The sequence below is a fragment of the Athene noctua genome, chromosome 18, assembly GCF_965140245.1.
Source record: "Athene noctua chromosome 18, bAthNoc1.hap1.1, whole genome shotgun sequence".
Lineage (NCBI taxonomy): Eukaryota > Metazoa > Chordata > Aves > Strigiformes > Strigidae > Athene > Athene noctua.
In genome coordinates, this window is record NC_134054.1 from 639841 (window position 1) to 711165 (window position 71325).

The window sequence follows — 71325 nt, forward strand, 5'->3', positions numbered from 1 at the left end:
GAGAAAATTCTGGCTTTCACTTTACTCCCCCCAGAACTGGTATTTACACACACTGTCATCTTTTCCTTGAGGTTTCTTTTTTTTGAGGCTAAACAATCCCAGCTCACTCAGCCTCTCCATAGACAGATGCCCAGGAATTGCTCAGGGATGTCTATCCCTTTCTTTTACTGTGGAGCCTAGACCTGGACAGAACACTCTAGATGTTGTCTCACCAGACCTGAGTAGAGGGGAAGGATCACCACTCAGCCTGCTGGAGACACTTTCCGTAGTGAAGCCCAGGATGCTGTTGGCCTCCTTTGCCACAGAAGCACATCACCAGCTGACATTCGACTTGATGTCTACAGGTCCTTTTCTGCTTTCTGGCCAGTCATGCCCAAGCCTGTGCTGGTCCATGGGGTTATTCCTTCTCAGGTACAGGACTTCTCATTTCCATTTGCTGAACTTATGTCAGCCTGTTTCTCCAGCTTGTCAAGCTCCCTCTGAAAAGCAGCACAGCCACGTGGTGTATCAACCACTCCTCCTAAATCTGTATCATCTGCAAGTTTTCTGAGGATGCACCCTGTTCAGGCATAGTAGGTTGTTAACAAAGATGTTAAAGAATATTGGCATTTGTTTTGACCCCTGGAGTACACCACTATTTTTCTGACTTTTTTTTTTTTTTTTTTTTTACAGCCAAGAAAGTCAACACATGAAGAGCATTAATACAAATCACCTGTGAGGCACCACAGAAGTGTGGCACAGTTTTGTTCCAGACATTTAAACTGTCGTAAGCTGAGTTCAAGGAGGCAAAATAACATGTCTGCTTTTGTTGTTCTGTCAGTGACTGCATACCCTTGCACAATTCATAGTTTTCCTGCAGAAAGACTGATTTTAAACCTTTCAAAAGCAAGGCATTTAGAACTGCATTTTTATTTGAAGAGTTTAAAACTCAGATCAATCTAACATCTTTGGAGGGTGTTCTAGCTTACTAGTTCTTAAGACAGACTAGTCATTCCTTATTTGACATCCATGTGTATCCTTAGAGAACATTGTCCTCAGGAGAGGATGCTCAGTAACCAACCCCCAGGATAGCACAAGCTGGATCCCATATCTTTTCACCGCAGTTATAATCTTCTGGCTATCATGACTGCCAAGATATTCAAGAATAGCACTGCAGTTCAGAATAGATGACCTCTGCCTTGGAAGCATCCAGCAGACCAGCATATGAATCACAGCCTTTCACTCTCTGTCTGATTAAGTATTTAAACTGATCTTCAAACTTCCATCAAGTCAGATCATTTCAATGTTGTAACAAAAATATTTTTTCAGGAGTTGTTTTTGTTGATGATAACATGGAGAAAGTTGTGCTGTAAAAATTATGCTGTTATAATTCTGTAATGATCAATACATCAAAACAGCAATGATTAACAGAATGATTTCCTGGTACAACAGTGCTTACCCCTCTGCAAGGGTCCACACTGATACATATTCTGAGAACAAACCTTTGTCTATTCTGTGACAATGGAAATTGCTATAACTCTCCACAACAATCCACAGGAAAACAAAGTCCCTGCCATGTTTTCCTCTACACAGATTTTCCTCTGGTTATGGGATTTTCTGCCACAGTTGAGCGTCCCAGCCATTTCCCTCACACACAATACTGGTGGGATGTTAGCTATATTTAATGATGTAGCAATGTGGTCCTAAATGTTTTCTCAATTCTTTATATAAACACAAGCTATTACAAGAGTTAAAATGATCCATCTAGATCAAATAGTTAAGAAATATCAGGACAAAAACACTCTGGAGAGAAGGAGTTAGAAAATCTGATACATTTAAAGTGTATGTAAGACAGCCCACCGGAGAAGAGCTTCCTACAAACACTGGTTCTTAATAGCACAGTTCATGTCCATAGCAAGAGTCCATGCTGGATGATCAGTAGTCCATTAGACATAACGTGTTAGTAAATCACAGAAGAAATTCAACACCGTATTTAACAGTAAAAGAGGAACAGGTGCATCACACTTACGTCTCTGGACTTTGGCAGATCTTCAGGAGTGTTCAATTTCATTTCACAACAAGCGAAACAAAGTTGAGAAATTTTCAGATTGGCCAGTAGCTTAGTTCTCCTTTAACAGGTTTCCTTTAACTAAACTTATCTCTATAGTTACACAGTTAAGCATGCTAATAGTTTCAGAGTGGGATCATGAACACAAGCAACTGAGAAAAAGCAGTTGGCAAAGTACCAAAGCCATCTTAATCTGACATTTCTTCTTCATTTCAGTCTTGAACACAAAAGTAAGGCATGTGTAATGTGCTCTCGTGAAAGAGGGACACATCCAGTCAAGACACCACTGGGTGCCAAAATATTTTTGACACCAAATGACATAATTATCAAGGAGAGATGATGTTCAGCATGGACACTGATTTATGAAGAGCATAGTAACAAAACCAGAGGGGAGACAAAATGAAAAGGATTGAGGATGATCATGAAGAGACTGAATGTAGAGTTGAGCAGAGAAACAAACCATGTGGTCCTGTAAAAGTGTCCTGTGAAAGAACAGGGAGAAATCTGAGTGGAGAAAAGCCATAGGACCTGCTGCTGGGTGACAATGGGAGTCATAGCTCTCAGAGAACAGGCACGAAGAGAGGACAGCTTGCAGGAACCGTTTTTTTTAACTGCTAATTCAGGAAATAGTTCTGATTTTAGCTGCCACTTCTGCTAAGCTGGACATAACAGCTTTCAGTTTAGCCTTGGTTTGGAGCAGTGAGTGGCTGAGCTATTCAGAGATGTACCCTTTCCACATACCATGACAGATTGTTGAGGGTGCCAGGAAGTAGCTAGATGCCACGGGAGCTCGAACAGGAGTCTTTGCACCTACCTTAAGCTCTGTCTATTGATAGGAAAGTAATTGGCCTTTGCATTTCCCTGTTGATTTATTTCCATGGGCAGAATCTGTCATGCTAGACATTCCCTCAGACAGGCAGCCGGATCCACCAGTGACTCATAAGAGAGAAAACAACATATTTTTTAGCATGCATTTGTTAATAAGACAAATCATCTGAGAGCGAACAGCAGTACTATAGTGAGAGTATCTATATACTGTCCTTCCTGGTGCCTCCAAAGACCTCTCATGGATATTTTACTATGTGTTCATATGTTCTCAGCTACAGTTTTTTCAGATTTGGGTTCCTTAAAATAATTTTTGAAACCTTTTTAAAATGCTGATGTCTCTTTTTCCATAGTGTACTGCGGCAGAATGAGAAGTTGTAAAACAGACTGAGTAGTTTTGAAGCTGTTAGCTCTCCTGGGAAACCACCCTCCAAGGTTAATGCACTTATATCTTGGCAAGTTATCAGGTTCCAAAACCTCTTCTTTGGACACATCTGGATGGAATTTGGGATTGAATTATCTTTAAATTTCCAGTATCGAAAATTCACATTACTGAGTCTGTCATTAACGCATTTTTTTGCACAAAGGAGAGAAAACCTGAGACAAGTATCTAAGACCAGATGAACTGTCACAATTTATAGCACATATGCTTAATAAATTCACAACAGCCGATTAAAGAGTCATTACAGCATCACTAAATTAGTGGAAATGATTCTTTACAGTTAAAATTTCTTCAGGGACCATTCAAACAAACTCACAAGGGAAATGAGGGATAAAGATCAGATTTCAGTACCTTGGTTCAAAAATTACATTTACAGTATATCATCACTAAATCTCATATTTAGTTTCACCTCCCAGGCTAATACGAATTATCTAATAAGGGAGTGGAACTAATTAAAAATGATGGATGAATCATTATTTTACTGTGCTCTACTTCTTTGACTGTCTCATTTGACATCTGAAAATGAAAGTCCTCCACCTCTGGCCTCCCATCCTCTGAGCAATATTTTACTTTTTTTTTTTTTTTTTTTAGGAATTAACAAAAAAACCTGATGATATGAAGAGAGAATACTCCAGTATTTCCATAGGAGGCAATTTAAGATCCACACAGACAATACTGCTCTAGCCAACTGTTATTTAACTTCCCACTTCTGACTCTGAGAATGCAGAAAAGGGCAGCCAAAAGCTATTCGAACCAAGTTCATTACTCTAAAACCAGCACGGTCTGGCTGGTGGAATGGAAATAGCTCTTTAGTGGCACTGATGGATGGTGCCTTGCTGCCAGTAGATAGATGCAGAAACATCTATTCTCATACTCCTCCACAGTGTCAGCACTGCCAAACTGATAGTGCTGTTCTGCTTGAGAGAAATGGCACAGGCATACTCTAAAGCAATCTACAGATTTTCAGAGGGGAAATGTAGAAAAGACATCTACTACCAGATAGTGCTCACAGTCCCATAAGAACCAGTTCTCAGATCCAGTTTAACCTACAACTGTAAGTAAGTACGGTAGTAACATTAATTTTGCCTCCTAACACAGAAATACACCTGGTAAGTCTTATCTACTCAAAGAGATATGGGGGCAGACCATCTCAATGGAAGTCCAAATCATAGCTATATAAATTATACCTTGTAATCAACGTACCTCATTTAACTACATATAAGCACACAGCGCGTAATTTAAGTATCCGCTTGCTTTGGTCAAAGCCATGATCCATTGTAAATCACATTTATTATTAACACCCCATATCTAGTTGTATTGTAAACCAATCTCAGTAGGTCTAGAATATACCACACTGTTTATAAAGACAGACCATTGTTGCCAGGTTTGAGAAGTTGTCCTCCAAAACTCAATATGGCTGCCTACTCCTTTGTCTCATATATTTTAAGTATGCTTTTCCCCACTTACCCTGCTTTAGCTGAATGCCAACTGTGTGAATTGCTTTCTGATAAACGGTTTTCTCAGTAGTAATCAGGTGTGCTCTAACTTTTACTCTGAAGATCTCCAAAGCATTAAAACAAAGGTCTTTAATTTGGTCCAAAGAACATTCCTTATACTATCTACATGCACTGAATTGGTTTTAAAGCTGAGCTACAACATAGATTACACAAAGATTTCTTTAGGATTCTGCAGAAAGACTGAAGTAAGGCTGTTCAGTATATGTTATTCATATTTCCCAGGTATGTCAGCTGATATCAAAAAAGGCTGTACAATCTCTCTAAAACATCCTTTGTTAGATTATGTTTAATTCAGTTGCTCTTAGTGTATACATTATGTTTCTCCAAGCACAGCAACAGGCTTTGAGGAGTGAGGTGCTCCTGTTCTCAGGCAGCATCATGCCTGGTCAGGGTGTAGTAGGTAATGGAGGCACAGCATGGTGCCAGAAACCTGCAGCTCACTGGATACTGCAACGGCCTGATGCAGGAGTGCAGGAAAGAGCAACATCACGGGCTCTGGTGGGACTTGGTGGACCTTGCGCTTCTGAAGAGAGACATAAGAACTAACTAAAGCCAATTTGGATGCAAGGACCTTCCTGTAAGGATTCTTTGGGCAGGTGACTAGTTGTTGATAAGATTTCTTTGTTTCTATGTCTTCTCTAGTCTGTTTTCCTGTTTAATAATTTAATTGCAACCAGGTGATAGGCTGTGTAAGGGACTGTGTTAGACTGTGTTTGTCTCAACATTGCTGCTGCATCATTACCACTTCCTGGCCTCAGCATCCAGTTGCCATGGAGGACTATGGTCTGAAGGAGACGGATTGTCCCCTATGAAATTACGACATCCGCCCAAAGCTAAAACAACAGCATCCTTGGCAGTGCCTACCAAGCTGCACCTGCACATGAGATGAGTGGAAGATCACCAGGAACACCTGGGCATGCACACTTGGAGGACCAATGGTCAGCACATATTACAGTGAGCTCCGTGGAAATGGGAGGAATTTTCGGAGAAATCGTGGGGACTGGGGCAATAAAAGGACTGCATACTCCTCTCTCGGGACTCTTGTACTATTGTTCTCTTGTTATCACTCTTGTTGCCCTTCTTGATTTTGGTCATCCTTCCTCGGAGCTGGGACTTTGGCAGAGCTTGGAGCTTGAAGCACCATCACCTGCACCGAGACCAAGCCAATGGTACATCACTGGATTCATGGTGGTAGTAATTGATACTGCCACATCTCTACCATTTTCTTGCTTAGGGATTCTGACTTTCCCCTTCTTTTTCTCTCTGTGCTATCACTATTATCAGTTGTGTGTACAATAAATTTTATAAGGTTGTATGTCATCTGACCTCGTTTGTGTCTTAATTTCACTTATGGGATCATTTAAGAACCCTCCCCGATATCGGATTAGGACAGGTTGCTAAGCCTGACTTTTTAGTTTAGAAGCCTTTCCGGGTTTTGTGACACCTCATTAGGTTTTAGGTAGTTGTGCCCCAAGCTATGGCTGACAGGAGTTCATCTTACTTGTGCTTTCATGTGGCACATAGCACAGGCCATTAGTATCTTGCAATGTGCATCCATGGCCTGTTCGCATCATGACTACTAAAGGCAGGCATGGGGATTTCATCTCAGAAAGGATGTGACAGACTGGGAGGAGCACTGAGAATGGCTGAAAGGATCAACTGGCGCATGGTTGTACAGTGACACAGTGTAATATGCTAGGTACCAGTGCAGGAAACTTCTTTAATCTGCACTGTATAGCTTGATAAAAATGTAATAAATTAAAAATAGCCTAAGAAAACCCACCTTCCCCCCCCCCCCCCACTGTGGAAATCTCCAATAAAATTTAAGCCTTCATCCCACAAACAATTCTCTGCCTGAAATGTTAAAACTACTAACAGTGAAAGATCTGAGTGTAACATTATTTGATACAGCTGTGAAACAGATGGAGAAATTGAGGACAGCATAAAAACCATATTGCAGAAAACCCGCTTAGGCTAAGGTACTTTCACAATCACTGTGTCAAACAATAATTTCCCCACTTGATGCTTCAATTAACACTACTTTCCATTGTCAGTCATGTATTGCATCATATGGAGTATATATATACAAACCTGTATATAACGGGATATATATATAAACATGCATATGTACTTATATATTTAATAACTTCCCATTATAATATATAAGGATACATCATAATGCAGGTACAAAATAAACAGGAGGGAAAGTTAAGGATTTAGAAAAGATTAATGAGATTGGAGAAGAAAAAGGAGGTAATTTGAAACGTTTACTGTGCCAAGATCTCTACAATCTTTATTTGCTACAACTTTCTAAAGGAACAAACTACAGTTTGGGAAAAGGGGAGGGAGCTGCACATTCTGTGCGTTCCCTAGTCACTTTACGGTTTTCTAGATACTAATTCTTGTTCTTAATTTTTCCTGTAAATCTCACGGGTCTTCACTCGGAGCTTGTTGACCTGTGACTCTGCAATGTCAGCCCGCTCCTCAGCTTCCTCTAGGTCATGATGAATCTTGCGGAACTTGATGAGATTGACATTGGACTGTTCCTCCTGTGGGGGAGAGGGAGTTGTGAAAATAGAAAGGCTGACACTTCCAATTTCCTCTACCTGTAGCCTGCGTATTCCTACAGGAGTAACCCTAGTCCCCACTTTCCAGCTCCTATCTAGGCTCTTAATTCAGATCTTCTCCATCTTTGTGGTTTCTTATCATGAAAATTCACTAAAGGTTTTATGGAACTTCATTTTGTCTACAGAATGATGCTAAAACTGTATATTTTAATCAAATGCATGTAGCAGTAAGGAGATTGAGGACATGCTATGTTGTACCTTAGAAGAACTTGTCAGATGAGCAATTCAATGCATCTATGCATGTCTTTTTTTCAGAACTGAACTAAAAAGCAACTGTTGGTCCCCTAAATAACTTCAAATATGGTTGTATTGAATTTAGTATCCTGCTTCTGATAACCCAGACTTGAAGACCTGTAGAAGTAACATTCTCTTTGATGCGCTAGGCCTTTTGAATTCTGACAAGACTGAAAATAAATACCTGTGAATGTATTACAGACAGAAAGTAAGTGTCTGTCTCAAAGAAAAGTGTAAAGACCATTCACTTCCTAATCCAAACAGCTACTAATCCACTCTCTTCCCTCTTTCTGCCTGTGGGCTTCAAGACTATCTACCTCTTGTTGATTGGCATGTATTTCTAGAACAGATACATGCTACCTCTGCATGAAATGTTCAATCATGAATAGCTTTTATTTAACCTAAGGACCAGACTTTGAAATTCTAGGTTGTCAGAAACCTTAGGCCACCATTCAGTTCAATATCCCACTCACACAGGTCTAGCACCAGTGTTAGATCTGGTTACTTAGGGACTTGTTGAATTTTGAGAATCCACAAGAATGAAGATTCTGCAGCCTCTCTGGGCTCCTGTTTCAGTACTTAATCACTTTCATGGTTTTTATCCTAATATCAGTCAGAATTTTTCTGATGCAACATGTGCCTTTTGGGCACTTATCCTTTGGAACGTGCACCTCCAAGGCAAGTGTGTCTCCTTTTGGACAACATCATGTTTGAGTGTTGAAGACAACAGAAAGAACTCTACTTGATAAATCCATGCTGGCAGTTTCCAATTACCTTCTTCTCCTTCATGTGCCTTGACATTACTTCCAGGAGGAATTGAAATATGATCTTCCCACTACCTGAAGTAAGGCGGACCTGCTGTCTTTCCAAATCCTCCATCTTGCCCTTCTTTAAGATGAGTGCTTTTCCAGTCATCAGAGACTTTCACCAGTTGCCATAACCTTTCAAAGTTAATAGAAAAATTGCAGTGCCATTGGCCAGCTTCCCTAGCACAGTCAGGTGCATCCATCTAGTCTATTGGACTCATGTATGTCCCGTTTGCTTAAGTGGTTGCCAGTTCAGTCTTCCTCTACAATTCAGCTTTCCTGGCTCCATCCTTATATGTTCAGGCAATACTCTTATGCTCCTCACAGGATGCTCATCCATGCTTCCACTTTCCATATACTTTCTTTTTGTATTTGAGCTTAGTCAGGAATTGTCTATTCAGAATATATAGACTCCTGCAAAAACTACTTCCTGCACGTTCCTGTGCTCTGTAAAAACAGTCCTTAAAAACACAGCACTCCAGTCATAAGAGTTAAAAGACTGTGTATGTGATCTTGAGGAGAATCTCAACACTGCAGTGACTGTACACAGACTTCTAATTCCTCCTGCATGTTTCCCATACTGTACAAGTTTGTCTACAGACACATGAGATGGTTTTCTGTCATGCTGCTTTCTCAGGGGAGGTGTGAGAACCTTCCTCCTCATGCTGTCCCACAGATAATTCCTCCCTGCATCCATTTGTCTTTTTATTTGGGGAATGTTGTTACCAACCTATGGGTGCATATGCTGGATTACTGAACTTTCTGCCCACACTGACAATGGAAAAGTATAACTAGCACTCCAGGCAGAAGATTAATGATGTCTAAAAGCAAGAAATAGTTAAAAAAATGTCAGAAGAAAAGAATATGCTTGTTAAGGAAGAAATTGTTAAAGAAGGGATTTTCTGGAATTTCAAAAGCAGGAACTTACCCACTGGCTATGTGCGGGTGGCAATGTTTGTGCAAAGTACTGAGGGGAGCTACTTTTAGAGATAAGCATGTGCAGGAGTAACGCAAGATAGAAAAACAGTATATAAAGGCTTGCTGCTATTTTTAGAATGCACAAGAGTATATAAGGGCTTGCTTGCTAATAAAGTTTGAGCTTGACTTCCAATCATATTGATTGTCTGTGGTCTTGTCTCCAGTGGCCTGCATGGGAATTCATCCCCCAACCCAATATCCAATAAATCTAGTTTAAAACTCTCCTCACGGAATCAAAAGCTTGCTGGCAAATATGCTTTTATCTTATTTGTTCAGATAAATCCACCACTCCCCAGAAGTTCTCGTTCCTCACAAAAGAAGATGTGGTCATAAAAGCCAAAGCCTTGCCTGTGACATCAGCCACATAACCAGCTGTTCACCTGAAGAATGCATCTTTTCATACCCAAGCAATCCCCTTGATCAGCAGAATCAGGGAGGACAACACTTGAACTCCCACACCCTTCACTGTAGTCCCCAGAGATCAGTAATCTCTGGGCACCATCACTGAGTATCAGAAACTATTATCTCACAATGAAAGGGATCTCAGTAATTTACCTAGTCCTGTTTCCTTTGCAAAGCAGGACCCATGTGCCGAGGAGAAACAATGGTTCTATGGTTCAATCTGATGGCTACTCAAGATTTTTAGCCCTCCACAACATCCTGGTTTAGAGCCCTTGGCAAGTAGCAAACTTCCTGAGAAAGCAGCTCTGGTTTGAAGATGAGTTCCTCCACCCTATTTAGAAAAGTGTGTCCAGTATAAGCATGGGTCAGGCTCACATCTGTAGGTGGTGAATGTGCCTTCTCCTCTTAACAGGTGTCAAAAGCTTCAAGCTTCCTGGAAGTCTTCATCAAGTGTAGCCTCAGGCAATCTGTCCTAATGCAGGGTTTGAGCTCTTGCACCATCAGTGCCTCTCTGAGGACCTGCTGATCTCATTTGGCATTCCAGAAACAACACAGCCTGCTTGCTTCCTCCTGCAGGTCCATCACTTGGCAATTCATCACCCGGATCAGGATGTATCAGCCCAAGCCTTGGGAATAAAAACTGCACTCTGGTAAAACAAACCTGTTTATTTTCAGGAGCTCCATTTTGACTGAGAACTCTTTGAAGTGCTGGGATGATTGTTCCACCTGATAGTGGAAACTGATCTATAGCATGTTGCCACCATTTCTGGAACACTTCTAGCAGTCACCAGCAAACTTGAGCAGCACACCTGGGTCCCTCATCTTCATGAACTGCTAAATCACCCTGGTCATATTCCTTAGAAATGGTAGAAATAGCAGCACAAGAGCCTTCTAAGATTTCAGCCTACTTTTTCTCAGAGGTACCTTTCCATATAATATGGAACTTTCAGAAGCCTAGCATGGTTATCAAAACCATATTTCTATAAGGAAGGTAGAGAAATACCATATAAAAACATGGTCTTTTAAAAAAAGCAACAAGATACTGCAACCAAACCCAAAACTATTTTAAAATATTATATTAGTCACATAGCTCATGTTGTGTGTTCTTGTGAAGTTGTGTTCTTGTGTTCTTGTGAAGGAGAATTGACAATTATTTACATTTGAAAATAAGTTCATTTATAGAGTGAAATAGTCTCCATATTATCAAATATAACTACTTGCTTATATTCTGTGAAACAGTCCTGGATACATTATCAAACCTGAAATATAACATGATTAAAAAAACACCCAACTCATAAATTCCCCAAATCACTTCATAAACGCCCAAGTTTTCCCCTTTGAAAGTGTCATCACCACCACACAGAGTGATACTTACAGCCTCCTCAGCTTGCCTTTTGTAGGATTTCACCTTCATCTGCAGCTTGTCCACCAGGTCCTGAAGCCTGAGAATATTCTTCCGGTCTTCCTCAGACTAGAGTGGTTTGTAAGCAGCAAAGACCATGAGTTGTTTTCCCCACACCACAAAATTATATTTCCCCCTGGAGTTCATGTGAAAAATCTTTGATATCCTGGGATGAGGGTGTGTCAGCAGAAGGAGGCTTCCTGCCTTACCTGGTAGGTCAGCTCCTTCACCCTCCTCTCGTACTTGCGCACGCCCTTCACGGCTTCAGCGCTGCGCTTCTGCTCAGCGTCAACCTCCGCTTCCAGCTCCCTCACCTGCAATGAGAAGCCCGGCTTTGGAGCTTCCGTGCTGCTTACTTACATGACACGTTCTCTCACGCACAACTCAAAGCCCTACGCACTCTGGCCTCCAGCTTCTGGATTTGCTTCTTGCCTCCCTTCAGTGCCAACTGCTCGGCCTCGTCCAGACGGTGCTGCAGGTCCTTCACCGTCTGGTCCAGGTTCTTCTTCATCCTCTCCAGGTGGGCACTGGTGTCCTGCTCCTTCTTCAGCTCTTCGGCCATCATGGCTGCCTGAAGGGAGCAAAGGGTGAAAGCCATTTTGGGGTTGGAGACATTTTGGGGAGAACACACCCACCATTAGCAGTGAAAGGAGCCCCCAGCTCACATCTGTGATGGCCTTCTTGGCCTTCTCTTCAGCATTGCGGGCTTCCTGGATCGTATCCTCCATTTCACCCTGAATTTGGGCGATGTCTGTTTCCAGCTTCTTCTTGGTGTTAATCAAGCTGGTGTTCTGTGCAACAGGAAGACACAGGGGTTTTTTTTATTTTGAAGCCTGCAATATCAAACGTACAGCCTGAGCAAAGACTTTCCTCTTCAAGCTTGTAATTCAGAATCTGGAATATTTTTTAAAATACTTGTTTACAAAGCGTGAGTGGTGGGCTCAGGTGATGGGTTGTGAGTATACCTTCCCTTGTAGAGAGCAGTAGAGAATCTATTCTAGATGTTTCTCACAACCTGATCTCTAACACACAGCGTTATGACATGTTAGGTCTGTATGTCTGGTCTCCACAGAATGCTCTGACCTGGGTATGGAGGAGCTGCACACGTTCAGTGGCATCCAGGAGCTCCTGCTCAGCCACTTTCCGAGACCGCTCCGTCTGCTCCAGGGCTGCCCGTAGCTCCTCAACTTCAGCCTGCAGCAGGTTTGCTCTGCGCTCCACCATGGCCACCTGCTCCTTCAGATCCTCCTGTGTCCTGAGAGCATCGTCCAAGTGGATCTGGGTATCCTGTAAAAGAGAGGAAAGAGACATTATAAGGTGGCACAACACTCCTGGGTCTTAAAAATGTAAGGTAGACATTCTTCTATATGCATCTTTGCGGAACAGACCTTGAGCACTGCCTGCGTGTTTCTCAGGTTCTTTTGTGCCTCTGCAGCCACGCGGTTGGCATGGCTCAGCTGGATCTCCATTTCGTTCAGGTCTCCCTCCATCTTCTTCTTCAGCCGCAGGGCTTCGTTCCTGCTCCTGATCTCGGCGTCCAGGCTGCTCTGCAAGGACTCCACGATTCTGAGGTGGTTTCTCTTCATCTGGTCAATCTCCTCATCTTTCTCTGCGATCTTCCTGTCAATCTCAGACTTCACTTGATTGAGCTCAAGTTGAAGGCGCTGTATTTTCCCCTCTTCATATTCTAGGGAGGCCTGGAAAATTGAAAACAAACATTTATAACATTAACAAAGCTCCTATTTTGTTTCTGGGTAATTACAGAATATTTCAAGAGAACCCAGCTGGCTGCATTGCCCAGCCCAAACAGAGGGGGACCACGCATTTTTCAGCCATATTTCCTCATTGCTCATATTTTTAGGGCAGACACCAGTGACTGTGGGTGTGTACCTCAGCTTCCTCTAGAGCAGCCTGGATTTCAGATTTCTCCTGCTCAATCTGCTTCTTGATTTTCTCCAGCTCATGAATCGCCTTTCCTCCCTCTGCAATCTGCTCCGTGAGGTCGGAAATCTCCTCTGCAAGGAAGGGTGAGAAGTGGCACGGTCAGGCTCAGAGCTGAAGGGGAAGGGCCCAGCCACACCAAGGTGACAAGTATCTTTGCAGACCTGCAGGCGGTAGTGGTGGGCAGGGAGAAAGCCCTGCCAGGAGCAGAGGGCCAGGCACTTACGCTGCAAGTTCTTGTTCTCCCGCTTCAGCGTTTCCAGGTGGTCCAAGGACTCCTCATAGGCATTCTTCATCTTAAAGAGCTCCGTGCTGAGAGAGCGAGACTCCTTCTGGGAGGCTTCCAGCTCAGCCTGCGTTTCCTCATACTTCTGCTTCCATTCTGCCAGGATCTGAAGAGAAACGGGGCGTCAGTATGCAGGTGGCAGTCGGGAGGACATGCTCTGCCCAGGAGCCCCGGGGCTGGAGCCCAAAGACCTTGTCAAAGTTCTTCTGCTTCTTATCCAGAGCCGCGCAGGCAGCATTAGATCGCTCCACGTCAATCATCAGGTCCTCCACTTCATTCTGCAGCCTCTGCTTTGTCTTTTCCAGGGAGGCACATTTGGCATTCACAGCCTCAACGTGTTCCTCTGCATCCTGCAGGCGCTGTGCCAGCTTCTTCCTGGCAGGAGATAAGCAGAGCTCTGGGTTAGAACGTAGAGCAGAGACAATTTTCACAAGAGGGCAGTTGGCCACCTTGGGGGCTTCGAGACTAGTGCTTTTCACAGTGTTCCAAGATTACAAGAAGCCTAAAGCATCTACCAAGACTTTTTCCTAGCACTTACTGATTATTTGTCATGTCTCAGCATTTCTAGCCATAAAGGCTCCATTTGTCCTTCTAATCCACACTTTTTCCACACCAAACTCTTCCTTTCTCTCCCTCTCCTCCCTCTACCACAATGACACTATATCGCTGCCTTCATCCCACCCCTGTCCTAATGCACTCGAAGACGCTCCAATTTCCCTGACAGGCTCAGCCTTCTCCAGCCATTCCGCATCCCGTGTCCCACGTACTTGGCCTCCTCCAGCTCCTCCGTGCGCTGGATAGCATCCGTCTCGTATTTGGTTCTCCACTGGGCCACCTCGCTGTTGGCCTTGGACAGGGCGCGCTGCAGCTCCCCCTTGGCTTCCTGCTCCTCCTCGTATTGTTCCCGCAGCAAGTCACAGTCGTGGCGAGCTGACTGCAAGGCGTGGGCCAGGGCGTTCTTGGCCTGTGGGGACATTGGGATTGGTAACCTGAATACTTGACTTGAGATGTCTCTTGACAGTGAAGCTGACAGTGAAATTAGAATGAAACACTAATTAGGCAAATGCAAAGCTGGGAGATAATGAACATCAGCTTGATCAGGACGTGTTAGTGACAGGTGCTCTGGGGAAAGTAACCTGCTGTCTCTGTAATATGTGTCTGACTCCTGTCTTAGAGAGTATGGTAGAATCTCTGCAAGCCTTGTGGATGGCTTCCTCCAGCATCAAAATCATTACACTTCCTTTCCTCTCTGGCTAATGAGCAGGGGGCATGTGCATTACTGGTGTTCCCTCCAGCTCTACATGTGTTTGGGGAAGGAATGTTGCAGTAGAGTCATTCCAGACCTTTATTTCTTCCTCTAAATGTCTCTTGAGTTCTTCAATTTGCTGGGTAAATCCTTGCTTGCCCCTAGACAGCTGAGAAATCAGGGCATCTTTTTCATCCACCTGGCGTGAATATTCACCTGGGAAGAGCAAAGGGGGAAAAGTCACCTGGTTATGAATAATGTAACAATTTTTGCCTGTAAACACATGCAGTCATGAGTAGCCCGTAGAGGTCATATCAGCCATAACTTTGCACACTGTGTTATCCTCATGGCATGCAGGTCTTCCTCAGGAATGAGGAAATGTCACCTGATTCCGTCTGCAGACGAGCTCTTTGAGTATTGAGGTCATTGATCATGCGCTGATTCTGCTCCTCCTTAGTTTTAATCTCACTCAGCTGGTCTTCCAGAGTGCGGCACATCTTCTCCAGATTTGCCTACCGAGCCAGAACAAGGAGGAGAGGAAATGAACACCTGGACTCTGCCTTATCCTCACAGCACGGACTTTGTTATGAAAACGTGGCTGGCAGATGTAGCCTGTGTGCCATAATTTGTCCCTGTGGGCATGCTCCACTGCAATCCCGTACCTTGGCTTTGGAGACAGACTCCATGTTACTGGCCAAGTCGTCAATCTCCATCTTCAGCTCACTCTTCTCCTTCTCCAGCTTCTGCTTCACGCGTTGCAGGTTGTCGATCTGCTCCCCAAGCTCAGCTGTGCTGTCCGCGTGCTTCTTCCGCAGGGCGGCAGCCGTGGCTTCGTGCTGCAGCGTGGCCTCTTCGAGGTCACGGCGCATCTTCTGAAATTCTGCCTCACGCTTCTTGTTCATCTCGACCTGAGCTGCTGTAGCCCCTCCTGCTTCTTCCAGGCGCTCGCTGATCTCCTCTAGCTCCCTCGAGAGGTCAGCCCGATGCTTCTCTGCTTTTGCCCGAGAGGTTCGCTCTGCCTCAATTTCCTCCTCCAGTTCCTCGATACGAGCCTGGGGAACATTAGGGACCCTTCACACCCATGCCCTCCTCCTTCCTGACCTCAGACTGGTGAGAGGGGGCCAGGGACAGAGGCTTGCCTGCAGCTCCTTGATCTTCTTCTGTAACTGCATGCCCAGGGCTTGCTCATCCTCGATTTTGCTCTGGATCTGGCTGATTTCAAAGTCTTTCCTGTGGGCAAAGCAAACCGTGTCAGAGCTCAAAGAGAAAGACAAGTGCACCAGCCCAGCACTCAGGTGCCCCACAGCCACACTTACTTCTTCAGTTTCTCATCCAGCTGCTGCTTATCATTTTCCAAGTCCATTATGGTGTCATGGGCCAGCTTCAGGTCTCCTTCGAGTTTCCTCTTGGCTCTCTCAAGGTCCATGCGCAGTTTCTTCTCTTGCTCCAAGGACCCTTCCAGCTAAAACAAACAGGACCATCATTGCTCCATCAGTCAGGTTTAACTCTATTACCTGTCCTGGTTTTGCTGTACACCTCTGTGCTTACGTCATCCACTTGCTGCTCCAGCTTGGTCTTAGCTTTGGTCAGCGTATTGACTTTGTCCTCTTCTGCCTGCAGGTCATCCAGTGTCTGCTGATGGGCCTCTTGGAGGGCTTTCTTCTCTTTTGTCAGCTTGGCAATGGTCTCATCCAGGGCTGCCATCTCCTCTGTCAGGTTTTTCACCTTTAAGAAGAAAACTATCTTATTACAAGAATTGGAAATGTATGTCTTTTCCCTGAATGTAAATCCCAAATTCTGTTTTATACCTTGTTTTCAGTGGCATGTTTTTCCTTCTCAACCTTGGCCAGTGTTATCTCAAGGTCATCGATATCATTCTTTAGCTCTGAGCATTCATCCTCCAGTTTTCTCTTCTTGGCTGTCAGCTCAGCATTAATTTCCTCCTCATCTTCTGCTCTTTCAATTATCTCTTTAACTTTTGCTTCCAGCTGAAGTTTTGTTTTTATCAGCTGGTCACATCTTTCTTCAGCATCAGCCAAGTTATCTGCTTCCTACAATAAAAAGTATTTTTGCAGTTCTTCTTATTACTAGTTTTATCTTGTGATTTTTTCAGTCATTCAATTTTGTTTCTTAGACTATTACATATGATATAATCAGTTTCATATTCTTCACTGAAGTTATTTTTTACAATGAAACTCTATAGATTCACATATATGTTCTAGTGTTTTCTATTGACTTTTGCCTCAGTGATCATTATTAAATAGTGTATTAATGATTCTGGTTAAGCTTTGGAACCCACAGTCCTGTCTCCTGAAGGAAATGCTCTTTCAGATAAATTGAACCTGTATTCTCAGGATAAAGATGTCTCACATGCTTTTCATCATACTTTGAAGCCTGTGAAATTGTGGAAATCGTTTCACACCTCTGTTTACTCTTGTTCCTATTAGAGTACTTCAGACAAATTCTTAGTTAGAGTGTGACTATATAATCACATGTACTTTATATATATACACCACACTGTGTATGTATATACATATAGTTTATACTTTATGGATACAATTTTATATATATACTTGAGATGTACATATATAATAAACATATATATTTACACATATTTGTTTACAAAGTTTTTATATATGGTATCTGTCATATATATGTTCCCAGTTTTTGTATATTATGCATATACACATATACTTGTACTGAAGATGTTTTCTTCTCTACATTGAATCGGTGGGGATGTAAGTTTGAAGTCTCACCAATCCAAATCACCTGCCAGGGCCACATATAGCACAGTCTTATGCATGGCCTTTATTTGTGAATTTCAGTTTCACCATGGTTGCTCTGCAGATTAATCTGTTTTACAGGATTCTGTCCTTTGGAAGGCATGTTTGATCTTCATTTTCTACTAACCAAGAAGTGTGAAGTGCACTGATGTTACTCACAGCCTGCACTTGGAGCTGCAGATCATTCTTCTCCTGCACCAGTTTCACCATTTTCTCCTCCAGCTCCTTCCTCTTTGCCTCAGACTTTGCAAGTTCTTCCTTGGTTTTCTCAAACTCCTCCTTCATGTTGGCCATCTCCTTCTCAGATTCTGCACTCTTCAGCAAGGGCTTGATCTTGAAGAACAGCTTCATCCAGGGCCAGTGCTTCACGTTCATGAATGCACGAATGTTGTACTGGATGCAGAAGATGGACTCCCTGTAATGCAAATCAGAATGACAGAATCACAGAGTGGTTGAAGATGGATAAGATCTCTGGAGGACAGCTTATCCAATCCCTCCTGCTCAAGCACAGTCAAGTAGAACAAGTTGCTCAGGACACATAGAAAGAATTATCAGTGTGATGCCTGCAGAAGCAATGGGCAATTACATGAACTTTAAGAAGAATCTATACCTCCTCTGCACCATTCTCTGGTACTCCACTCTCATCAGGAAGCCCCTGCACCTGGCTTGTGTGCGAGTCATGAGTTGTGCCAGTTTCTCATCCCTCATCTCCTCCAGAAGACCTATCAGACCAGCTTTGAAGAATACCTGGAGAAAGGGGATGACATAAGACATCACAAGGTCATCAAAACACAAACAGATTACATTTCCATGAGAATTACTGTTACCAAAGTCACTGAGACTTTATGGAAGGGGAAGGTGATATTTTTATTTTATTTAGTTTTCTAAATTGACTCTAACCTCTCAAACTTTCACACCAATACAGTCGCAAACACCTGTGTGTAGGTGCCCAGGCAGTCTGAATAGTATGACTCATCTGATACACAGAAGACAAGGAATTTCAACTACTGATTCCTCACTACATCCTCTAGTTTAATTTTCATGGGCAGTGACAAACTGGTAACTGGAGACGCTTTTTTATCCCTTTTAGGAATCAGTGACTTTGTAGAATGTTCTTTCACCTCAGAATATTGCTTCTTACTTCACAAAACTCAGTGAAGGCTTCTGTCCCTTTTCTTTTGTTTCCTCATTTTCTCTGTCTTTTGGATACAGTCTTTCTGTTGCCATCTTCCTAGTTAACAGAGCACAGACTCCCTGCTGATGGGACTACCCTGTGGTCTTGGTGCAAGCTACATCTTCCTGCTGCCAGTTACGAATGCTACCACTTTTACTGCTGGCAAACATGTCCTTGACTATTTATGCATACCGATTTTTTAGTCCTTGCACTGGTTTTGTTTCTAGTGCTTTTGTGCATGTACATTTCTATTCATATTTCATTCATACCTATCTTAATATTTCTGTAACAAATCTGTAACGAATCTCTATATTTTAACCCAAGTTGTACTTGTACCTTGGTATGACCAAATTTGTACTGGGTGTGATCAATGGCAATAGACCCAAGGAGCTTCTCAGAAGCTTTCTTGCTATCCATGAACTGTCCCTCTGGGACAGCACTTGCATTCAGCACTCTGTATCTGTAGGAAAAAGGAGAATGTAAGGATATTCTTATTACCCAAGCCAAGACAAACTTACTAGATTCCCAGCATGGCAGGACAATGTCTTAGCTGAACCTTGATTGATTGTCTGAGACATTCCTTTATTAGATAAACATTTTCTGAGCAATGTGAAAACCTTTTGATAGAATTTACCCATTATAATTATGTGTGGAGTACATGATACTACAGTATCATTGACATTAAAATAGTTCAAAAAAATGGAAACTGTTAAATATTATAATGATCGCATTACTTAAATAACACATAGAGGTTACAAAAGAACCTGCATTATTTTGGAATTTGAAACTGGAAGGAAACCTGGCACACTGTCTAGTCTGTCTCTATGTAACCATATTGCTCTCAGGGCCCTGAAGGCATTAATAGGTCTTAGCAGCCCTGATGAGCTTCACCTAGGCCTCCACCTTGGGCCTATGAGCTCCATTTCAGCTTAGGCCTGGGATCTCATTTCTTACATGAGTTACATCATAGCCATTCTCCAAACCAGTCTCTGGCTTTGCTCTCTCAGTGGACCTTGGACCTATACTGTAGGTAGTTTCCTCTTCCATGGAGTTCTTGCACAGATATTGTAGCATGGTTTCCAGTGCTGTCTCTAGCCTCATCTCCTGCTGGTCCTGACAGGACTACCTGGATGGCCCCTGGATCTAATTTAATACTTGCCTTGTCTAAGGCCGTTGATGGACCCCTTAACAGATCCCAGCTCTGGCTACTGTGTTCAGACCCTTTGGACTGTACCCTGTTGGGTGGTGTTGGTGAGGGTCTGCCCTGTCATCACCTTCAGCTCCCAGTTCTTCTCTTAGGGAACACTTAACCATTTTTACCCCCTGATAATTGTTTATATAAATTCCATCTGTTCTTGCAACAATGTCAGGACCTTTCTAGGGAGGATACCAGTATGTCCTGTTTGCTTTCAATCAGTTATGTAATGCTATCAAAAGAACAGGTGAGACATACGGTGCTGATTAAAGAAAACAAAGAGTACTTATCCTGTCCCTACAGAAGATACATAAATGCCATAACAAGGCCCTAAATTGTTGCACCAGTTTAAGGTTGTATACATGTGGATTTAGCTATAATAAGACAGTATGCTGGAGAAACCCAACCTCTGCTTAAAGTCAGCATAGAGAACTCTGCTGGGGAATCCTTTCCTGCAAATTCTGATCCCTTCCAACACGCCGTTGCACCGAAGCTGGTGCAGCACCAGCTCATGCTCCATAGCACCTAACAATTCAAAACACAAGTGAATATTGTGGATTGCAACACAGAGATTTTCAGTATCACAGGAAAATCTTTATGTACATGAGGCTATTACCAGGTGTTTTTATTTCATTGGGGATGATGCATCTCACAAAATGTGGGTGGGTGCTGCGAAGATTGGTCATCAGCTTGTTTAAATTCTCCTGCAGAATTATGAACAAAAGTTTATATTCGTAAATGTTTGTTCTGCACATTCACATTTACAGTAAAACTATTATAATACCATCAAACTTTCTGGACCTCTAGGAATATAGTATTCTCTTCTGTTATATCAATACTGTGATAAAATAAAATATAAAAAAGTTTGCCACTTTGCTCTGGAAAACTCATAGACAGTGTTAATGACATAATTTTATCTGAAATATCACTATATTTGATATCTTTCAGAAATTCTATTCAAAAAAATGAGTTAATTTGAGTGAAAATTGGTATTTATTTTAAAAGACTATTGCCTGTGTTCCCTGGGGAGCCAGTTGTGAAATGCTTTTTTTATATGTGACTAAGAGGTAGGCACAAAGACAACAGTAGTGGAGAACTGGGCAACTGATTCCAGCTGTGTTCCAAAGCTTTGTGAACTGAACAGCTATAATTCCGCCTGCTTCAAATCACATCTGAGAGAGCCAATTTCCAATATTTTTAGCCCGTATCAAAAGAGGTGATTTTGACATGTAAGTCATGTGTTTGCAAAGACATCTTTGGCAATGATGGTGGACAACAAAACAGAATAAAACCAGTATGGCAGAGGCTACCAAGTTTATCTTGTAAAACTCAGTGTTTTAAGTGTGTGTTGTAAAACATGAACAATAAACCCAGGAAGAACAAGAGGAAAAGAACAGAAGGACACCTAAGGAGACATTTATAAATGTCCTTCACCCATGAGAGATCTACACTTGCACCAGTGACTGCTCCTGGAGCACAGACACACATGCCCATCTTTTACTCTGAGGGAGGCTGGAAAAGGAGACCAAGAGCAAACCAAAAGCAACCCAAGAAGAAATAGGCCATTTGAAGAATGGAACCCTAAGGTGAAGTATGAGTATTATGTTCCTGAATACCTCCAGGGAAGAACAGCAGCTTCACCTGGGAGAAACATATGGAAAAGTCAGGCAGGAAGGCCTAGGCTTGAGAAAGAGCTGTTAAGCCTCTGACCTGTTGATAGTCTAGAGGTCAAGATATGGGGATATTTCATGCATACCAGACCAACACCAAGAGTATGTAGCTGACATGGGAAGGGTGAAAAAGTCATTTAATCAGAAAAGCAAAATAATCTCATTACAAGATTATATTTCACTTTGAAACCTAAAGGAGGGAAAGAAGGTTTCTAGACTATATAAGACAATTCTATTATGATAGCTAACTACTTCATTGGAAAGTAGGGGATAAAGGGATAAGCTCTGCATCCACTGCAACAGAGTTTAAATGACGTGATGGATTTCCTTGCTATAAGAACTCTAAAAGAACTATGATTACAGTTTACCAAACTAGAACCAAGAACTATTCAGATTTCAAGGGAGTTTATTTTCCATTCAGCAGAGATAACAAATTCTGTACTTACCCGGAAAAGAGCTGAGACAGTCTGGAAAGAAGAACCCTTCTTCTTCCCACCTTTCTTGCCACCACCACTTTCTACACAATTGAAAAAATAATATTTTTAAATTTTAATTTGTGATTCTCACTTTACATTGTGCATATATAAAGATTTTATAGAACTGACCTGCTTCTCCACCATAAGAGGCAAAGAGTAAGGCCAGTGTCTTCACCGATGATTTCTGGTACAACCCAATGACAGTTTCATTCAGGGGATCCTTGTTCTTCTCAAGCCAGCCAGTGATGTTGTAATCCACTGTGCCAGCATAGTGCACCAGGGAGAAGTGGGCCTCAGCCTTGCCTTTGGCAGGCTTGGGCTTCTGGAAGTTGTTGGACTTGCCCAGATGTTGGTCATAGAGCTTGTTCTTGAAAGAGGTGTCAGTTGCCTTGGGGAACATGCACTCCTCTTCCAGGATGGAGAAGATGCCCATAGGCTAGAAAACGGCACAAGAAACACAGATGTCAAATTGTCCTTCTGACACAGAATCACAGAAATGTCTAGGTTGGAAAAGACCGTGAAGATCATCCAGTCCAACCATTAACCCAACACTGACAGTTCCCAACTACACCAGATCCCTTAGCGCTAAAGTCGACGCTACTCTTCAACCCCTCCAGGGATGGGGACTCCCCCCCTGCCCTGGGCAGCCCATTCCAACGCCCAACAGCCCCTTCTGCAAAGAAATGCTTCCTAATATCTAGTCTAAACCTTTCCTGGCACAATTTGAGGCCATTAACTCTTGTCCTATTGCTTATTACTTGGTTAAAGAGACCCATCCCCAGTTCTCTACACCCTCCTGTCAGGGAGTTGCAGAGGGCCAGGAGGTTTCCCCTCAGGCTCCTCTTCTCCAGACTAAACCCCCCCAGTTCCCTCAGCTGGTCCCCATCAGACCTGTGCTCCAGACCCTGCACCAGCTCCATTGCCCTTCTCTGGCCACGCTCGAGTCATTCAATGGCCTTTCTGGGGTGAGGGGCCCAAAACTGAACCCACTCATCGAGGAGCGACCTCACTAATCCTGATACAAGCCAGGATGCCATTGGCCTTCTTGACCACCTGGGCACAGTGCTGGCTCCTGTTCAGCCAGCTGTCAATCAACACCCCAGGTCCCTCTCTGACTGGCAGCTCTCCAGCCACTCCTCCCCAAGCCTGTAGCGCTGCTAGGGGTTGTTGTGGCCCAAGTGAGCACCCGGCATTTGGCCTTATTGAAACACCCCCAGCTGGGCTCAGCCCATGGCTCCAGCCTGCCCAGGTCTCTCTGCAGAGCCTCCCTACCCTCGAGCAGATCAACACTCCCACCCAACTGGGTGTTGTCTGCAAACTGACTGAGGGTGCACTGGATCCCCTCATCCAGATCATCAATAAAGATGTTAAACAGGAGTGGCCCCAACACCCAGCCCTGGGGGACACCACTCATGACCGGCTGCCAGCTGGATTTAACTCTGTTCACCACAACTCTCTGGGCCTGGCCATCCAGACAGGTTTTTTTAACCAGCAAAGCGTGTGCCCAGCCAAGCCACGAGCAGCCAGTTTCTCCAGGAGAATGCGGTGGGAAACGGTGTCAAAGGCCTTACTAAAGTCAAGGTAGACAACATCCACAGACTTTCCCTCATTTAATAAGCAGGTCTCCCTGTCGTAGAAGGAGATCAGATTTGTCAGGCAGGACCTGCCTTTCATAAACCCATGCTGACTGGGCCTGATCCCCTGGTTGTCCATTACATGACTTGTAATAGCACTCAAGATGACCTGCTCCATGACCTTCCCTGGCACTGAGGTCACACTGACAGGTCGGTAGTTCCCTGGATCCTCCTTTCTGCCTCTCTTGTAGATGGGTGTCACATTTTCCACCCTCCAGTCCAATGGACCCTCCCCAGTTAGCCATGACTTCAGGTAAATCATGGACAGCGGCTTGGCGAGCACCTCTGCCAGCTCCCTCAGCATTCTTGGGTGTAACCCACCCGCTCCCACAGACGTGTGTGCATCCCAGTGGTGCAGCAGGTCTCTGACCGCCTCCTCTTCAACTGTGCTGACCTCAGTCTGCTCCCCCTCCCCGTCTCCCAGCTCCTCAGGCCGGGTGTCCAGGGAACAGCCAGTTCCACTGCTAAACACTGAGGCAAAGTAGGCGTTGAGCACCTCAGCCTTTTCCTCATCCTTAGTTACCATGTTCCCCTCTGCATCCAGTAAAGGAGGGAGATTTTCCCTAATCCTCCTTTTGCTGTTAATTAATTTATAGAAACATTTTTTGTTATCCTTAACAGCTGTAACCAAGTTGAGCTCTAGCTGTGTTTTGGCTCTCCTAATGTTCTCCCTGCAGAACTTCACTACATCTTTATAGTCTTCATGAAAGACCTGGCCCCTCTTCCAAAGGCAATAGATTCCCCTTTTGTTCTTGAGATCCAGCCAAAGGTCCCTGTTTAGCCCGGCTGGTCTCCTTCCCCACCTGCTTGTTTCCCAGCACACGGGCACAGCCAACTCCTGTGCCTTTCAGACTGCTCTCCTGAAGTATGTCCAACCTTCCTGGACTCCCGTATCCTTCAGGGCAGCCTCCCAAGGGATTTTGTCAATCCGTCTTTTGAACAGGTCAGAGTTAGCCCTCCAGAAGTCTAAGGTGGCAGTTTTATTAACCCCTCTTTGTCTCTCCAAGGATCGAAAACTCAATCATCTTGTGGTCACTGCACCCTAGATGGCCTCCAATCTTTATCTCCCCACAAGCTCTTCCCCGTTCCCAAGCAGCAGGTCCAGGAGGGCACCTTCCCTGGCCGGCTCACTCACCAGCAGATCAGGTGCCTTATAAACCTCACCATGATCAAAGAACCCAAAATTCTGACAGTGGCACCAGTCTCTGAGCCACTTGTTAATCAGATGTGTTTTCTACCCTCTTTCAGTGGTTTTCCCTTGCACTTGAGTGATTGATGAAAACACAACCTGAGCTCCCAAGCCTTCAATTAGCCACCCTACAAAGGGGGGTGCTCTTATTCAATAAAGTATGAAATCACACAGTAAGACTCTGATATCTGTAAGATGATACTGCTGTATCTTTTCAAATTCAAATCACAGGGTTAAACATGAATAGTTGCCCAGTTTACTGAGTGACTGATAGAAATTTACATTATTTTCTAGAAAATTTGAAGAATAAAGTTAAAATATCATAACAAAAAAAATCTTGGAAAGTACTTCTACCTGTTATGAAAGAATACTCAAGTGCATGGATATATCTTAATAAAAGCACTCTTTTCTCAAGATCCTCGTAGTCACTGGCTAGTGAATGCCATGTCTTGTAATGAACTTGACTGCTATTTTGTTACTTTAATTGATGCACATGAGAGGATGACTATCAACTGGAAGTTGTGAAGTTCCATCTTTTACATTGCAAATTTTTTTTTAAAAAATATCCATTTGTGGCTGTACTGCTAGGCAGAAATGCATTGATCAGAACTTAAGAGAAACATGCAAACTCTATAATGGAAAGTACTTCTACCTGTTATGAAAGAATACTGTTATTGAGGGCTTTGCAGTGTTTTGGCTCTTGAAAAGAGCTTCTCCCATGAGGCTGTTGAAACCTCACAGATAAAATAAGCTACATATTTTGAATAATTTGAATAATTAAAACTGAATGTTTGGACGAGAATGTGGAAGAGTCCTCTGAAAACTGATGTCAAGTAACTACAAAATTCCCACATGCATAATGCACCTAAACAAGAAGGATACCTTCTCAATGAGCTCAATGCAGGCAGCCAGGTCCATGCCAAAGTCAATGAACTCCCATTCAATTCCCTCCTTCTTGTACTCCTCCTGCTCCAGCACGAACATGTGGTGGTTGAAGAACTGTTGCAGTTTCTCGTTGGTGAAGTTGATGCACAGCTGCTCCAGGCTGTTGAACTGCAAAACACATATGGATGCAACTGTTTTTGAACCATGTTGCTCCTTCTATAAAACTGTGAGATTTACTCCATTACTTTCCAGCTCAGACTAGATCTATGGTTAGATCAGATCATAATTTTCCTGTAGCACTCTTCAACAGCATCTTTCCTGTAACAAGCATATACCAGACACAGCTGAACAGCCTGATCTGTGATTTACTTAACAACTATATCTAGTGGAAAGAGCCAATGGCAGGGCAAATGTCCTTTTCCTAACACTGACTAGGATTATTTCATATAATAAGTGCCTGTGGTCCAGAGAACTCTGTAGTTGCATGTCATGAATCCAAAGACTTAGCACTGCAGCTCTCTTCTCCCATGTCATCACTCTGCTCTTGTCATGCAACAATAGTATCATATGTTGAAAGAGGAGAAACTTGAGAAATTTATATTCACAAGCTTCCACAGTGAAAACTACACTATACTAAGTGCTATGTGCTTCTAAATAACACCTTTGTCTTCATATTGAAGAAAGAAGGACATAAAATTCAGTGCTTTCAAAGGATTTTCTGGTATTCTTTGCAAAAAATATTACTAATTTGTACAGAGTTATAAAACACATTCAGGGAAAAAATTAATAGGTTAGTCCTTAGGCATGTTACAACACTTCTTTCTGATTCATTTTTAATCTTTCACTTATTCCATTCAAAATTTTCTCTTTTTCAGAGCAAATCCTTGGTTTTCACTGCATCCTGTAACCCATAATTTTTGGTGCCCTAATACCTTAAAACTGACATTGCAAAAAGCCTGGGTTCCTTTGCCACCATTTTCAGACTATAATAGCCTATCTGACAGTTCTTTAACACCCGCTTTCTATGCCTTAGAAGAATTTTTGTACATCTGGAGAGTGTTATTACTGAGTTGTTCTTCATGTAAATCCATATCCATTCTATGACCAGATGCTTCTGAGTTCCTATCAGTGCATAATCATTTTTCCACTACCATATAAAATAAAACAACATATTTCTATGAGTTTCCTTAATAGTTGGATGGCTCTTCTAACAAGCATTTAACAAACTGTTTTTCTTACATCAAAGATCTCGAAGCCAGCAATGTCCAGGACACCAATGAAGTACTGTCTGGGCTGCTTCGTATCCAGCTGTTGATTAATACGAACAACCATCCACAAGAACATCCTCTCATAGACAGTCTTTGCCAAAGCACCCACTGAATTGTGCACCTATACCAGGAGGAAGGAAAGAAAGTTACCATGTGGATTTGAAGGGAATGCTTATGATGTTAATTCAAGCCGGAGGCTCTCAGTCACCAGCTGGTTGTTACCTGCTGCACGGTTTGACCCTTGGTCACATATTCATTCCCAACCTTGACTCGGGGGTAGCAGAGGGCCTTGAGCAGGTCTGCTGAGTTCAGACCCATCAGATAGGCAGCCTTGTCAGCAACTGATAACAGAAAGAGAGAGAAGAGTAAATTATTGGATGATGCACAGGTTTTGATAAAATTATTTCAAAACAAAATATTCTCTGAAGGCTAGTTTATGAATATCATAGAATCATAGAATATACTGATTTGAAAAGGACCCACAAGGATCATCAAGTCCAACTCCTGCCTCCACACAGGGCAACCTAGAAGTTAAACAATATATCTAAAAGTTAAAGCATATATTTGAGAGCATTGTCCAAATGCTTCTTGAACACTGATAGGCTTGGGGTCATGATCATTTCCCTGGGGAGCTTGTTTTGGTGCTTGATCACCCTCTCAGTGAAGAACTTTTTCTTAATATTCAGTCTGAACTTCCCCTGACACAGCATTAAGCCATTCCCTCACATACTATCACCATATGCCAGAGTGAAGAGGTCAGCACCTCACTCTCCACTCCCCCTCATCAGGAAGTTGTAGACAAAAAATGAGGTCACCCCTCAGTCTCTTCTCTAAGCCAAACAAACCTAGTATCCTCAGCCATTCCTCATATGTCATGCCCTGTAGTCCTTTCACCATGTTTTATGCCCTCCTTTGGACACATTTAATTATATTTGTAACCTTTTTATATTGTGGAGCCCACACAGTAATCAAGGCGATGCTGTATCAGTGCTGAGTATACTGGCACAAAAACTTCTTTTGAGTGGTTAGCTATACTGTGCTTAATGTACCCCAGAATATTGTTGGCCCTTTTGGACACCAGGATGTCTTGTTGACTCATCAACCAAGACCTCCAGATCCCTTTTTGCAGGGCTCCACTCTGGCCTCTTGTCCCCCAGTTGAGGATTACACTGTCCCATGTGCAAAATCCAGCATCTGTCCTTCTTAAATTTCACGTGTTTGATGATTGCCCAGCACTTTAATCTATTAAGATTTCTCCGTAAGGCCTCTCTACGCTTAAGGTAATCAGAGGTTCCTCCTAATTTAGTATCGGTGGCAAACTTAACTTAGTGTGCACTTAACTCCTGTTTCCAGGTCATTAATAAAAACACTGATGAGAATTGGACCTAAAACTGAGCCCTGGGGAACATCACTAGTGACTGGCCACCAGCCAGACATTACCACTTTTACTACAAGTAACTCTTTTATCTGTAGAACAGAGAGATCAGTGGAAATTATCCTAATACCTTCTGTGCCGTCCGGCTCTGCCTGCTCTTCACGCTGCTTCTGCTTGAACTTCAAGTTCCCATAGTGCATGACAGCCCCTGTCAGCTTGTAAATGGCTGTTTTCTCATCAGCAGTGAAGCCCAGGATGTCAATGGCACTCTGGCAACAGAATCAGTGAAATAAGCCTCTGGGCCATTAAATGGAACTCTCACCATACCAATATGCTCTGTGTCACTTACATCTGTAGCCATCAGCTCCTCCTGGTCATCAATGCTGGGAACGGTGACCTCACCTTGACTCACAAATTGGTAGTCATATGGGTTGGTGGTGATGAGGAGCATGTCTGTAAAGAAGAATAGGACATATCTGGGCATAAGAATAAAGATAAATGTTAAACATGTTCGGATTCCATCGAACAACTTATAATACTTCCTACCAATTAGCTCTGGCTTCTTGTTGGACATGATCTGATAGAATATGTGGTAGCTTCTTTCTGCCTTGAGCTGGAAAGTGACTCTGGACTTCTCCAGCAGATCTGGCAAGGCAGGTAGCAAGAGTTAAGCCTGAGAAAGTACACTGAGGTGGAAAGGGAGGAAGGAAGGTGTTCAGGTCAGGAGGTCTCTTACATGTTTCAATGTCAGCAGAAGCCAGTTTGCCTGTGGCCCCAAAGTGAATCCTGATGAATTTTCCCTTAAGTAACAAGGAAAAAAAAAAAAAAAAAAAAAGAGATGACAATTTTAAGGAGAGTATAAGTAGACGCAATTTGGAGAACGGAAGGGAAGCTCTGCTTCCTAAAAGTAGTTACAGAGAAGTCAGAGCTAGACTTTTCTCAGAGGCTTACTATGAAAGCACAAATGACAACATCACGCATTGCAGTGAGAGAAATTCTGACTAGACATGAAGTTCAATGTTTTTAATATAAGTGCATTCTGGTTTTAGAAAAGGTACTTAGAAGCTGTGGAATCTCTAGTCTTGGAGCTTTTCAAAACTTGGCTCTATTAGGGCACGAACAATCTGATCTAGATTTGAAGTAAGTCCTGCAGAGAGCTGGACTAAAGGATGAATATTTGATACAGTGAAAAAAAGATGTATATATCATTCTACCAGTTAAGATGTATATATGATTCTTACCAGTTTACCATTTCAGGATATATTTTTATTGAATGAATACTTACTTTCCATTTTAAGTTTTATGTCTGTGATTTATATGTGTATTCTATCTTCTGTTTCAATACTTAGCTATAAAATTAGGAAATATTTGAGAAAACATTAATATAAATTTCTTATTGGTGAACTGTAGGAAGAAATCAATAACAATGCACTTCTTCCTACATGTAAATTGAAGTTTATTTTCACTGAAAACTCACAAAGCGGGAGGAGTTGTCATTCCTCACAGTCTTGGCATTTCCAAAGGCCTCCAGCAGTGGGTTAGCGCTGATGATTTGATCCTCAAGCGTTCCCTGCAGGATAATTAGCTGTAAACTGCATAGTTCAATCCACATCACAACTGCAGAACCAGACAAAACGTTAGTAATTGGTCTCACCTGCATTTTGCCTGACTGCTCCTCCTTCTTCTTCTCCCCACTCGCTGCAATTGTTGCAAAGTACTGGATGACACGCTTTGTGTTCACAGTCTTCCCGGCACCGGATTCTCCGCTGTGAAACCAAAGAGAGAAGCAGAGAGCGTGTGGTCAGGCGGGAGGTCCCCCAGCACCGGGCAGCCCCACAGGGACCTGAGAAGGGATCTACATACGTGATCAGGATCGACTGGTTCTCACGATCTGTGGAAAGAAGCAGAAATAAAGCAACTTTAATGCTAATGAACAACACAGAAAACACTAGAAGTGGTCTAAAAGTAAGATATCATGATAGTTATGTGACAAAAACATTTGTTTGGCAGTTAAGTAACTCCCCTCAGTAACAGTCTGCCTTAAGGAAAGTTTTGGATTCTAAAAAATGAAGCCTTTCAGCAAAGCTGTTTTTCCTCCTTTCTTTTTCCTTTCCTTTGTTCATTTATCTTTCTATCAAATACAGAAGAATGAATGTTTTCTAGAGTAGTTTTTTTCAACCCCTTCACTTTATCTTTTCATTTTTTGTTAGGTTTCTTGCAAATCTTCAGAGTTGAGTAAGTTTTAAAAGTTACAGAATAAAAAAAAAAAAAAAAAAGATTAAATATAAAAATAAAATTAAAATTGCAGATTAATGTTGGGTCACCCGATAAAAGCTCATCTGCCCTGTCCCCAGCACAGAGAGTCAATGGCAAGTGGGAGAGTCCAAATAATACCCTGCCCCAGCTCTTTCTGGGCCCATCAGAGGAACCATCAGCCCATTTCAAACATATTCTCCCTTTCTGTACTTTAGGCATTATTCTTTCAGGCATGTATACTCTTGGCTGTAGAAGATTAAAAAAGACATTTTACCAGAAAAATATTCCATAGGTGTATTGAAACTAACTTTACAACATAATCCCGGGAATGGTTCCTATTCATTAGAGCCATTAGCCCAGAGAGACACAAACCCATATCATTCATGGCCAGTTCCCTCTAGAATACACCGTTTGCTTGCAATTGACAAGCATTTGGAATAACCTCTGACTCAGCACTCAGCACCTATTATCATATTGACATATCTGATCTTTATTCTTTACTCGCTCAAGTCCACAACACTATTCCTTACACATGCTCAGCTTCTTGTTTGCAGCATATTATTCACATCACATAGCCTTCTGTGCTCCAATTTTACCACATGACTAGGTAGGTACATGCAAGTCAAAACGTTCATCATTTTTAGTTTTCATTATTTCAACTGGAACTGCGCAGATGTGCACTCATGGCAATCCAACCCACCATGTCCTATAGGCAGCCACAGAGACTTCTACACTAAGGAACTCCTCAAATGTTTGGTATGCTGGGGTAGCTACACACTGCTACAAGAGGAGGCAATATTTTTGGCTTAAAACAATCTAATTATTTTCTTATTGTTCTTTAAGAATTAATATCGTTCTACACTGTGCCCAAAAGAAGGAGAAAACGGCTTTATTTTCCACTGAAATAATATCCCATCATAAGGCTCAGCTGTGCACTGCTGAAACACTGGAATGGTTAAGCTGCTAAATCTCCTGTGCTATCATTGGGGGACTTTAATAAGAAGAGGAAAAAGGATCTCAGGTGATTCACTCTACGTTACTAAGCACAGATTGTTTCAGTCTCAGTTTAAAGGGACATCTAGAATCTTTTGCGTAACCTAATATGGGTGATCTGGGAAATGATCCTGGAAAGAAATGATCCAAACTGAGAGTTTAGACACAAGTTGTTATTCCCCTGAAAGGTATTCATAGTATAATTGCCTTAAGGGAGTTACAGCCACTCACCAGTCAGCATGAACTGGTAGGCATTGTCAGAGATGGAGAAGATGTGTGGAGGGACCTCCTGGCGCTTCTTGCCTCGGTAGGCCAACACCACCTCCGGGTTGTACACCGGCAGCCACTTGTAGGGGTTGACAGTGACGCAGAAGAGACCCGAGTAGGTCTGTGAGGAAGGGAGACAGCACGTTGGCTTCCACCTACCCTGGCAGAGCAGTTCCTCCTCGCTGCCCAGAGGAAGACTGCTGCTGGTACTTACGTAGATCATCCAGGCTGCGTAACGCTCTTTGAGGTTGTACAGCACAGCGGGTTCGTGGAGGTGGGTCATCATGGCCATGTCCTCGATTTTATCGTACTTGGGAGGGTTCATGGGAAAGATCTGATCATCCTTCACGGTCAGGGTCTGCCAAAGAATAGAAAGATATATGTATGTCAGCTAAGAACTGAAACTCGGATTCAAATGGTGTCCTTTAGCCTGTTTTGTCCCTCACCTCTCCACCTTCAGTCTTGACAGTGACCTTTCCTGATTCCTTGCTGTGGATTTTTCCTTTCACAAAAGATTCTTTAGGATGCACCACAAACACAGCTGTCTTGGCATCGAAAGGCTTGTTCTGCGCCTCAATTCTTTCCTTTTCTGACTTTCGGAGATACACAGCTGCCTCTCCGAAGACAGCCATCTCAGCGTCTGAAGACATGGATGCAATTTATTTGGGATGCACCTGTAGAGGATTAAAACTCTCCCATCAGAGACTTGAATTATGATCAGTCTGATGTCAACAACAATTTAAATTATTCTTGTCCTGACATGCCATGGCAGGCTACTCCCTCAGGTTTGTTAGTACAAATATTTTTTGATAAACATTAACTGGATCTACCTTTAGAAAATAAAGAAAAATATTTTTTCCCATTTGCTAATTCTAGGATACAGTTCAGGAAAGGGTCTTTTACTAGCAATCAGGAACACTAGCTTCAGTTCTAATGGCATGCTTCATAGTGAAGACAAACTTTTCAGAATTACCAATCAAAATGAAAAAGAGAGCCGTCCCTCACTTACTCGTCTGGCTTTAAACATGTAAAAGCTGTACAGGCTCCAAAAAGGATCTCTTTATACATATATTCCTGGCAAATATGCTTGTGTCTTTGTTGAAAGTCACCCTTCAAGCATTATAAATAGTTCACTTTGTCTATCTTCTCCCTTATACTTTTTCCACTTTAGAAAGACATACACTGAAAGACAAGGTTATGTATATTTTATCTACTGTAAATCGAGCCCTAATTGTCATTTTAAGAGCTATATTCAGTTATTTCCTGGTTTTGAAAACTTGATAATGGAGAAAAAACTAGTCTCATTGGTGTTTCACTAAATGCTGTCCTCAGCATCTAGCCAAGCAAAGATGTTCATATATATCAAATTCAGTAAAGAACACGCTAATATTATTCTCACTTCAAAGTGGAGAAAACAGAAAATGCTTTTTTTGTCAAGAATGTGGAAACTAAATGAGATGTGATTGGAGAAGCTAAGACAGAGAAACTAAACATAGTTCTTGTTGATATGTCCTCACCAGTTTTCCACAGGTTGGGTGTAGGATCTTCGCATTCCTAGCATCTTCAAACTCCTATAACAGTGCTCAGCATTACCTCAGTGTGCATTTCTGATCTAGGTGCCTTCCCTGGTCTCCTAAGAAATTGATTTATCAAGGGTTACCCAGATTTTTTTGCCTTGGTTTAAAAAAGTCTTTGGGGTGGTTTTTTTGTATGTTTATTGGTTGGTTGTGTTTTTTTTTTAATTTGGCTGTTTTATATGGAGGTCCAGGTGTCTCTAGAGTTTCTGAAGATAAAAGGCACCTCCAGGAGTTAACTCCACCTTTTTTGATACATCTTTCTCAGGATGCCCTTAATCATTTTCTGTCAGTACCCACGGTTCTCCCTTAACTACAGACAGAATTTAGGTGACAGACACTTAGAACAAGGACAAGTTTGTCCTTTTGAAAGTGATTTTTTTTTTAATTTTAAGATTACTATCTTAACACCCTTATATAGTCAGTGGAGAGAAACAGAACCCTGCAGAAAGCAACTGATATACCCTCAGACAGGGAATGTGGAGTACAGATTATTTCTGCAGTTCTGTATAGGCTGCCTAGTGTATATGATTTAGCACTCTGGGAAGTATCAGGCATCAAACCTGTGATCTTCCTTACAGAAAACATTTAATCATTCTTCCAAAGATATGATCTAGCCTTTCCCTCATCTTCTAAGGCAGACTGGCTGGTGGAGCACCTATTATATGACAGGCATATGAACCTTATTTAATTACCAGCATCTATTTTCTATTACCATCTCTTACAAATTCCACTGAAAGCTGAACAAAACACTTCTATCCATTTTTCCTATTGAAGGTGAATCCTTGTATAGAAGACTGCAAAATGCACAGGATAAAAAAGATCTGTGCCTGCAGTCTAGCTGTTATGGAATTAAGCTACCAAAAAAAGTGGTTCCAACCTTCAGTCACTATTCCTACAGTTTTTTTCCTTATTCAGTGAATGCTGAGTACAGATTTTTGTCACTATTACCTGCCATGTATGCTAGGCTTTTGTAGCTCAGGTGTTCCTGCCTGGCCAGTAAGATAATTATTAATATACGCCTTCACTTAATCCTAGGCTTAAATCCTAAGGGATTTAGGCAGGAAGCACATGACTGCTCAGAATCTGGGGCAGAAGCACATGGCAAAACTGGAGGCATCTCTGAGTCTTTCACATAATTGCGAAAGGCATAATTGAAATACCTTCAAGAGTGGTTCATATTTCTATTTTGACTTTCATTCTTAAGGTTTTCTGGAAAATATTCTGGAAAATTTAGGTCTTGAAGCATTATTAGGAAGTGTCTCCCCATCCTTCCTAGTCCATTCCTGCTCCCTAGGGCAGGAAGAACTCTACTCCAGGAAATGATCAGTTGTATCACCTAGCCAGAGGCAAAGTCCACCTGCCTAAAGCACCACCCTGAGGTGGACACTGGGAGCAGGTGAGTGGCAGCAAAGGAGCAATGGTTCCACAAACAGTTCTGGTTGACCAGAACCCAGGAAAACCAGTCTGTCTGCTGCTGCATACAGGAGCATGGCTTGGGGAGAAACAACTTCCTACAGCAGCCACCAGTGCATTCCTCAGACTGTCCTCGCCCGTGGAAGCAGGAGGACTGAACCATCAAGGCAGTTCTCCCAGCGGAGCAGTGAGATCCAATGTACTACCCAATGTGAACAGTGTCATTCATCCACTACACCCAAGAACAACTGTTTCATGTGGAGATACTGCTTAGCTGTACTCTGCCTCTCTGTGAAACAGAAATTCTGGCCTCTCTGAGTCCCCTGCACAGCAAAATCTGCGGTCGGTCCTGTCCTTGTACAGACAGGAGTGATCATCCAATGCCCAAAAAAGGCATCAGCTCCAGTGCATGCAGTATTTCAGTGCCACATTTCCAGTTTTCTTCTGCAAATGGCCTTAGAGACAGGTTCCCACACTTTCGTACTGTGGAAGATGGCACTGAAACTTTACATATAAAAATAAATTTAAGTCAAAAACCTTATGCTTCCCAACGATCTAGCCAATTGGGCATATTTTTATTCTGAATCAGCCTGCCAATCTAAGACACATATACTGCACCTTTAGAGATTTTTTTTTCCTTTAGATACTCAACTATAACGTGTTGTGACTACCTGAACTTAAATTGACAGCACAAACATTTGGTGACTGATAGTGCTGGTTGGAAATAACTAATAAGTAGCAAAATTGCATGAAAAAAAATATTTTTTAAATGTTTATCACAGTTTCAGTTTAATGGTGTTTTGATGCCTTGTAAATATACATGAAAATAATTTATAAGAAAATAAAGATTTATTAATTTAATGAAGTGGATTTTTAAATCCAGTATTACAATCCTCAAATGATAATACATTTCTCATAACTGGAATTTTCAGAAGGCAAGGCAATTTTAGATTTTTAGCTAAGTCTTTAAGCACTGATTTTAGGTAACCAAGAGCAAAGCATTAAATTAATTGCAGTTAAATGGGAGCTCCCTACATACTCAACAATTAATTTTGAGTTTGGAAGGGAAGAAGGATTTCCAGTTTTATATGTGGAGTTTGGATGGGATTAATAGCACAAAGTCCTTAGCAATGTCATAAAAGTTCCCTTCCTGTGAGGAAATATGAATGGGTTTCATAGGTACCCCTCTGTATGGATGGAGAAACAGCCATCAGAAGACAGCAGGCTGAACAGAAAAAGAGTGTATGCTGTGAGAGTAATACTGGTAATCTCTGAAGTCTAGTGGTCCTGCCAAATACTCAAGAACTGCCAAATCCACAACACCAAGACCCGCTGAATCTGCCCAAGCCCACCAGCACACATCACCATCAACAACGAGTTGTACAACTAGGATGACAACCAAGAGGTTAGTAAAGATTACAGAATTATACATATCACCTGATGAAATCAGGAGCCCCTGAGGGTCTTCTTGAACAGGCAGCTAGAAGCTGCTGGTCTCTCAGGGCTGGCCTCCTGGTGTTGCTCCTACTGGGGAGTATGTGCATGAATGAGCTGTGATGAAGTACATTAATGTACAGTGTCCAAGGCTGTCTGGCATGAATAGTAACAGCTTGAGTCTAGTAATTGTGACAGATTTATTAATGAAGGTGTTCAAATGAATATTGGTTGTGATCTGTGTCTTCACTTGACTCCAGTCACTTACTAGAAACCAGGAAATTTGAAACACTAGAAGGACACTGTATCACGTTTCAAAGATAATCAGCAGGACTTGTATGCTTTTCAACACAATGTTTTTCAATAGAAAACATGGGATAAAGTGATAGACTGACTCACACATTTTTCACTAATGAATAAAGTATACATATACAAATATTTTCTTCTGGTGTAACCTGATCAGTTTGGATACTATCAAGTCAAAGATTTAGGGAAAAAAAATCCCACACTTTTCTTCGGTCCATAATTAAATGTGGAACATCAGCTGGAAGTGGGTTTAAGTCAGATCAGTGGAATTATAATTGAATTTTCCATAACAGAGACAGAAAACTGCTTGTCAGCAGCAAAGAGTATGCAACTTAGATGGTCTCTTATGGTAGTTCTACAGCATGAGACAAAGCACTATGTAATTCATAGTGTTCTGTGCACAGAATGACCAACATCAGGTCTGCATAACTGCATCAGTGTGCTCTGTCCACCCAATTTACTTCATCCTACCAAAGAGCAGGGTTGATATAATCATACTGCTTCTAAGTTACATGTCATATTTCTTACATTGTACTTCTTAGACATACTATTTGGATGGCAAACAAACTCCCAGTATAATTTCCCTCTCTCCTTCTGCCTCCCTTCCATAAAAATGCATTTCAAAGTAGAACTGCTAGACAAGTCCAAATCCTTTATACGTCTTTATTATACACAAGGAATGAATAAAACAGTGTCTTACCTCTTGTGGGATGGAACGAGTTACTTGCAGGCTGGATGACTTGCAGGCTGGTAGTACTGTAAAATGCAAAAAATAATTTCCCTTCTTATTGTTGTGCAGAAATTCAGAGTGAAGTTGCAGAATGAACATTTAGAGATACCTTGAAATCTTATTTAAAATACGAGCTGAGAAACAGATCCCATTATGAAAATGAGGTCCAGGAGGAACAGGACTGCAGTTGTAACAGAGAATGCAAGGCTCTATCCCCTCGTTGCTAGGCAAGATGCCCCACACTTAACTTGAAATTTTCTTTAAAGGCAGAGCTGTCTTGTCTCACATCATTTTATACTCTTGTCTTCACATGGTACAGATACCCTTTCTTTCTTCAGTCATAAAATTTTTGGCAAACTATTTTCCTGGCAAAGCATTGTTTGGCAAAGTCAACTAAAGGGAGAACTGTCAGGTGATGTGGTCAGATATAATTAGAAATTATTGATATCTCACTGACCAAATAAATCCCCTATAAATAATATGAGAAGGATATAAAAGAAGGATTTGGATAAGTTCAGCAGTGACAGTTTGAAAGGGCCTACTAAGCTTGGTGAGTTAAACACTGAAAATAATCCAGAGTCCAGGTCCAAGGACACAGAGGCCTTGCTCTTGATGGAGAAAAATTACTGAATCATGGCATCCTGGAAAGATTTATGTCAGAATGTTCTCTGGAAGTCTCTCATACAATTCTCAAAACAAAGGTAGATCAACCTGTGCAGGAACATGTACAGGTGAATTTTGGAAAACTCCAAAGACAAAGTTGCCACAATCTCTCTGGACATTTTCCAGGGCTTAGACATTTGTTTGTACAGCACAGTCTAAAGCTTATGAAGAAATGTGTTAAATGTTTTTAATAAATTATGCCATGAAGAAGCAAGTAATTTTTTGTTAAAACTACTTACCAGCTGCAGTAGCAAAACACCTAAAGCAGAAGAGATGAGATCTGCTACAGTCCAGGCTCCATGTGACAGTGCTGATACTGGGAGTCCCTCACTGTCTGAGTCCATGACCACGCTGAGTTTCTGAGCTAGAGCCTCACACAGAGTACATAGATGAATTCTGAGGTAAGTAGTTGAATACATACACAAGGGTACACATCCATTTGCACATGTGTACACAGGTACACTCGGCCTTTGTATTCCTTATAAAAATGGAAGAATGCTGTAGGAATGGTGCTCTGTCCCAGCTGATCAGTTCTTTCTGAAAGAACGTGCTTAGACCTGTGCCACCTGCACCACATCAGAAGCCAAAAGAGATGGTCAATGACATTCACAGTCTCTGACATAGGATCTACTCCATAAATACAGAGCAAAAAGTTCCTTTTGACAGCTGTAAACACACCTACATTGAAGTATCACACATCCACAATTCTGCTCAATGAATGGGCAATTCTTATCTACACATAAGACTCATAAACGTTATGTCTATCTGTCCATGTCGACAAATACTTTGTTCCAAACATTACCTCAGTACAGAATCCCAGGCTTGTGGTACCTTGAATGCTTAACACCTCCACCATCTGCATATCTGAAATCCATGTTTGTTCACACATTTACATGATCCATCCAAAATATATGTGTAAATGTAAGAAAATAAAAGAAAATATGCGATTTGGATGTTAATGTTTTCTAACTTGAAGATTCCACTTTAGGATGTCTTGAATATCAGTGTTGTGAAAAGAAGTAATTTGCAGATTAAGATTAAAGTGATTGATACTGGGTTTTTTAATGAGGAAGTGACTGATATTCACCTAACACACAATGCACTGTATTAGCATGTGAAGACCTTCTGAATGGTGACTTTCCACTTCCTTGCTACTACCTTGTTACACCAATTATTGTCTGAGAAACTGTAGAAAGGTGTCCAGATATTAGCTACTGTGCTAGCCCTGAACCTATCTTCATCAGAGGTTAAGATTAAGTTACAAGACGCTATAAGTAGTGGACAGGTGTGGGCACACATTTCCATCTGTCAACTCTTCCCTGCTACAAGGACCTGTGAGACACCTGAGAACAGCACTCATAAATTGCTGTACCTAAATCCAATAGACCTCACCTGTTGGATCTTACACATCAGCAGCTTTAAATCATGCCAGATCTAAACACATTCTTCTTCTGGTCATAGGCATTTTGGTTATTAAAAGAGCTCAGCTGATAAAGCTCAGTCAATAGCACAGTTGGTAAGTTTAGAAAAATTATGCCTGTGATCCAGGGTAATAGCCAACATTAGGCACTGACTTGAGAATGAGGAGCTTATTCTAAGAAGGGTTCTGGCACTACAGCACCCACATTTTGAGTGACTAGGCACCAGCCTGGAGCTCAAACCCAGAGATCACTGCTGAGCTCCATGTGCAGGACATGGGGAGGCTGATGGAAACACCCTGCCCAGGTGGGGCCCAGAGCCAGGCGGTGGGAAATGGCGAGCGCAGGGGTGCATCTGAAGTCCTGCCTCTCTGGGGAGCAGGCACCAAGGGGTGCTGGCAGGGCACCTCCCTCCAGCGGGACCCAGAGCACAAATGCTCCAGCGTGGAGGCAGCAGGCTTTGCTCTGAGGGGCTCCTGCAGCTGAGTCCCCGGGTGGTGGGCTGCCGCTGGGTGTCCAGCAGCCCAGTGGCTATCAGGCCTGGCCGAGGAGGGCAAGAGAGGTCTTGGCAGCTCAGAGCATGGGATTAAGTATGGACATGAAGAAGCAGGGCTGCAGCCAGAGCCCTGGTGGCAAGGGCACTGCACTGAACTGGAGCCCTGATTCTCTCAATATATTTTCTCAGTTTATCAAACTGATATTTTAAATACTCTACATAAAGAAATACATTTCACACATGTAACTTCATGAGCAATGCCTATAGTTTTATAATCTTGCTCTTTTGTATACATTATTAACACGCTGCATCTGTACATATCAACTTGATAATTATGACATAAGACCTAGTCACAACTACTAAAACATTGCTCTTTTCAATGTCTTTAGTTCATAACTCAAATTTTCCAGCCTTTGGGTTGTGGGTTTTTGGTTTGGTTTGGTTTGGGTTTTTAAGATCTGGTGCTTTGCATCCTTTTATCCTTTCACACTCATAACAGTTCAAAACTAAGCACAATTTTCCTCAATGTGAAGCAAATTCCATGACCCATGATACACAAAAATGATTTGAGAGTATTAAATTAGAAAGTATCAAGAAAGTTGTAAATATTTCACAATCCTTCAAACTTTGCTACATTGACAATAAAAGGTACACTTTTTTTGATTGCTACACTTACAAACAAATGTGAAGAGAATAATATTTAAACATTATAATCTGAATTTGCACAAAGACACTGTCAAATTTAACTACTTGTTAAACCAAATGCAAGGATAAACATAGTTGTTGTCTGTGTACTGCTAGTTCAACGTTTAATGATACTGCATTCAGTTAAAATACAAATGCTCCTCATAAAAGAAGGCATTTAACTTTGGTTTTTTTTCCAGAAGCTAAGTGGTGTATGGCAGAACTGTTCCACCTTTGGTCCACAACCTTGAATTGAAGGCTCAACATAGTTAAAGGCTCTTTCTGGGTTACTGTAAGAACAACAAAAAAGAAGTAATGATATCCACCTGCTGTCAAGATGTCATAGATATCCAGTTTTGGAAAATTTACTCATTACCAGGATCTTGTCTTGACATTTACAGTTCTCTGCTTCTGCCCTCAGAGTAATGTTAACTGACTGTCCTCCGCAGAAAGATTTGCCTCATAACAAGGACTGCAAAACTTCAGAAAAGATACTGGTATTGAACATCATCAGAGCAATAAGTACAAAATCTTCAGCAACCACCTCACATTGAACTAAAGTGAAGAAAACAACATTACAAATTAGTTCATTTTAAAAGACAGGTTTCTAAACCATGTTCAATAAAAAATAAATACACTGGTATGACGGTATTAGATAAGCTACCACTCTAGTAGTGTGAAGGATCAAGGAGTCTATGACAAATGCAAACAGATGCAGAACTTGTGTTCCCCTTGAGCTATCAATGACAGAGTTTCATAAGATCTTAAATTGTCTGGATTTCAATATGCATATAATATAATACATGGAGAAAAGTTCCATTTGACATGAAAAATAAATGCCACTATCTGCTTAGCTTCAATAGGAAAATACCATCTTGCTTGCCTGTGCAGATTCAGACATTTGCAGTACAGTAGGTGTCATTGTCTAAAAATTTGATTTCTGGTCTAACTTGTTCTTCTAGACTTGTCTTCCTATGGAAAGAAATAGGTACCTCTGTAAGTGATAAACCCTTCTTTAAAAAAGATGTCATGGTCATGGAAAGAAGTGACTTTCAGAATTACTTCTTTCCATGTGCTACAGACTGTAACTCAAAATGAATAGTTTGAATCATGAGAATGACTGTTCTGGGCCAGACCAAATGTAAAGCCAGTCCAGAAGGTGCCTAAAGCAGTTTCCTAATGTACTCCCATAGCATATTACATTTCCTGTTGCCATTTCTATCAGAAGGCCAGAAGCCTTGAGCTAGTTTAGCAATAAAAGGACTCATCAGAGCTTGCCTTGTCTTGTTGAATTTTGAGCTTATTTAGCTTTGTTTAGCTGAAACAGTAAGTTTCCCAAAAGTTTGCAGACAAATGTCTAATTTGTTTTTAGCTTTAGCCTAGTTTGTATGAAGAAATTTTACTCTGTATCTTAAAGATCTAAAAACACCAAGTGATGTTTAGTGCATAGATTTGTGGACTAAAAAAAAAAAAAAAAAAAAAAAAAAAATCTAGCAACAGACTGTTCGATAGCACATAAAAATAGTGCCAAGAGGACCCAAGATGGAGAATGTAGAAACCCCACCAGCAACATCATACTCTTCCTGGCAAAGAACTCAGGATGCTGAAGACTCACAATATCAGGAAGGATCCTTGATCTCAGAAGACTGGAAAAATGAAAACTCTCATTTTTTAAAAATGAGCAGATACTATTAAATTTGTGATTTATCTATTTTGACTGTATCACTAAGTACTACTGGGAAGAACTGGGCAGTTTAGATTGTAGGTATTATTGACTGGAAAAATAATATGTACTGTATTTTGATCAGACTGTTAAAACACTCTTTAGACTAACAATAAATTTTCTTGGACTGATGTGTGTCTCACCAGTGAGAGCTGGGGATGCACTGGATGGTCATGGCATGGTCCATTGTACACCCACAGGACAGGGAGTCACAGACCTCAGTACTTCTCTCACTCTCCCAATAGCTCCAGCTACATGGGAGTGTTTTTCCTTGCCCATGTCCCAGACACAGTTGCCCTTACAGATGGTTACCATGTACTCTGTGTCTTCTGAGGACCAGGAGCTGCTCACATCCCTTAGGTAGCAAGAAGACTGTGGAGTAGAGGAGATTCTGGACTCTAAGGAGGAAACCTCCACCTTCTGCTCTGAAGTGGGGGCAGCATTTTGCCTTGTTAGTATGAAAGGTAACACTGGAGGAATCAGGGTGCTGTCATTCTCATGGCACCTCTATCCACAAGGAAAGCAGCTCTAGACTTCTTGCTGCCAGCTTAGAACCTCAGTGTGGTCCCAATTGTTCAGCTGCATCCTGGGCCATCACCCTGTAGACCTAGATGATGACTCTTCCTCCCCACGAGCTTCCCTCTCCTGTCAGTCTTCACAAGACCAGCCTTGCTGAGTAGCAAGTTCCATGCTGTCCACCCCTGGTCAAAGGCACATCTCTGATGCCTTCTTCCTTAGCCACTGCTTCAATCTCTCCATCCTGCAACCAAAAGAAGCAGTTGTGAAACTGGAATCAGTATCAGCTCTCCCCTCTATCCTCTCCCAGGCATACTGGGACACTGACTGGCACTGGAAGGAGCCACAGCTTCAAAAGGGTGATACTTGGATTCTCACCCCCAGCCAAGCTCTTGCAGGGCTGGCTATACATTCGTGTGAGTTGATGGAGGGGATGCTCAGGTGATTTTTCTGCTCTCCTCACCTCACTGCTCTACCTTCTGGGTGGCAGAGGTGCTCTGTTTGCACCCCTCTCTCCTCCACCACAAAGCAGGTGAGGAACTGCTATATGGCCTGTGAAAACAAAGGCAGCTCTTGCTCACGGGGCAGACAGGCTTCTAGCATCCTGCTATCACTGCTGATGCTGTGCTGGGAGGGACATGTCCCCTACCACCTAACACCCTCTTAGGAAGCCTCCTGGCTGTGTGTCCACTGTGCTGGGAAGTGAGACTGAGGGTGGGACGCAGGCAGAAGGTGCTTCCTCTCTGAAGACCTTCATCACTGTGGGGATCAGAAGACAGAAGGCACAGGAGGGCACTCATACATCATTACCCAGCCTCTGGTCTGCCCTCTTGGGCATCTCCAGTCTCTGAAAAGCACTTATTTACTTACCTCATCACAGCACTCACAGTTGCCCTGGGACCAGAGTCAGTCCCCCAAGGCTGATGCCAGCAAGAATAGGAAGCAAGTTCCCATGCAATACTTTCTCACACTGGCCCTGCCAGGTACCAGCTCCCACCACCCATGAAGCTGTCCAGAGCATTTCCTGGAGGCTTTGCACTGGGATTCAGATGTCGAGGAGCTGCTCTGGTCACAATGCAACTTCCTCCAGAGCAGGTACCGTGATATTCTCCCCACCCTCCCTCAAGCCTGTCCTCCTCCAGGAGCATTTTGTGCTGCTGGTCTGTGCCCAGGCTCCCATGTCAACCCAGTCCCACTGCAACAGCCTGCCACAGATGTGCCCATACAGTTCCTCATGCCACTTTCTGAAGCCCAACTATAGGAATGACTCCTTATTTCCTCCAGTCACTTGGGCTGGATTCATATGTATCCATCAAGTATTCACAGTTCCAACCCAGGTTTCTTGCAGCCCTCTTTGTCAGCTCTGAGGAAAGGAACAAATAAAACAGCTGTTATTCAGCAGGCCTCACAGCTCCTCTTGGGATACTGTTTGAAGGATGAGGTTCCCACCTATCTCACAGCCCTGTGCAAAGTTCCCACCAGAAATCACCCTCTGGGCTGAGGCCTTGGCAGGGTCCTGCCCACATTGCCTTCCCCATGCAGGCTGGAAGCTAAAGCCCCACCAGGTGCCTCACCAGTAGTTGGTTTGCACTCCTCCAGTTCTGCAGCAGCAATGGCACCTCCTCAGCAGCTGGCATCCCCCTACTGTCTGCAGAATCTGCACAGAGACAGAGGTGGGGCCACAGAACCCCTGGTCCAGCAGAGCACAGCAAGGCCCTCACTGTGGCCACCCTCCTTTTCCTGGCCCTGTGGCCCATGGATACACCCATGTAAGGGAGAGGGTAGGAGTTCATGGCAAATGTTAAACCCTCATCCAAAGGGTCAAGGGGTGGAGACAATAGCAGATAAACCTTTATACTGTTGTAGCCCATGATCTGCATTGCATGTTATAGGAAGTGTTATAGCAAGAACCACACAAACCAGTGGAGGATTAGCCTCACGAGAAGACATGCAAGTGCAGCAGTGAGCCATCCTCAGCTGGTTTTCATGCAAATAACTTAAAAAAACACACTGTCTTTCCTAGCCTAAGTGACCACCATAATAGATGGAACCCAAGTCATGGACTATATGAACTCAACAGATGTTTATAGGCATTTTAGGGACATTTTACAGGAGTGGCCTATAGGTCACCCCTGTCATAAGAAACTGGTGTATAAATGATAAGATGTGGTAGGGGGTAGTGATTAATAAGGATGTACTAGTGTGAGACCAGTCCATTACTTAAATGGTCTGGAATAACAGATAGAGATGGTATTGCTTTTGGCTGGGATGATAATGAAAGCTCTGATGAGCTCATCATTCCAACTTTTTGCATTCACCAACTTCATTTAGACAATATAATGAAGAAAGACCTCACTGTACTAACAGATTCAATTTTGAGCCAGCAGTGTGACTGTAGCATGAAGAAAGCAGGGGCAGTCTCTAGCTGTATCAATCAAGAAATTTTACTTGATGCAGTAAACACTGAATAAGCATGATTTTTATTCTATGACTACAGCCTTCTATGAATCCCAGAAAATATTATCTTTCTAGACCTGTGCCTATGAATCAATGTTCACTATCTGAAAGATACACTAGTATGCTTTTGATTGATGTAGGAAGTGGTCTTGTCTTAATAATCTAGTCAAAATTTAATCTGAATAGAAATTCCGTTTTTTAAAAAAGAAAAAAAAAAAAAGACTAATTTAAAAGAAAATAACTCTCTGAGCTAAATGAGAGAAATTGAGAAAAAAAAAAAGGGTTCTGGATCAGAATACCATTACAAAAAAAGGCAGAGAGCAAGGTATTTTACACATGAGTTTTAGTCCCTCATGGTCTCCATCACCTTTGCTGTAAGACCTGCTGCTGTGTCCCCATTGTCTGTAGCACCACACAAGCAGGATTTGCTTAACTGTGAGCAGGCCCAGCTCCGCTGCAGGTTATACATCTGAACCCAGGGAACATCCAAAGCCATGGCTTGGCACTGTGAGATGGATGCATAGGGTACCATGAGCAGTGGCTGTGTCTGAAGCTGTCTGTGCTCAGCCTGCCTGCCTGTGCAAACAGAGGGGTGACCTCCCTCCCAGGGAACATAGCCTGCCCCGGCACCAGAGCAGCAGCACATGGGCTCCAAGCTCTCCATGGCACAGCCTCTTCTTGGTTGATCTCAAGTGGGACCTATAGTCATTGGTCAGCAGTAATAATGACAACAGTAATTTTCAAAGAAAATATAGATTCTCAAAGACTCATGTCACATGTGTACTGTAGGCAGGAGGTGGGAAGAACATCCCCTGGAAACGCAAGAAATATCAGTATGTTTGTGTTGGAAGCATACAGGGACACAAAATAAAGTTGATCCTTTCCCTGCCACACATGAAGTGTGCAATGATTTCTTAAATTGCACCAAACTGAAATGGGGGCCCCACAGGGTCTGACTTGTTATGAAAATGCCTGTTCTATACTGGGCTCAAGAATCCAATTGTAAACACTTTTCTAAGGACCCCAGCCCAGACAGTTATTTTTATGGATGCTAGTGTCATTGCTCTTTGGAGTTGGGTTTCAGCAGAAAGAAGCTAGTGTTTCGCTGACATCTTAAGATATGAAGGCGAGCTTTGAGCCCTCTGAGGAGTGAGTGAAACATTTGGCTCTACCAGCTGCACAGGGAATATGATCTGAGCCAAATATAAGAGCTGAGGGATTTATACATTTGTTTCAGACATCATAAGTTCATTTTAAGAAATGGTTCTCCCTGCGCACATGCACACACACTTAACTCACACCTGCATGTATACACACACCACTTGTGATATTCTAACATTTTCCTTCAGTGTTAGTCTTACTGTTGCTGTGCAGAGCCTGAAGTTTTCCTGGGAAGAAATCTCTATGTGATGTACAGAGTGGTTACATTTTCCACAAAGTTTTCTGAACATGACCATGATGATCACCATCCTCTATCCTGTTTCATTATATCCCCAGATCTCGCTGGCAAGAAAATAAGTTCTTTGGTACAGGAGACTGAAAACTTCTGTCAGCTGATCAGATAAAAGAGTGCCTGGCATAGAGATTTCTCCATTACTTATTTGGCCCTGAGATGTGGATTTCCTTCCTCAGCAGCAGGATTGAAATGATACATATGCTCTCCACACACACACTATTTTCTCATTAATATTGCTGGAGGGAGGTCTCATGTGCCTTCAGTGTTACTTAAGGAAGCAGAGGCATCATATGCTATTCAAAGCACAGGTACTACTGGTAAATGGCTGCAACAGTTAGTTTGTCCCTTCAGTCTTTAATACCAAAGACCTTACAAGGCCTTATACTTAGCAAAACTATGTGGGAAATTTGCCTGAATTTTACAGCACGAGATACCACTTATCAGCATGGTCCATGCTCAGAAGTGTTTTGCTATCCCTTCCTTATAGCATCTTGTGAATGCAGTTGCAGTTTTGGTTACCCATCCCTACAGAAGCATCAAGCAAGGAAGAACAACCCCTTCTCATTGTCCACAGCAGAGAATTATGGATGGTCTGAACACCTATGCTTGCTGAGTTCCCAGTGTTTGTCCATAAAGATGCTGTTTCCTGATTAGGAGAAGCTGGTACTCTCTTTCCCTCAAGAGATCCCAGAGTCTTCAGAGTCACAACAGCCAGCATTGTGGAGAGCACTGCACATCTCCTTTTACCCAGAGTTATGTGGTTGTAATCAAATACCAAGAATTACATGCATTGCTTCTGGGATGTCCAACAAGTCTATCTACACACTAAATCAAGGATAACTCCTTCACAGGTCAACGAAGGAACAAAGTAAGTCTGCATATAGCAGAAAGATGTACAGACTGTTATTCATGCAGAACTGCCCACTGAGAGCGAGACAGATCTCTCCCCGACATGGGACAAAAAAAGAGAACCATTTTTCTTCCCATCCCAATTGTTTTCTTCACACATAAGGTATGGAGAGTAGAATAGCAAACATCCCCAGGCTAGTATCTCTGTATTGCTCTTACTCCAGCTTCGTTCCAGACCTGATCAAAGGACAGAACACAGTTGTGTTCCATCCCCTTGTCCACACAGTAACAACTCAGAAGAAGGAAAGAATATTAAAGAGCTACATAATTCTTTAGAGGAAACAGCAGATAAAAATACATTACAAAATATATATAACAGTCAGAGACGACTAATGATATGTAGGCCATCTGATTGGAAGGGGGCAGCCCTGTCTATCACTGCCTTGGGAGTGCATAAACTGGCAGAGCTAAAGGCATCAGGTATAAAATTTCAATAATGGTGACTGAAGAAAGATAAACAGGGGTTGTTAAGATAGGAAACACTGGTATACTTGTATGTGTATCCAAACTGATCCTGAGCAATCAACCCTGTTGTTGACACTGCTACTGTGAGGGTAATCAAACATTGGAGCTGGGTGACCAGAGAGGTTGTTTATTCTCCAGCCCTGAAAATATTCAAACCCAACTTGGCAAAGTCCTGAGCAACCTGCTTCTGTTCACCCTACTTGAGCAAGAGGGTTGGATCATATGATTTCCAGAGGTTTCTTCCAATCTCAAGTATTTTGAGATTCTACATGGAATGTAGAATGGACTGTAGAATTCTACATGGAATATTAAAATGGTCCACAAAACTGAATTAACTACTGGATTAACAAAATTAACTAATAAAAGAACCAAAGATCAGGAACTGGTGTGAAATAGTTCAGAAGGAATATTAATATGAGCAACTCTGCCTCTTTCCTCCTCAAAGCAATAAAAGACATACACAAAAATGGCCTAGTTCCCTGCTGAGAGAAGAGAAGAGAAGAGAAGAGAAGAGAAGAGAAGAGAAGAGAAGAGAAGAGAAGAGAAGAGAAGAGAAGAGAAGAGAAGAGAAGAGAAGAGATTACAATACAATATTTTTAGAATTATGACACAATAATTCTCCAAATCGGACTATTATACTTAATTTGTGCAAACAAAATTGAGCTAATTCATGATCAGCCAGACATCACCTCATACAGGTATCTAGGAATTTCTGTTATTCTGAAGACAAAATGCTTGAGTATTTAATGAAGTTTGTGCTTGAGTTGTTTCTGTAACTCAAAATAACTCTTACATAGAAAAGAGCTCTTCCTGACTACATGTGTATCTTTTATAAGCCAAATGCTCTTTAGATGTCTTCTCCATCTGCATTGATACCTGAGGGAATGGTTTCTAAATGTGTCTGAATTTGGCTTAGTAACTTGGACTCTATTCAGCAAGAAGACATAAGACTCAAAAGTAGGAAAATCTGCCTTCCCAAATCCTATCTATTTTGAAGGGTTCTTCTCCCTTCTTCTTTGACTGATTTACTTTCCAACAAGCTTCCTACCTGTCAACACTGACTGGTTAATTAGTGTGTTTAAAATAGATGAGAAATGCTAAGATTCGTGTCTTACAAGTTAGTCAGACTGCGGAGCTTTCCAAACATGCTTGTCATTCACTAGTATCTAAGACACTGCCAAAACATCTTTAGTAGTTGTTACTGCACTTCTTCCAGTCCAGCTAAGGCCAGCTAAAAGGTTAGCTTTATCGTAAGAAAACAAGCCTAGAGGAAGAGTGGCATAGGAACACTGAACAGGCAATGAGACTCTCACTCTACTATTACAAGCCTCAACAGTACAAATAGAGGAAATGGCAACTTCCTAAATTCTATTAAATGCAACACTGATTTGCATTTAATTTTAATTTAAAGCCTCCTCTGTAGCACCAGTTAAACTTCTTATTGCCTAAATAAGTGCCAGCTGGAACTGTTCTTAGATGCTCAGTTTTACGTGCTATGTTCACTCTGAAGCAGTTTCAACCTGGGGAGACAGGTTTCTTTTTGCTCCCTAAATCTTTTGGGATTTAGGTTAGACAGAGTGTTATCTAAAAATCTTTGTGGGAATGCCTAATGATTACACCATATGCTGTGATAATGGAATAGCTGTGCTGTGGGCTCTCATTAGCCTGAGTGACCATCAACATACTATGACAATGCTATAATCATTGAGATATAGGCAACTTTATGTAGAACAACTTTCAAGATTTGTGGACCAGACAAGAGAATACAGTTAGCAGACCTCGGTCTGTTTCCTGCTAAGATGTGACTTCTTAGCAAGAAATTGTGAGGGAGACCTAAGGATGCCTGGCAAATTTGCAGCTGCAGTACAATTGACTGATTCTGTATCAGCTTGTTTGACAGTTAACTTGAGCCAGTTTGTGACAAAATCAGGGGTGTTAGAGGGTGCAAAGGAGAAGCATTTTGGGATGGGAACGGTGGAAAAGGGAAGAAAGTATTGTTATCTTTTTATATAGATAAGATAGCAGGAAGCACAATGATTTCAAGCCCAAAAGCAGAGTAGAGTGCCACTTCACATGCAGTTGCTGTGAAACAGAAAGAAACTGCTCAGTAATGATGCTGCACAGAAAAGTGGCTACAGATATGTTAGGTGAGTATATTTAGGATGAAAGATTGCTTGGTCAACACTCATTAATCGGGAAGTAAAATTCTGCTTCTAGACATTATCTAAACAGGCTTGGTATACATTTTAAGAGCAGCTGGACAAAATGTGAACACTTTATTCATAAAGAAAAGAGCATTGTGATGGAAAAATTCTGAAAGATGCAATACTGACACAGATCCGTATTAACACAGCATGAGGGAAATAAGATTGGAATAGTTAAGTACTTCCAGTTCAAATCATATGAACCCAGACTGGCCCGTCACTGGCATTCCATGTAGCTGAAAGCATTCAGCGCAGGTCCCACTGCAAAAAAATTTTTTAAAATAAAGCCAGAATAGCAAAAGGCATAGTTGAAAAAAAAGACAAGATAAAGCCAGAAAAGTACAGAATGGAACCAGAAGTAACTGAAGACACGAGGAAGCCACTTAAAGATCATCTAAGAAGATCCGAATCTTTGAAGTAACAGGACATTATGCCCAGAGAGTACAGGAAGAATCGCTCTACACCAGCTTTTGAAGCAAGCTCATCGGCCATAAATCTATGCCTCTGATTGTCACATAAGGTTAGCTAGTTGTTGTGGTTTATACCCAGCCAGTAATTAAGCACCATACAGCTGCTTGCTCACTACTCCCCACTCCCAGTGGGATGAGGAGAAGAATTGGGAAAAAAAAAAAGTAAAATTCAGAAAATTCAGGGGTTGCTATAAGAACATTTTAATAACTAAAATAGAATAAAATATAATAATAGCAATAAGAAGAAGAAGAAGAATAGTAATAATAATTATAATGAAAAGTTTATAGAAGTACTAAAGTTGGAGCACTGCTTATGAAGGAAGAGAGTATTCAGTTACTGATGGGGAACTATATTATTCTTCCCAAATAGTCAATCCAATAAGCTGCACTGTGTCTAAGAAGACAGACAATGGGTATGAGGTTGGTTTCATTCACTAGGAAGATTCTGCCTTTGATTAGCCACATGGTCAAAAAGATGCAAGGTCAGAGAGATCCACAGATCTCGTTGGCAGTTTACAGGAAGGCAGTCCTAAGTCTCATGTGGGTCAAGTCATTACATATATTAAAAAGTTATGTAATTACTTAAAATTCACAATGAATCTGGTACAGCAATACATATCCAAGACCGGTAAGTTTCAAAAAAGTGTTATATGATAAAAAAATATAAAAATGTGAATGCACCCATTTCAATGGAAAATATGAAGGTTTAAGACATGAAGGAGGAGGTTCAAATAGATAATAATGTTGCCTATGATATTAAAAGTCCTCAGAGATAGGGTATTCAACTTTTATGGATGAGCAGTTTAACCCCTTATTGTGGCAGTAAGTAGATATCACAGGCTATAGACATTGCCAGATCTGTGTACCGACGATTCAGAAGAAATCACCATAAATTTATAATTTGAGAAAGGATTAAATAAAAAGAGAGACGAAGTTTTTGCAGAAGGATCAGAAGACAATTTTTTCTCAACCCCGGTTATTACATTTAAATGTATCCAGGTGAGGTGATTTTGAGTGTAGCTCTGTAAAAAAATGTTGGAACTAGAGATTATGTCTACTTACCTCATGCTTCCTCACTAATTATGGTATCTGAGATGAATGGGATGCTAAAGTTTTGAGCAGACTGCAGAAAACTTAAGAAGGTGGCTCTGCCCAATCAGTATCCCATATATAAAACAGACTCATTTATCACTCTAGACAGAACAGAATACTTCTCTATGTAGAGTTTAAGACTACTGATAAACAGCACTGAAAAATTATTTTCAGAAAATTAGTCTTCATTTACCATTGACATGGGAAAATGAGTTGAGTTTAACACAATTCTGTCCGGATAAAAATACAATTAAATTTCAGAGATCAGTCAGCTGAGTGTTTGTAGAGTACTTGTTCTTGCTACTCCTGGTAGTTCATCTATAAAATGCAGCCTACTATTGTTTCCATAAAAAGAGATTTGGAAAAATATTTGCATTTTCTTGACCTGTTACACTCACTTAAAAAAAAAAAAAAAAAAAAAAAAAAGTCTTTGTGTGGTTTGCAACTTGTAAATACTGTTGTCAGCCATGCTATCAGAATTAGAAGAACATGCTTGGAAAGATCGATATGACGTGTAAACCATCAGTGTATATGACATGATGTAGGAAGTGTAGCCTCATTCTGCTGTTCCCTGGGTAAAAGGAGAGCTCCCAGGAATGTTGGCAGATGATAAGTAGAAATGTCAGAACACTAATCCTTCAGAGCAAATCTTCTCATTGCTACACTTCGACTAATGTGTTGCTATGAACAGGACCTGGAGATGGTAAGGACACACTTTTTTTTATTTGATAAGTATTGGATCAGACTAAATTAATTACAGGGAATACCTTCTATATCCCCGATGGAATTTGTCTGTTAAATATGGAGCTTATCATGCTGAATGTTCCTGATAAAGACTTCATGTGCTGGGGTGAGGGCAGATGGAATTTCAAACTGATTTCTCTTTATTAAGATAACCCGTAATTATCATTACTAATGTCAGTTGTGGAGTCATTCTCCAGGAAGAAATGCAGTTGAGACCAATAATATATGTACATATGTAAAAGGCAATGTCTGGGGCTAAATGTAAATCTCCCGGGAATATTATTGATGAAGACTAGCTTGTGCTGTGCTTCACTGAAGGCAGCAGATGATGTCCATCCTATTTCCTAGTCCTGCTCTTGCCTTCAAGAACTAATATCTGCAATGCACTATGCATTTGTAATTTAGCCTTACTACATAAGAAAGGAAACAAACATTTCATGTCTCCACACAGAGAATTTGGAAAATGGACTTTCATACATGTGAAGTCTTCTCTTTCCAGAAATAACTCTCTGTTCCACATACAGACTAAAACAACTTAGTCCCTTGGAAAGGTCCTGAAACAGCCAGCTGAAGGTAGAAAGGTGGGTAAATGTGTAACCTGTGATTGAAAATGAGCAGTACTGGATGTGCAGCAAGGTGAAAAATGCACACACCTCCTATATCCACAGCAAATATTAAGTAACTCTTATGTGACATTCAGAATTCCATCTCCTTCACACATTTAAGCCGCTGAGTGACTCTAGTTACAGAACAGGTGAGTGAAGTAAAAAGGCTTAGAAGCCTCTGAGTAAAGTGCAGAAAGCAGAGGAAAAGCAGGCGGCAAAAAGAGTTGGAGAAGGACAGAGAGGTGGATGGAAGCTATTACGGATGAGTGGTTTGGATTACCTAAAGAATTTGTAAAAATGCAACTTAACAGTTCATTTGCAAGGTTCCTGCTATTACTTACTATATGGAGAAATACAGAAAGGAAAATCTAGATAGAATTAATTTAGAATGATTTACACAGAGATCAGAGATGTGAAAAAGTAAGGAGATCCTCCCATTAAGTCGTGAGTTTCAGAATGCCCCCCTTGCTTTCTAAACTCTTTCTTAGAGAGGAGTCTAGGTGTGGCTGGATCCAGACTTCATCTCAGATTTGGTCAATGGTTTATGGCTAAATGACTGTGTGTGTACAATCAATCCCTAGATCACTTAATTAGGATTTCAGTATTTTGCATGCTATTAATAACTTACCAAACTGTCTGGGCATCCAATGTTAGTTTGCTCTGAAGTTCAAACCCTTGGTTTCCCAAAACAGAATCTCAGGCACTGAGTCTTATAAAAATGGATAAATTAATGGAGTGCTACAACAGCAGGATCAGCTTGAGCTGGGTGCCCTGGAGAGGGGGAAGGGAAGGAAGAACCTGGACAGCTAAATCTCTGGGCAATTATACCCTTACAGATAATTTACCTGCCATTCAGGTGACCTTCACACACCTTCCACACACACTTTGGCTCAGTAGTGATTCTAGTCTATAATTTTCTTACACCTTACTGGATTCCTTCACCGTTTTCAGGCAGGCCATTGCTTGTCAAGTTGCAGCTGCTGTTGATGGCTGTAGCCTTGAAGCTTCCTTATCTTCTGATTTACACTGGCTCTGGAGGACCCTGTTTTGACTGAGTAGGTACATGCTCAGTAAATTTAAGTGAAAGTTTACAGCATGCATCTTAAGGCTTCACCAAATCTAGCTACTCATGCTATGTAAAGCTAAGCAAACAGCATATTAAATCACACAACCTTATAACTCCCAGTGATTCATTCTATATTAATCTTATTTAGACTAAACAGCTAATATCTCTTAACATGGAGTTATCCCTGCTCAAGTGGACAGTTGTCTGGTGTACAGTCCATTTGCCATCCAGGAAGAATTCAAATTGGGGTCATCCAACAATCTGTCATTGGTGAAAGATCTTGTTACTTTGAGGAGCAACCTTGAGAGGCGTCCCTGCTCAAGGGGAGATCACCGCTATGCAGCCACGCTGCCTAGAAGGGAAAGCTCAAAGAAGGCTCACTTAGGCTGTCATATTTATGGAATAAACTGGATGGCTCATAGTCAAATTGCATACAAGACTTCTTCTGCCCACAACTCTCACTGTGTTGCTCTGCTCCTCTGTGGATTTCCTACAGGAATTCTTGGCCTGGTTACAGATCAGATCTTTACCTCCTTTGGAGCCAGTACCAAACGTGCTGGTTTGGTTAAAGGGGGGTCAAGTGCCTCTATCGCAGAAGGGAAATCAGGGTTGTTAGCACAATATTAATGCAAAGACTCAAAAAGAGGGTAGGTGTCATGTTCCTTAGATGACCTTCTGTCTGTCACAGAGTTGGAGAGGTGTCATGATGCAGGCAGATTATCATAACTCTGATGTGTGACTCAGACACTATGAAAGGAATGTACAACTAAATTATGGTTTGCCTGAACTTTGTATGAATATTTTCTGTCTTAAGCTACAAAGACCACTCAATCACTGCTTTACCAAGCATGTAGGCCTAACCTTTGCCTTCTGCATCCATGTCGTCAGCTCCCTGTGCTCCCTCAGGGATTTCTCCAGCTAGCCTGTGTCGTCCTGGAGCAGGGTGACCTCTAGGGGACTCTGGGCAGAGCTGGCATGGAATGAACATGTCAGTGCTCTGCCCCACACACTGCTTTGCACATTTGCAAATCTTGGAGTTTACCTAGTGCCCTCAGTCTGAGGTCTTTATTTACTGAATCACATATTCCCAGCAATATTATCTTGTCTTCCAAAGGGCTACCCAGGGACATAGAACATGATGCTTCAACAGACTCCGTCCTTTCTCTCTTTCATGAGAAAGACAGGATCTTTTTCAGCTACTAGTTTCTTCTGGGATTTGAATAGAATTGTAAGTCATGAAGAACTGATAGATTTGGTTTGTCAGAATTCACTGAATAGAAGGTTTTTTTCTACAGAACTGGAATATTTTCAGTTAATGTTCTTCTGTCAGTGAAACAGTGCTTATTTACTTAGGAGGCACATCACTGATGTCCAGATTATTATAGCTCTAAGAGTCTTTGCAATCCATACAGTTTCACTGGAGTACACCAGCTGCATCTATTTTAAACTTCCTATCAGTCAGAGACGTTCCTTTGTGGTAATTATGGACCAATGCTTTTTTCAAAGTCAGTGACCTCTTCTAGTAGGCAGCCTGACTACAGAGCATGTTTATACAAGCTGATTCTAATCTTCAGTTTATGGCATCAAGCTCTAAATACACGAGAAATTAAATATTACTATAATTTACCTGAATGAATATGAGATATTTCCCCAATATAAATAAGGAACTTTTCCAAATTCACAAGAAGTAAACAAGTATTTAGGACATAATGTTTCTTATTTGGCTTTTTCTGGACATATGCAGCCTGGTGGCACATGCAGGTTGTTGCTATTAAACACCATCACCACCATAAATGTTCATCATGCTAAACATGAATGTAGTTTAAAATTTTATCTAAAAAAAAAAAAAAAAATTAATTATGGAGTACTTACCTCCTATTCAAATAAATAACCAGATCAAACATGTAGAGTCTTTCTAAAATTTCTGTGCAAAATAATACCACGGCTCTGTGTATGAATGCTATGATGTCTGCTTATTGGATTCTACCAAGATAATTTTTCTGGTCACCGAACAAATGAAAAGCAGGTGGAAAACAAATAGCTTTGTAATAACATCAATTTAAAATGTTTTAGTTCAGCTACTAAAAAATAACTGTGAACTGACATAGGCATATAGTTTTCCCCCAAATTATACTGACTACATACAGATTTTTCTTTCCGTCTTCAGAAATGCCAGCATAGAAATATTGGCCAGGAAAATTTTTTCAACAAAAGAAAACTCAACTGCCAGTACTTTTCTTCACAGACGTTTTCCTTTATCTAAGATGCTTGCAGTGACACTATATGTTTAAAAAAACCAAAGGTATGATCTTCCTTATGTGATGCCATTTGCTTAAATTGTTAAATGTAAGCCATTATAACCTCTAGTTATAATAATGTCATAACTATAGAGTTGCTCATATAATCATAACTATTTTACACTTTTAAAGATATCCTCAAGCCTAACAATTCTTACGCAAATAAAGCAGCACAGTTCTTGTCACTTTTTCCCACCTGTAACTCCTATTCATTTCTCTTTGGTGTCACTCTTACCTGTAGCCCTCTTCTAAGTGCAACAGCTATCAGTTTTTTACATTTTTCTTCCCCAAAGATAACATCAATTTGCTTCTTATTCCCTTTTTCATATCCTTTCCTTTCACATATAGCTACACATTTCCAGCTCATATTCTGGTTATTTTAGACTCTTCTGTGCCTGCAGCCTCAGCTGCACAGAGACTCCCAGACTGGACTGTCCCCTTTGGGGCAGGGACAATGTCTTTGGGGGTGGGTGTCACCCAGCCCCTGCCTCACCTCGGGTCCACACATGTTGCCATGGTGCAATCAGCTTTAATTGCAGGGGGAGTCTTTGAGGGTGTCTTCATTAATGCTTTGTGTCAAACAGGAAAATGATATCGTAGCAAATCTCCCTGTTGTCCAGCACTTTGGTCTGCAGGACAGGTGTGCACCAGGGCCACATCTAATGAGCTCCCACCTCAGACTGGCACTCAGCTCTTGGGACCCCCACCCTTTCCCCCTGACACCCATTTAGTCTAGGTGCCAGGTCCTCAACACTTGCTGTCCTGCCCCACTGATCTTCTCCTGTCATGCTGAGGAAGGGACAGCCTGTGTTTCAAGTGTGTGCTAGTTGGTAGGACCACTGATGCTGCATGTTGGCCTTTTGATAGTCACACATTTCCAAGCATCTACATGGTGCCCTTTCTGGGTAGAGTTCCCAGTGTAACTGAGGTCCTGCACACTGACCAGTGGCTGCTTCTGTCAGCTCAATTCTTTTTCTTTCAGCATTGCTGACCCAAACATTTCCAGGCCTTCTTCGGCCCATTCCACCTGTCTTTCTTCTGTCCCGGTGGTGAAACTGGGAACACATGAAACTGGCTGACCCACCTGGTTGGGTTTTAACCTTCTGGTGAGATTCGATCATAACACGTGGGCCAGGAAGTTTCAGCAGCTTTAAAAGCGCCCATTTTGAAGTGAGACCTAGTTGCTGTCACACAGAGGAGGGTCCACCTTGGTGGCCCCATGCTGCCACCCCCTGGCAGTGGGTACCTGGAGCAGCGCACCCGGGTGGCTGCTGCCTGGCTGAGCTCCCTGTGACTGACAGGAGCCTGCTGGAGCCCCAGACCGAGGAGAAAGCTGATGGGGCTTGTGCCCTCATAGCAACAGCCCAAATAGCAAGGCAAAAGGCAGAGCCACTGTCCCAGCTGATGTCGCTGGGCCCTACACCAGCACCCACCTTGGGGTCTCACCACAGCTCCTTCATGTGTTGCCACCACCTGGGGCTTGTGTCAGTGTGAGTCAGTGGGCCGCTGCCTTATGTCACCCACTGTCTCCTCAGGGCCCATTTGCCTGGGGGTGAGCAGACAGACAGTTCACTTGTAATCCCTGACAGCACTCACCACATGGGTTTGGCCTTCTCAAAGCTGGTGGGATGCTTACATTTCAATACACTTCCTGCCACATTGGCTTGGGCCTCCAGCCTGGAGCTGCCCTCTCTAATGGCTCTTGCCTCATTTGTACCCTTTCAGGCAAGGAGAATGAGTAAACCATGGTAATCTCACTGGGATGAGAATATTGGTTGTGTGGGCACATGACACAGTAGCTTGGCAGTTAAGACACAGATCATCTACTTCCAGCCCAGGTTTCTAAGGGAAGGGGATAGCTAAGGCAAGTGTGACCTGTCTAAGCAGGTTGTTAACAATCTGTGTCTCCAAAAGACTCTTCACAAGTACTAAGAGAGAGAAGCATGTGCCTCCTAGTAGTACAGCCTCTGCTCACTCTCATCTGACACCTGTGTGGGAGGATGTGCTTCATACCTCAGAATGGCTTAGATTTTTTGACTAGGCACATGCAAAAATATTACTGATGATGGCTCAGTGAAAAGTTTTTAAGACTTGAATTAAGTATGCAACTAAAAGGGCCAGAGCAAATTTCCTCTGGCCTCCATTTATAGACCAGAGATGTACTGCTGAGGTAGAAACTCCATGTATACCTCCCAAGATTTTAGGTCCACCTGCAGCATTCAAATCTGTATGGTTAGCTCTTGACATGGGAAAGGGTCCCATAAAACCAAATGTGGTTTTACACATTTCCAATAAATAGTGCATCTTCCTGAAGAAGTATAGTTTGTCCTTTTCCTTCTCTACAAGGTTATCTTAGAAATTCTCCCCAAAAAGGAAAACTGCTTCTGACAGAGGCCTATACCATTCTGTTCTGTCCTCCTTTCTAAAAGGAAAGGTCCCTCATACTCAGCTAGAGCTGACACATGCTAAAGATTTCACAGTAACTTGTACATGGTCTGTTGAGTGTGATTTGAAAATGTCTCTAAAATCTATTCTACATGGAAAATCACACATCCTGACTAGTGGGGCACAAAAGGAGGTATTTCCTTGCTATGGGCAGTTTGGTACACACCATATATGTGGATCTAAGTTCCCATTCTAAGTCTAATAATAAATTCATCTAATTTATATAGAAAAGCCTCATTAATAAAACAGTTAACATCCTTACACAAAATACTTTCTCTTAATAGCCTCTTTTGTATAGTATTATACTTACCATCCCAATGCTACTTTCTGTCCTAAGGTTGACTCTTTAGTCTTTCTTAAGAATGGTGGTGTGGCAAGGAGGGAGCCTACTATGTGTTTTCAGCATCCTCAAGTCTACCAGGAGGAGTATGGTATAGCAGGGGTTTCTTCCTACGTGGGCTTGGGTTTGCTTGAGTGGATTATCTATTTCCTTATCACAGTCTGCTTCTCTTTCACTGATTCCCAAATGACATTTAAAAGCTGCAGAGCAGCTTACCCTGCCCCAGTTAACATGAAGGGTAATTCTTTACTACACAGTGACACCCAAGGCTTGTCAGAGCTTTACTGTATACAAAGCTTAACCTAAGCCATGTTAGGTAGAAGTTGTTTGACTACTACACAGTTATTAGAACAACCTAAAACCACTTCAGGTCCAGACAAGCCCTAAGGCTATGCACTGTAAGGTCCATAAAAACCCTCAAGCCTTTTGTTATTAATGGGAAAAAAAAATCGTATTTACTGTTCTACAATAATGGAGATTTTAAGGAACTCAAGCATCTTAGGCTAGACAGAGAATGGTGGGATATTCAGAAGGAGGAGTGAAAAGAAGATAAACATGGCAAAAACAGTATCAGAAAACTGTCAGGCTGAGCAGATCTCTGCCATGAGTGTGGGGAATAAAGTGAAGTGAAAGAAACCTGAAGTCTACTAGGAAACCATAGGAAGCCTTCTAGCATGTCATGGGAAGGAAGAGCTAGAGTGGCATCACTGCTAGGTATTAGATGGATTTATTGAGCTCTTTGTGGCTGAAAACTGATCAGCTCCAAAAAAGCTCACTCTCATCACACTTTCAAAGAGCAATGACAGAGACATCTGGGGTTCTTGCTTTCTCATCCTCACTACTGAGAGTAGAACATCCTTAAAATTACTGGTGCATTGGTGAGTTAGCATCTTGGAGACAGATCATTAAATACTCATTTTGGTAATTCAGTCTTAGCATACAGACAAGCTGCTGTTGGCTGGAAGTTTCCAGGAGAGCAAGCAAAGTACACTGGAAGCTCACTTTGCTCTTTGGAAGCAAAACCCATGCTGTGACAGTGGTTTCTACACACACTGACTGAGGGACCACTGTTAACCCTCAACACTTCCTAGGAAACCTCAAAGAGCTCAAATGGCAGGCTCTCCTTTGAAAGCTTTGTAGATGAGTAGTTTTTGGAGACCACTGACCTGAGGTCTGGGCATAGCCATAGTCTGCATGCCATGCTTGACCAAGCAGGTGATAGTCAGGGTCCCCTGCATTGCTTTCTGCTTGACAGTGAAGCTCCAAGGCAACAACAGTCATATCTAGAGCTTTTTTTTTAAAAAAAAAAAAAAAAAAATTAAAAAAAAATCCGTTTAGGCAAAACCTAATACAGTCAGTAGGTGTTCAGAGAGGAAGCTATGGAGAGCATAGACTGTAAACTCATCAGAACAACTCAGAAATCTTCATATCCTTCCCAAACCATGTATTCATCCCTCTGACCCTGACTGACAGACTCATTTTCCACTCCCAAATGGACTTGGAGCAGTGGATGCCCTCCCATTCCCCAAGTGTATTTGTGCTCCACTGGCAGTAGATAAGACTGTAAAAAGAGAGAATCCAAGCATGCTGTTACCCTTAAGTGCTCTCCTGAACCTCTGTCTTTCCATACAGCTCTAAGCCTTGGAACTATGGGTGGGATTTCTGTGCAGCTGGTAAATTCTGGTAGATTTCTTCTCCATTAACATGTTCAAGTCCCCTTTTAATATGTGTAATCCTTTAGTCTGCAGTGCCAAGGACTTCCACAGGTTAACTGCATACCTTGTAAAGAACCCATCTGTCTTTGTGGCTTTGAATATCTTGCCATCAGGTAGTTTCATTTTATTTACAGCTCCCTGCGCGTGCCCTCCATCCACCCCCCTATCCTCCATCTTCTGCCCTTTGCACTCTCCTGTTTCTCTCAATGCCAGACTCACTTAGAACATTGATCCCTGTCAAGCCTCACCACACTGGGCTGATTTTATAGTTCTGCTTTGTATGCCCACTCAGTTCCCTCTTTTCCTATCTTAAGTCTCTGGGTCTGTTTAATTGGTCCTCCAATGGAAGTCCCTTCACAGGTCTGATCACCTTTATTGCTTTAGGAATCATAATTCCTTACAAATCAAAATTATCTCATTTTATTTTCTATTTTGCTACCACAGCTGAGAAATAACTGGATGTTTTCACATGATTATGCAGCTTACATGGCAGACCTTGCTCCTAATCAGTGTCAGTTCAGAGTCCACCGTTTTCTATGTGATGTTGCATTATGTTTCCCGACAAGTAGTTTTAACTGTACTGAATTTTGTATGATATTTAATGGCATTGTATACTTAGAGTCATGAAAGTTTTCTGCATTTCTTACATATTGGTCATTGTCCTTACTGCCTGGAACAACATTATTATTTCATTGGGAAACATCATATTCCTTTCTCTTCAACATCTCTTGCTTTATCAATAGCTTGAATAAAACAGGTCCTGGGAAAAAATGATATTTCTCTTTCATTCTGTGTCTCTGAGGATAATTTATCTCAGTAAGAAACTTCCTTTATATAAGTCACTGAAGTAATAGAGAAGGGCAAATATTTAAGAACTAGGTAGCAAAAAGTCATACTGTAACATAGGTACACAAAGGTTATAAGCCAAAACTGTGCCCAAAGGCTAATGATGACCAAACTCTAATCATTGAAAAGAGGACATAACAAAACTACTGCTCATGGCATGTGTGCAAAGATGTCTACAATTTATTCCCTAAATATTGAGGTGACTACAAATATAAAATATAGGAGAGAGTGACGGAGAGGTTCACATTTTGTGCATCCCTCAGGTCACTTTGTTGCCTCATGACATCCTCACTCCTCCTCTTCTATCTTCTTGCCATGAAACTCCCGGCTTTTCACACGGAGCTTGTTGACCTGGGACTCTGCAATGTCAGCCCGCTCCTCGGCTTCCTCCAGCTCGTGCTGGATCTTGCGGAATTTGGAGAGGTTGACATTGGACAGTTCCTCCTGTGCGGGGAGAGGGAGTCGGTGGTGAGGAGCCCAGGGCAGGGGTTTCACTCCTCCTGCGCCTCGTCCTTGCGGGGCTGCGGCTCTTCCCTGGGGGAAGGCAAAACCTCCATCCCCCACCCACCACCGCCTACACGGAAGCCTCACACAGACCTCCTCATCCTCCCTTATTCAGGGCCCCACTGTGACAAGCCTCAGCGGCACTGTGTCCCTCCTGAGGAGCAATTCTGTCACTTGGATTTGTCATTTCTGGACTTATTCCCCCATTATTGATGCCCAACTATCAGTGTGGCTTAGCAGGTGGAGAAAGACCCTGAAACCCTCTGCTTTTGGTCTGTAGCAGAGACTCAGGAACTTCTCAGTCAGTAGGTGAGAGCCCTGGGTTTGTTTAGTCTGACTTTCTGTATCAAACAGGCCGCAGAACTTCCCTCAGTTCATCCCTGAGCACAGGGTGCCCAGAACTCTGCAAGGCCTCGTGGTGTGGCCAAGACTTGGCAGTTCCTCTCATGCCCCTTTCCTGGGATTTGTACTCATCTCAACGAGCATGCTGCCCCGCTGGAAGGTGACTCTTGCCCAGTCTTCAAGCAATACTTACAGCCTCCTCAGCTTGCCTCTTGTAGGATTTCACCTTCGTCTGCAGCTTGTCCACCAGGTCCTGAAGCCTGAGAATATTCTTCCGGTCTTCCTCAGACTAGAGTGGTTTGTAAGCAGCAAACAGAATGAATTATTGGTTCTGCGTCGTGTGTGGTTAACAGTTCCCCTTGGGGATGGTGTGTGCAAAATTCGACTACTTGTGAGAAAGCTCTGTCAGCCCAAGGAGGCCTCCTGCCTTACCTGGTAGGTCAGCTCCTTCACCCTCCTCTCGTACTTGCGCACGCCCTTCACGGCTTCAGCGCTGCGCTTCTGCTCAGCGTCAACCTCCGCTTCCAGCTCCCTCACCTGCAATGAGAAGCCCGACTTTGGAGCTTCCGTGCTGCTTACTTACATGACACGTTCTCTCACGCACAACTCAAAGCCCTACGCACTCTGGCCTCCAGCTTCTGGATTTGCTTCTTGCCTCCCTTCAGTGCCAACTGCTCGGCCTCATCCAGACGGTGCTGCAGGTCCTTCACCGTCTGGTCCAGGTTCTTCTTCATCCTCTCCAGGTGGGCACTGGTGTCCTGCTCCTTCTTCAGCTCTTCGGCCATCATGGCTGCCTGAAGGGAGCAAAGGGTGAAAGCCATTTTGGGGTTGGAGACATTTGGGGGAGAACACATCCACCATTAGCAGTGAAAGGAGCCCCCAGCTCACATCTGTGATGGCCTTCTTGGCCTTCTCTTCAGCATTGCGGGCTTCCTGGATTGTATCCTCCATTTCACCCTGAATTTGCACAATGTCTGTTTCCAGCTTCTTCTTGGTGTTGATCAAGCTGGTGTTCTGTGCAAAGGCAAAGACATGTTTTTTACAGTTAGAACTAATGCCTCCACTTCAGGAGCTGAAACTGTGAGTATTGTTTATGAAAGACGTTAATGCAGGAGTCTTCTTTAGAGCCACAGCAGCAAACCAGAGAGGGGTGGCTGGCTGGACCGGCCATAGTTACGGCATGGCTTTTCAGGACTGTATATGGTAGTCACTTCCAAGAGGCATAGCAGTTGGATTCTGTGATATCCCTGGCTAATGGGACTCATTTCATGCAGAGTGCCTGACCTGGGTATGGAGGAGCTGCACACGTTCAGTGGCATCCAGGAGCTCCTGCTCAGCCACTTTCCGAGACCGCTCCGTCTGCTCCAGGGCTGCCCGTAGCTCCTCAACTTCAGCCTGCAGCAGGTTTGCTCTGCGCTCCACCATGGCCACCTGCTCCTTCAGGTCCTCCTGTGTCCTGAGAGCATCGTCCAAGTGGATCTGGGTATCCTGTAAAAGAGAGGAAAGAGACATTATAAGGTGGCACAACACTCCTGGGTCTTAAAAATGTAAGGTAGACATTCTTCTATATGCATCTTTGCGGAACAGACCTTGAGCACTGCCTGCGTGTTTCTCAGGTTCTTTTGTGCCTCTGCAGCCACGCGGTTGGCATGGCTCAGCTGGATCTCCATTTCGTTCAGGTCTCCCTCCATCTTCTTCTTCAGCCGCAGGGCTTCGTTCCTGCTCCTGATCTCGGCGTCCAGGGTGCTCTGCATGGACTCCACGATTCGGAGGTGGTTTCTCTTCATCTGGTCAATCTCCTCATCTTTCTCTGCGATCTTCCTGTCAATCTCAGATTTCACCTGGTTGAGCTCAAGCTGGAGGCGCAGGATCTTCCCCTCTTCATGTTCCAAGGAGGCCTGGACAAGTCAGCAGGAACAGTGGCTCAAACTACTGCTTCCTTTCTAAGTAGTCTCTTATGCAGTACCTCGTGAAATCTGGGCTTGCTTTCCTGCCATGTCTGCAAATAACTACTCCCATACTTTCAGTCTGGACACCATTTCTTAGCACCTACCTCAGCTTCCTCCAGGGAGGCTTGCAGTTCAGATTTCTCCTGCTCAATCTGCTTCTTGATTTTCTCCAGCTCATGAATCGCCTTTCCTCCCTCTGCAATCTGCTCCGTGAGGTCGGAAATCTCCTCTGCAAGGAAGGGTGAGAAGTGGCACGGTCAGGCTCAGAGCTGAAGCGGAAGGGCCCAGCCACACCAAGGTGACAAGTATCTTTGCAGACCTGCAGGCGGTAGTGGTGGGCAGGGAGAAAGCCCTGCCAGGAGCAGAGGGCCAGGCACTTACGCTGCAAGTTCTTGTTCTCCCGCTTCAGCGTTTCCAGGTGGTCCAAGGACTCCTCATAGGCATTCTTCATCTTAAAGAGCTCCGTGCTGAGAGAGCGAGACTCCTTCTGGGAGGCTTCCAGCTCAGCCTGCGTTTCCTCATACTTCTGCTTCCATTCTGCCAGGATCTGAAGAGAAACGGGGCGTCAGTATGCAGGTGGCAGTCGGGAGGACATGCTCTGCCCAGGAGCCCCGGGGCTGGAGCCCAAAGACCTTGTCAAAGTTCTTCTGCTTCTTATCCAGAGCCGCGCAGGCAGCATTAGATCGCTCCACGTCAATCATCAGGTCCTCCACTTCATTCTGCAGCCTCTGCTTTGTCTTTTCCAGGGAGGCACATTTGGCATTCACAGCCTCAACGTGTTCCTCTGCATCCTGCAGGCGCTGTGCCAGCTTCTTCCTGGCAGGAGATAAGCAGAGCTCCGGGTTAGAACGTAGAGCAGAGACAATTTTCACAAGAGGGCAGTTGGCCACCTTGGGGGCTTCGAGACTAGTGCTTTTCACAGTGTTCCAAGATTACAAGAAGCCTAAAGCATCTACCAAGACTTTTTCCTAGCACTTACTGATTATTTGTCATGTCTCAGCATTTCTAGCCATAAAGGCTCCATTTGTCCTTCTAATCCACACTTTTTCCACACCAAACTCTTCCTTTCTCTCCCTCTCCTCCCTCTACCACAATGACACTATATCGCTGCCTTCATCCCACCCCTGTCCTAATGCACTCGAAGACGCTCCAATTTCCCTGACAGGCTCAGCCTTCTCCAGCCATTCCGCATCCCGTGTCCCACGTACTTGGCCTCCTCCAGCTCCTCCGTGCGCTGGATAGCATCCGTCTCGTATTTGGTTCTCCACTGGGCCACCTCGCTGTTGGCCTTGGACAGGGCGCGCTGCAGCTCCCCCTTGGCTTCCTGCTCCTCCTCGTATTGTTCCCGCAGCAAGTCACAGTCGTGGCGAGCTGACTGCAAGGCGTGGGCCAGGGCGTTCTTGGCCTGCGGGGACATTGGGATTGGTAACCTGAATACTTGACTTGAGATGTCTCTTGACAGTGAAGCTGACAGTGAAATTAGAATGAAACACTAATTAGGCAAATGCAAAGCTGGGAGATAATGAACATCAGCTTGATCAGGACGTGTTAGTGACAGGTGCTCTGGGGAAAGTAACCTGCTGTCTCTGTAATATGTGTCTGACTCCTGTCTTAGAGAGTATGGTAGAATCTCTGCAAGCCTTGTGGATGGCTTCCTCCAGCATCAAAATCATTACACTTCCTTTCCTCTCTGGCTAATGAGCAGGGGGCATGTGCATTACTGGTGTTCCCTCCAGCTCTACATGTGTTTGGGGAAGGAATGTTGCAGTAGAGTCATTCCAGACCTTTATTTCTTCCTCTAAATGTCTCTTGAGTTCTTCAATTTGCTGGGTAAATCCTTGCTTGCCCCTAGACAGCTGAGAAATCAGGGCATCTTTTTCCTCCACCTGGCGTGAATATTCACCTGGGAAGAGCAAAGGGGGAAAAGTCACCTGGTTATGAATAATGTAACAATTTTTGCCTGTAAACACATGCAGTCATGAGTAGCCCGTAGAGGTCATATCAGCCGTAACTTTGCACACTGTGTTATCCTCATGGCATGCAGGTCTTCCTCAGGAATGAGGAAATGTCACCTGATTCCGTCTGCAGACGAGCTCTTTGAGTATTGAGGTCATTGATCATGCGCTGATTCTGCTCCTCCTTAGTTTTAATCTCACTCAGCTGGTCTTCCAGAGTGCGGCACATCTTCTCCAGATTTGCCTACCGAGCCAGAACAAGGAGGAGAGGAAATGAACACCTGGACTCTGCCTTATCCTCACAGCACGGACTTTGTTATGAAAACGTGGCTGGCAGATGTAGCCTGTGTGCCATAGTTTGTCCCTGTGGGCATGCTCCACTGCAATCCCGTACCTTGGCTTTGGAGACAGACTCCATGTTACTGGCCAAGTCGTCAATCTCCATCTTCAGCTCACTCTTCTCCTTCTCCAGCTTCTGCTTCACGCGTTGCAGGTTGTCGATCTGCTCCCCAAGCTCAGCTGTGCTGTCCGCGTGCTTCTTCCGCAGGGCGGCAGCCGTGGCTTCGTGCTGCAGCGTGGCCTCTTCGAGGTCACGGCGCATCTTCTGAAATTCTGCCTCACGCTTCTTGTTCATCTCGACCTGAGCTGCTGTAGCCCCTCCTGCTTCTTCCAGGCGCTCGCTGATCTCCTCTAGCTCCCTCGAGAGGTCAGCCCGATGCTTCTCTGCTTTTGCCCGAGAGGTTCGCTCTGCCTCAATTTCCTCCTCCAGTTCCTCGATACGAGCCTGGGGAACATTAGGGACCCTTCACACCCATGCCCTCCTCCTTCCTGACCTCAGACTGGTGAGAGGGGGCCAGGGACAGAGGCTTGCCTGCAGCTCCTTGATCTTCTTCTGTAACTGCATGCCCAGGGCTTGCTCATCCTCGATTTTGCTCTGGATCTGGCTGATTTCAAAGTCTTTCCTGTGGGCAAAGCAAACCGTGTCAGAGCTCAAAGAGGAAAGACAAGTGCACCAGCCCAGCACTCAGGTGCCCCACAGCCACACTTACTTCTTCAGTTTCTCATCCAGCTGCTGCTTATCATTTTCCAAGTCCATTATGCTGTCATGGGCCAGCTTCAGGTCTCCTTCGAGTTTCCTCTTGGCTCTCTCAAGGTCCATGCGCAGTTTCTTCTCTTGCTCCAAGGACCCTTCCAGCTAAAACAAACAGGACCATCATTGCTCCATCAGTCAGGTTTAACTCTATTACCTGTCCTGGTTTTGCTGTACACCTCTGTGCTTACGTCATCCACTTGCTGCTCCAGCTTGGTCTTAGCTTTGGTCAGCGTATTGACTTTGTCCTCTTCTACCTGCAGGTCATCCAGTGTCTGCTGATGGGCCTCTTGGAGGGCTTTCTTCTCTTTTGTCAGCTTGGCAATGGTCTCATCCAGGGCTGCCATCTCCTCTGTCAGGTTTTTCACCTGGTAATTGCAAGCAAGTGCCAAAAGACTGTGTAGAAGACTTGACTGTTAGTGCAGTGACCTTTTCACTTTGCAGTGTTTAGCCAGGAGCTTGGTTTTTATCTTGCATGCCTAGCTGCCCTGCAGTGATGCTCCTGGCATGTTCCAAACCTAGCTTTGTTCTGAGGATACCAGGCTGATGTGAGAGGCATCTCTCCCTTCCCCCTTATTGTGACTGTCTGTGCGTGTACCTTGTTTTCAGTGGCATGCTTTTCCTTTTCCACTTTGGCCAACGTTAACTCAAGATCATCAATATCTTTCTTCAGCTCTGAGCATTCATCCTCCAGTTTCCTCTTCTTGGCTGTCAGCTCAGCATTAATTTCCTCCTCATCCTCAGCCCTTTCAGTCACCTCCTTTATTTTGGCTTCCAGCTGGATTTTGGTTTTGATGAGCTGGTCACATCTTTCCTCAGCATCAGCCAAGCTGTCTGCTTCCTGGTGGGGAGACACAGATTTTTATGGGTTGCAAGGTTTTGAAGTTTCTCTGCTCTGTCTTCTGTATCACAGAGTAGTCACGTGTTAAAATGGAGGCAGAAACAGGCCCTCCACTCCAGCAACAGGAAGGTCTTGCCCAGTGGCTACCGGGAAACCCTGTCCCCTGGAATCAGCATTGACTCTAAATTCATTTTGTCTCTTCAAAATGCCTCGTAGGGAGGGTAATTGACAGAAATAGTATTCAATATCTTTTTCTTTTTAATTGACTCGTCACAAACGTTAGAATATTTGCAGAGTAAAGGCTTTGTGAAAATAATTTACTGGCGAAAGCGGTGTTTTGTTTGGTGTGAAGAAACTGCCTTCTCCTAATTGAGCTTGAATGGGAAGTATCCATGTTTTGGAAAGTAATCAGTGCCTTCAAGTGTAGCTCTAAGTAGGCCAAGTGGGTCCTTCTCAGGTTTGCCTTTACTCTGATAGACAGATACTCTGCTTTGAAAGTTGAGTAGCTGGAGATACTTCCCTTCCAGTTCAGAGCTCTGCTGTGGGTTACACGTTGGCGAGTGCTACATGGCTCTTTCCCCAGACAGCAAGAATGCCAGGTGTCACGTGGGGCTGCCATGAGACACATCATGCCCCTGCCTGTACCTGTTTCCTCAAAGCTAGTGTGTCTCAGGGTGTGTGATTTAGATTTTTTTCTGATGAACATTAGTCAGCTTCCTGCAAGTCTCTGCTTAGGGTAAGAAGCATTCTGGCTGCATATTGTTCTTCTCCCAGGGACAAATGAACGGTGATTACTCACAGCCTGCACTTGGAGCTGCAGATCATTCTTCTCCTGCAGCAGGGCCACCATTTTCTCCTCCAGCTCCTTCCTCTTTGCCTCAGACTTTGCAAGTTCTTCCTTGGTTTTCTCAAACTCCTCCTTCATGTTGGCCATCTCCTTCTCAGATTCTGCACTCTTCAGCAAGGGCTTGATCTTGAAGAACAGCTTCATCCAGGGCCAGTGCTTCACGTTCATGAATGCTCGGACATTGTACTGGATACAGAAGATGGATTCCCTGAAATGAAATTCACGTGTATATTGCATAGCTTTGGTGTTATGAACTTAAACTTCATTAGTCAAGTACCACGAGAACAAACTTAATTTGAGAAACGTCTACCTCCTTTCCACCATTCTCCGATACTCCACTCTCATCAGGAAGCCTCTGCACCTGGCTTGTGTGCGAGTGATTATTTCTGCCAGCTTGTCATCTCTCATCTCCTCCAGGAGCCCCAGCAGTCCAGCTTTGAAGAACACCTTGAGAAAGGAAATGTTACAGCATGTTATTGTCAGGTAGTACAGAACAGAGGCACAGAGTGTTTCAGGATCCTTACAGAGCTTAATGGCCATGACCAGGCTCCATTTGGGCCCCCTCTCAAACCGTCTGCCTACAGGCCTACAAGTCTAAGCATTTGGTCCCTGTCTGAGCTGTGTGGTATGTGTTCTGGTTTCCAGCTCAGCCACAGCCTCAGCCACACCTATGACTGATATAGGACCCCAGTGAGCTCTACCATGACCTGTAGACTTATTCCCTGGCTTGCTTTTTGACCAATCTCATTGCTGTGGATCTGTCCAGGAATTAATGAATAGTGCTAGGGCCTTGTTAGCCTACCTATATCTAACCCTGAGCAATCTTAAAGACCAAGGTTTTATGGCTTCACCTCAGACCTTCCTTCTTGTCACAAACATTCCTGATGATCTGGGCTCTTGGTTGAACCTGATTACCATTCCAGGGTCTTCCCCAGTTGCCTTGATTGACTACTTTTGGGATGGGCACTTGCTATTAAGGCTTCTACCCTGCCAGCTCTGTTATTGTGTTGTGCTCTCTGCCAATGATGAAGGAGCCCACCCTTACCTCTTCCCGACAAACTTTTAACAGAGAACATATTTCTACCTTGGTGTGACCAAATCTATATTGGGTGTGATCCACATCAATGGACCCAAGGAGCTTTTCTGAGGCCTTCTTGCTGTCCATGAACTGTCCCTCTGGGATAGCACTTGCATTAAGCACTCTGTATCTGCAGAATAAAAAAGACATGAAGAAATCCCCATCACTGCAACAACCACTGTGAATGAAGCCCACAGCTTCCTCAGACTGTCTCACTGAACTGATCTCATGCCTGGAGACAGTTCGTCCTTCTAGAACAGGATACGGAGAGTGTTTCTACTATTAACTCTAAGAACAAGAGAATCCAGATCTCAACAGTGTCGTATCATGAAGTGATGATGAAACATTTCTATATTACTGCTGAGTACCAATTTAAAGTAAAAGTTTCAAGTACATGATACACAGGGTCTTCAGCTTGGTCTGAATGGGCACAAAGGTGGAGCACTCTTACCTCTGTTTGAAGTCAGCATACAGGACTCTGCTGGGGAATCCTTTCCTGCAAATTCTGATCCCTTCCAGCACACCATTGCACCGCAGCTGATGCAGCACCAGCTCATGCTCCATAGCACCTAACAAACACCATCGTTAGGGACTACCCCGTTGTTTGACACTCAGGAGAAGAGCTTCTTAGCTTGAGTTTTTATCCTATTGGCTCCCCTTACCAGGTGTTTTTGTTTCATTTGGGATGATGCATCGTACAAAATGGGGGTGAGTGCTTCTCAGGTTAGCC

At 43.0% G+C, this 71325-nt stretch overlaps 2 protein-coding genes across 2 annotated transcripts in view; both read right to left on the reverse strand.

The window, feature by feature from the left end:
- Window positions 1-7239: 7239 nt before the first annotated feature.
- LOC141967809 (myosin heavy chain, skeletal muscle, adult-like) lies at window positions 7240-32568 on the reverse strand. The gene is made up of 38 exons (XM_074921958.1): window positions 32365-32568; window positions 32133-32276; window positions 31883-32039; window positions 30266-30293; window positions 30057-30168; window positions 29880-29972; window positions 29139-29202; window positions 28949-29047; window positions 28752-28855; window positions 28533-28671; window positions 27250-27368; window positions 26999-27148; window positions 25757-25927; window positions 22181-22487; window positions 22022-22092; window positions 20522-20609; window positions 20313-20430; window positions 19047-19170; window positions 18147-18283; window positions 17696-17951; window positions 16562-16804; window positions 16302-16478; window positions 16070-16215; window positions 15893-15983; window positions 15416-15805; window positions 15139-15265; window positions 14851-14969; window positions 14275-14471; window positions 13699-13882; window positions 13448-13613; window positions 13171-13295; window positions 12669-12977; window positions 12364-12567; window positions 11946-12071; window positions 11681-11851; window positions 11490-11594; window positions 11254-11349; window positions 7240-7380 (listed from the first exon to the last, which is right to left on the reverse strand). Exons 1-38 carry the CDS (start codon window positions 32566-32568, stop codon window positions 7240-7242), a joined length of 5802 nt encoding a protein of 1933 aa, XP_074778059.1.
- Window positions 32569-62257: 29689 nt separating this feature from the next.
- LOC141967951 (myosin heavy chain, skeletal muscle, adult) overlaps window positions 62258-71325 on the reverse strand; it is a 16964-nt gene continuing 7896 nt past the window's right edge. The window contains exons 16-38 of the mRNA XM_074922228.1: window positions 71258-71325; window positions 71047-71164; window positions 70602-70725; window positions 69828-69964; window positions 69470-69725; window positions 68428-68670; window positions 68021-68197; window positions 67789-67934; window positions 67611-67701; window positions 67134-67523; window positions 66857-66983; window positions 66569-66687; window positions 65993-66189; window positions 65417-65600; window positions 65166-65331; window positions 64889-65013; window positions 64425-64733; window positions 64120-64323; window positions 63724-63849; window positions 63459-63629; window positions 63268-63372; window positions 63029-63124; window positions 62258-62433 (exon numbers count right to left, since the gene is read on the reverse strand). The exon at window positions 71258-71325 is cut by the window's right edge and continues 20 nt beyond it. Coding sequence (XP_074778329.1) covers window positions 62278-62433; window positions 63029-63124; window positions 63268-63372; window positions 63459-63629; window positions 63724-63849; window positions 64120-64323; window positions 64425-64733; window positions 64889-65013; window positions 65166-65331; window positions 65417-65600; window positions 65993-66189; window positions 66569-66687; window positions 66857-66983; window positions 67134-67523; window positions 67611-67701; window positions 67789-67934; window positions 68021-68197; window positions 68428-68670; window positions 69470-69725; window positions 69828-69964; window positions 70602-70725; window positions 71047-71164; window positions 71258-71325 — 3835 coding nt within the window. The 3' untranslated portion in view covers window positions 62258-62277. The remainder of the gene's footprint in view (window positions 62434-63028; window positions 63125-63267; window positions 63373-63458; window positions 63630-63723; window positions 63850-64119; window positions 64324-64424; window positions 64734-64888; window positions 65014-65165; window positions 65332-65416; window positions 65601-65992; window positions 66190-66568; window positions 66688-66856; window positions 66984-67133; window positions 67524-67610; window positions 67702-67788; window positions 67935-68020; window positions 68198-68427; window positions 68671-69469; window positions 69726-69827; window positions 69965-70601; window positions 70726-71046; window positions 71165-71257) is intronic.

Excerpts from the sequence above, each read along its gene's own strand:
- LOC141967809 (XM_074921958.1), bottom strand. The coding sequence starts at position 32,568 with ATGTCTTCAGACGCTGAGATGGCTGTCTTCGGAGAGGCAGCTGTGTAT. Across the intron at positions 12,568-12,668 it reads ACACGCAGGCAGTGCTCAAG|GATACCCAGATCCACTTGGA; the intron begins GTCTGTTCCGCA and ends TCTCTTTTACAG. Across the intron at positions 11,350-11,489 it reads TGAAGGAGCTGACCTACCAG|TCTGAGGAAGACCGGAAGAA; the intron begins GTAAGGCAGGAA and ends AAACCACTCTAG.